General features: G+C 36.5%; 1 protein-coding gene across 1 annotated transcript; it reads right to left on the bottom strand.

Annotated features, from left to right (window-relative positions):
- Positions 1-31,882: 31,882 nt before the first annotated feature.
- Positions 31,883-71,603, bottom strand: LOC127812686 (protein arginine N-methyltransferase 7). The gene is made up of 14 exons (XM_052353190.1): positions 71,166-71,603; positions 70,646-70,880; positions 69,319-69,444; positions 41,626-41,790; positions 41,424-41,542; positions 41,241-41,341; positions 39,804-40,072; positions 36,773-37,009; positions 36,352-36,425; positions 33,933-34,026; positions 33,700-33,849; positions 33,511-33,585; positions 33,338-33,434; positions 31,883-32,124 (listed from the first exon to the last, which is right to left on the bottom strand). The coding sequence occupies exons 1-14, from the start codon at positions 71,576-71,578 to the stop codon at positions 31,985-31,987; spliced, it is 2,295 nt and encodes a 764-aa protein (XP_052209150.1). The 5' UTR covers positions 71,579-71,603; the 3' UTR covers positions 31,883-31,984.
- Between the last annotated feature and the right edge of the window lie 486 nt (positions 71,604-72,089).

The following is a 72,089-nucleotide window of genomic DNA, read 5'->3' as shown; positions in this document are numbered from 1 at the left end:
ATGGGACTTAGAGGTATATTTGGATTTATCAGGGGAGTTGTAAAAAGGGCAGAATTGTCATTTGAAGAAAACAGGGGTCAAAATGCAAAAAATGGAAAATGGCATAGTGTGAACGCGAAGGGATTTCGGCCGCCGCACTGCTACTGCATGTGGAGGCCGTTTCCGGCGATGGGACGGCCGAGGCTTGCTTGGGGAAGGTTGTATACGGCCAGGAGAACACTTGGGGACCAAGCTTGGCCGTTGATTGGTCGGAAAAAGCTCGGATTTTTGATATAAATAGAAGCCGCAAGTTCGAGCTTTTGAAGCGTAAATCAATTGAGTTTTTGAATGATTTTGAGCGAGTGATTAAGGGGCTTTTGGTCGCGAGGCATCAAGGATCACTTTGGGCTCGATTTGAAGCATTTTGGTGCATGTTTGAGGGCTAATCGAAATCGGCCGAGGGTTAGAGGCGGACCGCGCAAGCCGGACCTATAAATCGATTTTTGAAGGCCTCAACGATGTTGTTTCGGCCTGATTTTGGTGCCATTGGGATCGATTCTTCAAGAGCTTCAAGGGGGTACCGGTTTTGCAGCCATCGGAGCAACCGCCGGTGACCGGTCTTGAGGAAGAAGACGACGCGCGTGGCTGCACGAGCCAGCTTCCACGCGCAGACACGTGCCAGGCGCGTGAGGGCGCGTGTGATAGGGGTATTTTGGTATTTTTCTTCCAGTATTTTTAATTAATTATTTTAGGATTTATTGTGTTGAAATATTTTGGAAAATAGTTGAATAAATAATTATTTTGGAATTATTGAGGAGAAAATTGGGAGAAAATAGAGAAAATTATGGAAAATTGAGAAAAATGGATTTTAATGCTTCCTTAATTAAATATGGTGTTTAGGAAGTATTGTGGCTCGAGGTTGAGTATAAGTTCAACCATTTGGGATTTGGCACGCAAACAGAGGCGTTGCACGAGGATCGAGGCGATCTGAATACATTCGAGGTGAGTGGTTTGATTCCAACTTGTCCTTGTCTTGGAAGTGTTTTTAGGTGCTTGTGGTGAGTTCTAGTGAGCGGTTATACCCTCCTAGACATAGATTGTTTTACAAGGCTTTTGCTTATGATCATTGTGTCGATATTTGCTACATTGCATTAACTGTTTTATTTTAAAATGTTGGTGCATGGCGTGTAAATTTTCATATCATTTAATTGCATCGTTGGGTCCGTATGGGGCGGGATGGGGTCTACTTGAGATTGGGACAATGTTAATCCAGGTGAACGGGTGTCACACTGGGGCACTCGAGGGAATAATGTTAAACCAGGTGAACGGGTGTTACGACGGTGCACTCGAGGGATTAACGTTGGACCAGGTGAACGTGTGTCACAGTGGGGTATTCGAGGGATTAAGTATGTCAAGGTGATATCTCGAGTTAGACGTGTCTTGCATATTTACGTTTGTCTGAGTATGCCATGCTCGTGTGTCTCTCATGCATTGTATGAACTGTTTTATGCCGTCACTTAGATGTTTATCATCTAACTTGGGCTATGCCCCTAGAACGTTTAATGTTCCAGCCAGGAACTGCTGCGAGGGCAAGGATGTGGCCGGTTGAGGGCCAATGGTGCTTAGTTTGTTAAGTCGTAGTAACGTTCGGAGGCTTTAGTATGTATTTCAGGTTGTAAATGAACAGTTGTATAATAGCGATTTTATCATTTGGTCTGTATTAAGTATTTTGCTTTGGAAATACTATGGTGTTTTGGTATTAGTGTATCCGCTGCGTTGTATTAAGACTCGTTTAGTTTAAGATTATTGATCTTGATAGTTAAACGGGCAAGACTGGGGTTCGCGGGGTTTTGTTTCTGCATGTGAAGATTGTTCTTGAAATATCGCGCGTGTTGAATTTAAAGGAAAAAAAAAAAGAAATCCCGAGAATACCCTTATAGTGACATGCCCGGCGAGACGGGGTGTTACACCGTGGGTCGTGGCAGTTGATGGCTAGATGTATGGGCGCCAGTCATCGACTGTTACGATAAGCGCTAAACGAGCCAAAAGAGCTGGTACTTTCAAATTCTCGCCTTGGCTTGTGCATAACATAATGTGCGTGTTGCATGGGGATTGGATTGCACTCACTGGTCGGACATGCTTTGTGTGTGATAGGATGTGTGAGCATTTGCATGACTCGGTTGGTCTAAAAACCAACTTGGGTACTCTAAGTGAGTCAGTGCATTTCAAGCAGGTCGCATGTGTGAATTCTTATGTAGGTGTAGCATGGCCTGATGTTTGGTTTATAGGAGTCTTCTTGTAAGCATTTTATTAAGAAAATAGAATTTCGGGAAAGATTGGTATCTGAATAGCCCGAAAAAATGATCGAATCGACTGCAGGGAGTACCCTGAAGCCGAGATGCTAAAGAAAAATGATGTGACATTGATGAGCATCCCAAGGTATATGATTTATGGTATCGAAGAAAATTGAATCGGGAATGATTTTCGGTACAGCTAAAATGCAGCTGTCATTTAGGTTGCAAAATCAAATTGTTATAGGCGACTTCTGAGTAGTCAACAGAATCTTGAGGGAGGCTTCAGTTTTTCATGAGGAACAATCCTTCAGTGGTTTCAAGTAGAAACGAAAGGGTTTGAGGTTAAAACGAAGATTCAAGCTTTAGTGCAGTTTTTTAAAATTGCCCGAGAGAGGTCAAAATGGTGATTCTTCGGAATCGTTGGGGGTGAAATGGAAAGTTTAGGACTTGAGGGTCTTATTGGAAAATTCAGAAAGTTCAGGAGTTTCAAGAAAGAGGCCAAAATGAGATTGAAAAGTTGCATGAGGGCTGAAGTGCAATTTTTGGAAAAATTGCAAAGCCATGGCCGACCAGCAAGCTGCCTTGGACAATAGCCACTGCCAGTCGTAGACCACGGCCATTCGACCATTGGAATCGCGAGGTAAGTGGTCAGGGATGCGTTTGGGATAGGCGTAGGCCTACATCGAGCAGCGAGGTGGCCAGAATCTCAAAGAAACCGATCCCGATTTGGTCGACCATGCCAGACCTATAAGTCGAGCATTCGAGGCCGTTGGTCCATGGTTTTGGGTCATCCGAGGGTCGCTTGAGGTGTTTGAGGTATTGGGTCGGACGTCCACAAGTGTTTCGAGGCCAAATTCACTACAAGAAAAATGTATTTTAACGACAAAATTTAGTGACGGAATTTTTTCGTCGCTAATTAGCGACGAAATTTTCGTTGCTAATTTTTTTTATATTTTTTAAATTTAGCGACAGAATTTTAGTCGTTAAAAAATAAAAAAATTAAAATTTAGCGACGGGCTAAACCTCGTCGCTCAAAAATAAAAAAAATAAAAAAATTAAAATTTAGCGACGGGATCAACCCATTCCTAAAAAATAAATAAAAAAATTCAAATTTAGCGACGGACTCAACACCATCGCTAAAAATTAAAAAAAAATTAAAATGAAATTCAATAAAATAATTCAAATTTAGCGACGAGTAAACCCGTTGCTAAAAAATTAAATAAATAAATAAATAAATTAAAATTTAGTGATGGGGTCAACCCGTCACTAAAAAATAAAAAAAAAATAAATTAAAAAATTAAAATAAATAAATAAATTAAATTAAAATTTAGCGACAAGTAAAATCCCTTCGCTAAAAAATAAAAAAATTTAAATAAAAAAAATAAAATTCAGCGACGGGATCAACCCGTCCCTAAAAAATAAAAAAAAATTAAATAAAATAATTCAAATTTAGCGATAGGGTAGAGCCTGTCGCTAAAACATAAAACAATTTAAATAAAATTCAATAAAATAATTCAAATTTAGCCACTAGTCAATCCGTCGCTAAAAAATAAAAAAATTAATTAAAATTTAGCGACGGGGTCAACCCGTCTCTAAAAAATTAAAAAATTAAATTAAAAAACTAAAATTTAGCTTTAAAAAATTAAAAAAAAATCAACAAAAAAATTAAAATTTAGCAACAAGCAAAACCCTGTCACTAAAAGATAAAAAAATAAATTAATTAATTAAAATTCAGCAACGAGGTCAACCCGTTACTAAAAAATTTAAAAAAAATTAATTAAAATTTAGCGAAGGGTCAATCCCGTCACTAAAAAATAAAAATAAATAAAATTTAGTGACAGGAAGAAACCCATCGCTGAAAAATAAAAAAAAAATTAATTAATTAAAATTTAGCGATAGGAAAAATTTCGTCGCTAAAAAATAAAAAATAAATAAAATTAGCGACGGGACCAACCCGTCACTAAACATAAAAAAAAATTAAAAAAATAAAATTTAGCGACGGGTAGAACCCGTCACTAAAAAATAATAAAAAAATTAATTAATTAATTAAAATTTAGCGACAGGCCCAACCTTGTGGCTAAAAAATAAAAAATAAATAAATAAATAATATAAAAAAATTAAAATTTAGCGACGCGTTAACCCTGTTGCTACAAAATAAAAATTAAATAAAAAAATTTAAATTTAGCGTGCTTCCGTCGCTAAAAAATTAAAATAAATAAATAAGAAAAATTAAGTAAAAATGAAAAATTTTACATTTAAACTTATCATAATAATTTTTACTAACATTAATATTAGTAAAAATTAAATTAATAATTTTTTAAAATATTATAAATTAAAATTAAAATAAAAACATAATTTTTCACTGTTAATATACTAATTAATAAAGTTTTATTTGAACTAATAATGAAATAAAATTAAAATTAATATAAATCCCGTTACTAACATTAATATTAAAATTAATATTATTAAATAAGTTTATGAAATTTTGGTGTATAAATATAATTCTAAAATATTTGAAAAAGAATACTATAAATATATTTTATGTATAACAATAAACAAGAAGGCTTCCAGATCAGCTGGCTCGCGTGCGAAACTTGGTCATGAGAGGTTAGGAGCTCAAATCTGGTAGAAAACTTGAGAATAATAGTTAGGGGAGTAATATCCAGCATTGCCACGTGGCGCACAGAGGGGAAGTCGGTGCCTGGCGCGAGTTGAATTTTGAATTTTGGTGTTTAATTTAGCTCCCGTAGCTAAAAATTAAAAAAACATTAAATAGAAAAAATTTAAATTTAGCGACGGGGTCAAACCCATTGCTAAAAAATAAAAAAAATTAAATTTAGCAACGGGGCCCGTCGCTAAAAAATAAAAATAAATAAATAAATTAATTAAAATTTAACGACTGGGTCAGCCCTGTCGGTAGAAAAAAAAAATTAAATTTTGAGACGAGGTCAAACCCATCGCTAAAAAATAAAAAAAATTAAATAAAAAATTTAAATTTAGCGACGAGCTCACACCCGTTGTTAAAAAATAAATAAATAAATAAATTTAGCGATAGGGCCTGTAACTAAAAAATAAAAATAAATAAATTATTTAATTAAAATTTAGCAACTGGCTCAACCCCGTCGCTAAAAATTAAATAAAATAATTCAAATTTAGCGACGGGTCAACCCCGTCACTAAATCCGTCGCTAATCAGCGACAAGTACAACCCCCGTCGCTGATTCCATCACTAAAAAATACTAGTCACTAATCCCGTCGCTAAATTTCAACGACGCCTTTTTTAGCAACGGAAAGGTACCCGTCACTAAATCCGTCGCTAAAAATTTTAGTGACGGATTTTAATGTTTTAGCGACGAAATTTTTGGTCGCTAAAACGCTGAATTTTTGTACTGATTTTAGCTATAAATAGCTAGGGCTCGGCCGAGGGTTGGGTAGATTTGAGCTCAAATTACTCGCGATATTGAACGAATTGGGGCTCAAGATTAAGGGGCTTTTACTCCTTGGGTCGAGATGAAGCTTCTCGGAGAGTTTAGTGCATTTTGGTGGCCGTTTGATGGGGGTTCAATGCTTGCCGAAGAAGGGAGGCGGTGGTTTCGGCCAAGGCTTTAAGCCTCTGGTTGGACCCCCTTCGGTGGTCCTTTCGAGCTTGAAGTTGGCCTAAGGTGATCAACTAGACGAGGCGAGCAAAGTGGTGGAGCAAACTAGAAACGCCGACAAGGCCGTCGCCAGAGAAGACGACCAGCGCGTGCCGACCACGCGCTGGCCTTCACGCACCACCTGTCGCCCTAGCGCGTGGGGGCGCGTGCGAGCTTCAAAAAATATGTAAAAATGTTGGAAAAATCCAAAAAACTATTTTACAGGGGTTTGTGCAAAAAGTTTTGAAGTCAGAGTTCCCAATGTCTCGATTTTAGCATCAATCAGTCTCGTTTTGCATGAAAACGCAACATCCGGGTAAATTCAGTAATTTTTCTTTTGAAGTTCATAGGATATTATAAATTTTTGTGGAAATAGATTTGAGAAACTAGTCTCATGGGTATTTATTCAGATTTTTAGTAAGGAAAATGGGAGAAAAATAGAGAAATTGAGGAAAAATAGGTTTTGACTCCTATTTAAATGGATATGATGATTTTTAGGATTATTGTGTTCAAGATAATGTGATTGGTGCAACTTTTGGTGGTTGGCACGTAAATCAAGGTCGGGCATGCAAATCAAGGCGATGCGCATTTTTCGAGGTGTTCTAGATTTTTGGCACCATGTGAGTGGTTTTTCCAAAAAACTTATATATGATATGATTGTTTATGTTATGCATGCTATTCATGAAAGTTATGAGCATTTTGTCATACTTGTTCATATACTATTACATCAAAAGACATGATTTTCATACTGCATAATATTATTGGCATATTGATACTTGTGCATGGGATGGGATGTCGCCCTGATAGTGTAGCCGTAATTCCCCAAGGGTAATTGATGGAACAACGTTAGGATTATCTTGCCGAAGGTGTCAAGATTCTTCCTAGGGTTCCGTGCCGGACTGGGCCTGAGAAGTTACACTAGGGTAAATGTTTGTTCATGTATTTGCATCATGCATTCATGTAACTGTTTTAAAATGCTCACTAGAAGGTTCATCTTTTAATTGGGTTATGCTCCTGGAACATTCAAACGTTCCAGTTAGGACCTGCAGATATGGCTAGGAGATGATTGAGACGTACCAACACGTGATGACGTGGTCGAAGGGTTTGGCGAGTTGTTCCGGTATTTGCTTCTTCATGAGGATTCAGGGTGTTTGTAGCCATGTTTAGAAGTTTATATCATATTGATGATCATGTATAATTAAGGTATTAGTTGTTATCTCTTGATGGTGAGTCTCCATGTAATTCATGTATTTCAAGATGTAATGGCATAGATTCTTATGATAATATTATAGTGAATTGATTATGAACCATATCAGGTTTCGATTTTTGCTTTCACATTGTGAATGATATGCTGGGAGGGTTTGTTTTGAATTCGATACTTGAGGTTTAAGTTATGTACTGTATTTAAGAAGAAAAAAAAGAATTTAAGAATTTATATATATTTTGGGCCCCAATATAGTGACACGCTCGATAAGAAAAAGCGGGGTGTTACACTTGTCATCACGTTTATGCTGCAAAAGCCATTGCATTTCCTACTTGTTGCATTGTATGGCAAGAATTTGTGGCTATAGGTGATGAATATGGGTGATGGGTGGCACCCACTATAGAACGTAGGCCGTGGAAGTGGCCCACAGAAAGACCTTAGGAATGAGACCCACGGTAACAGAAAGACCTTGGGAGTGAGAACCACGACAACAAAAAGACCTTGGGAGTGAGAACCACGGCAACAGAAAGACCTTAGGAGTGAGACCCACGACAATAGTAAGACCTTGGGGTGAGACCCATGGCAACAGTAAGACCATGGGGTGAGTTGTTGTACTTTTTGTACATCAGTTTTAATGATGAAAAACATCTATTGGTTTAATCCCTAAGTCATGAGTCAAGTGTATGGTTTTCAACATACATCAATTTCAATATCATGTATTTCTTTGTGAAAATGAAAACCAAAAGCATTTCAAGTATCAAGATTTCAAAACCCTATTTTTGACCAAGTCTGGAAGGTTAGCACCTTATAAGGAGACATATATGAAAATGTTTTCATTTTGGAAAACTATCTCCCGGTATTTTGATGTCTAACATTTATTAGTGCTAAAACGATTTTTAATGAATTTTTCATTAAATAGAAAGTATATATTTTGGAGGTGGTTATATTGCAAAATTGTAAGTTTGTACTAAAACTCAAAATCTACTTTCTTATTGTTTTGGATTTTGATTTTCTAGAAATTTTTATTGAATCCAAATAGGAGGTACTTCGTTATTTAGATTTATTTATTAAAGTAAATGGAAGGTAAATAAGCTGTGATGTATACATGCTGTGGATTATGCCTTCAAGCAAATCATTTTGAAAATCTATCATATTTTCATGCATGTTTCGAAACCCCTTTGAAAATGTTTTCAATGTTTTCAAGTGCATATGCTATTTCGAAACATCTATGTATTAGCATTTGTTTCAGGTTTTGAACTATGTTTCGAAACCTATATATCATGTTTCGAAACCTCATTTCTAGAGAGATATGTTTCAAAATCTATGATAGTATGTTTCGAAACCTATTTCTCTGTCAGCAGAGATCCAAGATGCTTTTTGTTTTGCATTTTTAATATTTACCTAAAAGCTTCTCAAAACATTTTTTAATGGCTTGTAAAATTCAAATTCAAATTTGAAGTGGAGATCATTATTATGTGTTAGTGGGGAATAGATTGTATCTCCCACTCATTGTTGTCTCTTGGTGCATATCCAGCTGTAAAGGCTGTATGTTTCGAAACATGAGGAGTATGTTTCGAAACCTATGTGTAAAATTGTGATGTTTCGAAACCTATTATGCATATTTCGAAACCTACTTTTTTGTCGTGTCTCTAACGACTATAAAACGGCCATATTTCTATCTTTTGGTATAAATAGCAGCTATTTGAAGACAAGAAGAGATTGATAGAGAGACAACAAGCAAGAACAAGTAAGCACACACTGGAGACACACACACAAGCACAAGTGATCTAAATCCGTTTGAAAATCTTTCAAAGAAGATCCATTCATCCATTCCTAGAAGTGCATTGTGATGTGAAAAAGGAGAAGCAAGTGCAAACATCAAGTCTCATCTCTCCAACTCTCCTCACCTCAAGTTAAGAGGTTTGTACAACCACATTGGTAATATATTCATTGCTATACATTCCATTGGGTTGTAAAGATAAACTTTATTTATCTTGGCTGTTGAAAGGTTTGAGTTTAGCCTAAAACTCATTGTGGTGTAAAGGTTTGAGTTGAGCCTAAAACTCATTGTGTCAAAGGTTTGAGTTTAGCCTTAAAACTCACTTGGTGTAAAGGTTGAGTTAAACCCATAAAAACTCACTTGGTGCTAGGTTTGAATTGAGCCTGTAAAAACTCACTTTGTAAGGTTTTAGGATGAACCGTTGTAAAACCCTTGTTGTGATCACTAGTAAAAAGTAATTGTGATTAAAAATCCTTCAAGTGGGTAAGCTTGAAGGTAGTAGACTAGGCTGGGTGTTGAACCACTATATATCTTGTGTGCAAGTGTTCTTTATCTTTCATGTTTCATTATTGCCTATTGCATATGCTTGCATAAGTTTTGTTATCAAAGTCTAAAACAAGTTTTCTTGAGCTTAATTGTATACATACATACAAACATATCTTTGATATACAAACACCTTTGGTATACTCTTAGTTATATAAATCATCTTTCCAAAGATCGTTATTTTGAAATACAAGGTAAGAGATTTCGAATGAAGCAAAATAGTGAAGTAGATTTCAAAACACACATTTCATATTTCAAAACTTACAAAACAGTTATATTTCGAAACATATATAGTAGGTTTCAAAACCTACTTAACAGAAAGTCTCATTTCGAAATATAAGAAATATATTTCGAAACCTAGTATTTTGCCATCCATCAAAGTTTTAAATTAGCGAAAATTTATACAAATCCCAATTCACCCCCCTCTTGGGATATATTTGCCATCATTAGAAACCAACATGAGTCCCACGGCAATAGATTATGTTATGAGTGACAGGAAGGGATGTGTTAGGAAAATGGTATGGTGGCCTATAAAAGGCTGCTAACAATTTTGTATGTTTGGACTTGGGAGCCAATGTGTGTTTGATGTGGGCCCCAAGGACCATTTATGTGGAGTTTACCATATGTTTATGCATCTAGGGGTAAGGCAGGTATTGGACATGGCATGGTATGACGTTGCTTTGACATGAATTGCATGGGATGTTATGGAAAGAGTTTTGTTTGTAACTTACAGCCTTTCTTTCTAGAGCTTGCTGAGTCTTGTGGCTCACGTTTGCTTTCCATCATTTCAGGTAAGAATATCTTGAGATCGCAGGAGCGTTAGTTAGAGTTGGGTCTAAATCGTCGAGTCATGATAGTAGGTGTAGAGTTCTCCCGAAACTAGATCTTAGGTATCGTATGTCTAGGTCATAGTAATGCTTTTATGTTTTTGAGTCAAGTGTATGTGATGTAAGCCTAGGTGGGCTCATGATATGAATGGTTATGTATGATGGTTATGAGATGTTATATGATAAAAAGATTATGATTTTAATAAGGGTTGTGTGTGAGTTGTAGTTGTGTTATTATTCGGTATCATTTAAGTAATGACCCTCTCACGGATCCTCTTCGTGCACGGGGGCTCCGGGAGGCTGGCCGTTACAGTAGCAACCAGCATCGGTCGCGGTGATGGCAACACAGTGCGGCGGCGACCGGTGACTCGCGGTGGAGCTTGGAGATGGCAACGGTGGCCGAAGGCAGTGGTTGGTTGGATCGGCCATGGCTGATGGTTGAATCGGCAATAGCAGGGGAGGTTGATAGCGACATACGGAAGAGGCCGCGGTTGCAGGGCAAATGGCGAGGGCGACACTGGCCGAGGTCGCGCATGCATAGGGTCTGTGCACGCATGGAAGTTCGAGCGAGAATAGGAAGAAGCAGAGGAAGAAGATGAAGTGAGGAATAAGAAGAAGAAAAAGAAAAATAGAAAAGAAAAGAAAACGAAAAAGAAAATAAATGAAAAGAAAGAAAATAGGAAAAAGATGGAGAAAAATCTTGAAAAATGCTAGAAAATTCTAGAAAAATAAGAAATTATATTTTGGTAATATTCCGAAATGCAAGAAAAACTATTCAGGCACGCGTTTCAAGGTGGTGCACGAAAATCCAGATAACGTGCGAGAATCAAGGTGGTGCATGAGAATCGAGACAGTGCACGAAAATCAAGATATTATGCGAGAGTTGAAGTGGTGTGCTATAATTGAGGATTTGCACGTATTTTGAGGTCAGATATCGAGGAAGACTGAGAGGCTAAGTTAAGGTGAGTAAAATTTCCTAGAAAATTTCAGAAATTTAGGAATGTTATTTTATGAATATAGTGAAATATTTGAGAAATATTTAGTTTGGATTTATTGAGGAAAAATAGGAAGAAATAGAAAGAAAAATAAAGAAAATGTAAGAAATTATGAAAAAATAGGTTTTAATACTTATTTAAATAAATATGATGATTAGGGTAATTTGAGGCTTAAATTGAAGTGACTTGTGCAAATTTTGAGGTTGGCACTCAAATCAAGATGATGAACGCATTTCGAGGCAATGCGCCAACATCGAGGTAACCCGATAAGATTGAGAAGGTAAGTGGTTCAACCCAAAACTCGATTTTATGTAAATGGTTTTATCATGTTGTCATGTCTTGTTATGAATACGTCATGTAGATTGCATTTACATGCTATGATGAAATGTGCATACATTCACGATGAAATTTACGGTCATACGTTGCATGGGTTTGGGATTAGGGACTGGCGTCGTTGCTTTGTCAAAGGTGCACTCATACACCTTGGTCTGGCAAAGAGACTGCAAAAATGGCAGGTAATAGTAAGGTGCGATCGACTCAAACATAAGAGTTTGATGATATGTGCATTGCATTCATACACGTGCATTAAATGTTTTGTTCCCTTACTTAGATGATTCATCATCTAATTTAGGAATTTCTCCTGGAATATTCAAACGTTCTAAATGGAGATTGTAGCAAAAATGAGGATGAATGAGGCATGAAATAGCACTTAGCAAAGTGCTTGATGAAGTGAATATATGTTATGTAGCCCATGTATTTAAATTCTGCTACTTCAAATTCTAAACGTTTTAAGGAATGATAATGTATAACCTCATTTATGGTTAATGAGGATGTAAGAATTGATTTATGATTAATGTTAAGATATTAGATTCGATTCTAGCTTCCACATTTGATGTTTATGATAATTCTCTTTTGAAATAGATGTATAAAAATTTTGGGATGAATATGAGGAATGATATGGTTTAACAATAGTTTAAAAAAAAAAATTATTATCCCAAAATTATCCTAAGTTATAACATGTCTGAAAAAGTGAGGTGTTACACCTGGCTCCCCAAAGTGAGTCGAGTTCAAGTTTTGGCTTACTTCCCATGTAACGCCGTGTTGCGCAAGACAAGTTAGACATATATATATGTATGGAAAAATAGGAAGTATAATATGTATCGCACATAGACACCATGTTCACTATTATTCTTTGTACAAATGTATTTTGATTATGTGGTTCCATACATGCACCTACATCTATGCTTTATAATGGGGTAGATTGGTTAACACTTCCCTTGCTTGAGTGTTTTTGTTTGCAGTGTGAGCCTATTGGTGTGGACTTCCAAGTTAGCCAGGGTGAAGGCTATCTTCCAGGATAACATTTCTACAGTAGTCATAACGTCTCAATGGCTCATTTATCCTTTAGCGAATTCCAAATGGATGGATAGGATTTCATGTCGAGGCATGTGACAAGCCATGATGTTGCCTCATCTATGTAGGAGTACAGAGACTTAAGCTATAGTACATGCTGAACAGTTTAAAGTAAGTAAGCAATTACAAGAGTTAAGGATTTTTGAGGGAATGGTTGCTTTAAAGTGTTGGCTACCAAAGGCGCTTTTTTTTTATATGAGCTGTCACAAGTGACAATAGCCTCTTCTCGTTAACTACTTTCTCAACAATCCTTCTTACTTGTGACTTCGAACGACCTTATTCCTACAAATATTGTGTGTTGGCCTCTCGACACCCCAATCTTTATTGAGATGTTGTAGGGCCCATAACCCGTGAACTTGGGGAGATAGTTGAAGAATGCTTCCTAGTGGCAGTCTTTTGCTAACCCTTTCATGGTGTAACCCGTATATTCCATGATATTGAGCAAGTAGGTTTCCTTGGTTCATAAAACGCTCTTGCAGGTGACCAAGTTTCACATTTGTGGAAATGCACTTGCAAACCCGTTTGATCTAAGCAAGATGTCGCCCTTCCTAATGGATGGTTGCTCCCAAAAACTCCTTAAAGGAGCAGTAACTTCACCAAGCTGAACTTGGGGCGGTATTCTTCCTTAGTGAGTTACATTGCTAGGAAGGATAATCCTTTCAAGTTCGGGAAGTCTCATCGTTTGTTGCCCAAACTTGGATCTTTAAAAGATAATGTGAGGCACCATATTTCCAAAACTAATGCTTTCCCATCTTGCTTCACCTTGTCCTGTATTTGGTTCCAATGAAAACCAAGTTGAGGGGCACTTATCGACTGAGCAGGGATGTTATGCTCTCCCTTAAGGGCCGGTTGCATTTTTGAGAGAGATGGCATAATAGTAAGAGAAAAGTCTTGAAAGGCGCATAATAGTAGGGAAAAAGCACTGAATTTGGGGACATAGCTGAAGGACACTCCCTTGTGGTAGCCTCTTGTTGCTTGTGGAGACTAGTATGTGTGTCCTCAAACTGGGACACCCTTACCTGAGAAGACTTTGTCTTCCTCGCCATGGAATTTGTCTTTTTTCTTATTTCACACAAACAACACCAAATTGTTGTTGCTGGAATACAACAATTAAATTTATTTGTTCAAGAAAACAATTGGGTAGAGCCCGGTGAGAAAGTGGGGAATAAGGTCCGTGCCAACAAAGGGTGCTAACAGGCACCTAATTAGAATATGGCTCAATCCGTTGTCAAAAAGAGAAAGATCCTTAGGGCGAAGCTCAATCTGTTGTCTAAGAGAGTAAAAAGGGTGCCTTGAGTCTTCGGATGCCTGGTGATTCTTTGGGAGACTTGTTCCCTGATGACTCAAGTCTTTGACTGGCTAGTCTTCGGATGGCTTGGTTGTGGAAGAAGTCTTCGGATGAGTAGGCTCTAAGAGAGTTGGGAAAGTCTCCAGTTGTGGAAGAAGTCTTCAGAACTGTTAGAAGACACGCAGAGAGCTCCCCCACACGGGCCCTCCGATGACTATGTCAGATGATGCCATGGTGTAGAGTGAAGTATGCATGTATGTTGTGGGAGGCTTCGGATGGGAGGCTTCGGATGGGAGGCTCCAGATAAGAATCTCTGAATGGGTTTAGTGTTAGACTTGGGTCTAAGTATTTGGGTCCTAGATCTAGGTCCTCTTCTCTTTTTGGCACGAACCTGGGGGCATTTATAGGCACTGATGGTGGCGGCCACGTGACACATGGCATGCTGATGTGGCCCAGAAGACTCTTTAGGCGAGAAGGCTTTAGATGGGGTTGGAAGGCTTGAAAATGCCTTTAGGGATGGAATGCCCCGAAAAGTATCCTTAGATGGGTCCCTAAAAACTCTTCGGAGTCATTGAGAGACTTGGGCCTGGAAGACTTTCGGAGTGAATCTTGGGCTCAGGAGCTTAAGGCTTGGCTTCCTCGAAAACTCTTCAGAGTCATCGGGTGACTTTGGCCCAAAAGACTTTTCGGATGAGTTTTGAGCTTAGGTTTGATGAACTTTAGGGTATAGTTGGTCTGAAGACTCTTCAAAGTCTTTGGGAGACTTTTGCCTGGGGGTTTTCTAGGTTTTCGGCTTTCTTGGATACTTTTTGAAATTTTTTAAATTTTTTATTTTGATTTTTCTAAGACACCCTGGAGCAATATGTATATATAAATATATAATTTATAAAAAATTATGTATTATCAAGTATTCAGAAATGATATATATATATGATTTAAAATTTTTGTATGTCTTGTAAAATCAAAAACATTTATTATTTAATATTATTACTTGATAAATTTTTTTTTGACTTACATATTTATTTATCATATCACAATGGATGATATTTTATCTTTAGATTGGGTTGTATTGAATAATATTAATAATGGTGAAACAGAATTTTATTTTCTTTCATTATTTTAAAATTGTTCACAGCTTGTACTGTTATGCGACTGATTGATGTTTTTCAATTACTATGATTGAATTGTTACAAAAAGTCGAATCACTATAATCAAAAAGTACTGCAAAAAGTGATTAGACCTTAAAACATTACCTCAACCTTAATTATATATGATTTACGTAATTTTGACACTTTGGTCAATCCATGACATTATTGATGATACCTGATAGGTGATCGAATAAGCATATCCGTTAGATGATAAAGAGTAAATTTTATGCAGTATCTCTTGGATTTGACATAAATGTCTCGAATATCCTTGTATTTTTAAATTATCAGAGAAATCATTTTAGTTGCTTAAGCAACTAAGGTTTGATTGCTTAAGCCCCCGTCCAACCTTTTGTTTCAAGATTTGATTCCAAGTTAGATTTAGAGAGTTCGATTTGTCAAGAAAAAGGGAGAAAAAAAAGAGAGAGAGTTAGAAAAAAAAAAAATTATTTCATGTCGGATAAGAATAAAGACATTTAGTAATAATAATCATAGTAATGATAGTTACATATAGTAGCGAAGCCGTGTAGGCCCCTCCATTCATGGATGCGTATACTGTTTTAAAATTTTTAACACAACCCCGCTCATGTTGGATTAGATTTTTACTTAAGCTCAATTATTTTAGTTATAAAAGAAATTAATTAATAAATTAAAATTATAAATTCTAATAATCTAATTTTAAATCTTTGCAAAAAATTATTGTAAGATATTAAAAAAATTATGTTAACTTTGAGAATATTTATATTATTACATTATTTTTTATTTTTTTCTTTAATAATTTTTGTCTCACCAAAATAAAATTCTAACTCTGTCCCTAATTGCATATGCATAGACAATTGGGTCCGGAGAAAAAAGAAGACGAATAAAAAGAAGAGCACGCCAAAAAAGAGCATAGAAGATGGCGACACTAATAGTTCAACCTTATAACTAAGGAGAAAAAAAAAATAAATAAATATGAAGATATTTTAATTATTCATAAATATTTAACTGAGTTTAATTAAGAAAAAAAAAAAAAAAAAGGACGAAACATCAAGAAGAATAATTCATTCTTATTAAAAGCATGAACTGGTCCCTCAAAATAAACAAAAAAAGGAAGTAATTCAAACGATCGACATTATTACAAACCAAGCAAATGCCGACATCCGTGAGAGAGGATACTTAGCAAAATAAAAATAAAAATAAAAATAAAAATCCACAATCCACTTATCTAGAGTCGAAGTAAATAAGCCATACCCAGAGTTACAGCTGGCAGTCAAACATTTTTGCCAGTAGTGTTTGCTAAATCAATCGTTCCGGCGACGTGGAATCCCGACATAAAGTTGCCTGCCGGCGGCGACGCCAACAACCTCCATTAATGGTACGTGCGTAGTTGGCGCTGGGTTGATCACTGAATTTAGGGATTACAAAAATGAACACAAATGATTGATGGTCAGTTTGGAATTTGATGATGATTGCTTGCTTGCTCTGCAGCAGAATTAACACTTCTTTGAATAAAAGAGAAAATCACCAAACGAATTCAATTTACTTACTGATAGCATAGGACAGAAATTAACTGGTTCTGCTCCACTCCACAGAATGTGGGATTAAAGAGCCAGCATAGTAAGGGTTTGTAGGCTTTCCTCGTCGTAATCGGAGGCCGGCGTCCGCCTGGCACGGACAAAACTCCCGTAGAGCAGCCGGAGAGCTCGCTCCCACCGCGTGCTCCCTCCACGCGGAGCCGGCTCGGCGTCGGCGCCGAAAGCTATCTGATTGAACTGGAAAAGGAAGAGCCGGAGACTGTAGAGCACGTTGGTGGAAACACGGCGAAGGGGCGGGGATCGGAAGGATAGTTTGAGGACGAAAGGGCAGAGCAAGGCGGCCACCGACGGACTCACGGTTCGATGGGTAGTGGCGATGAAGTTGAGCTTGCAGAGAACCACCAGCGGCAACCCCATTCACGGCGGCGGAGGAGGTGATCGGAGAAAATGGGGGGGTGGAGATTATTCTTCTGCTCTGGCGAATGGGAATGGGATTCTCACTTCTCACTTGGGGGTGTTTCCGCAGTGGGAACCATTTTCATTGCGACTTGAGATTTTTACAAATTTTTTATATAAAAATGAACAATTATTCTAATTTGACACCTTTTTTTTTGGGGGGGGGGGGGGGGTGGGGGGGAAGGACCATATCCTATCAATGGCAAATTTTAATATAAAAAGTACTTTTTAGTACAAAGCTTATAATTGAACTCTTTGTGTTGTTCGAAAATTTGGGTAGTCTTTGCATAATCATAGAAGTTCCCTTCTTTCGATAGTTTTATTTTAGAATGAATTTCATCTACTATTTCTAAGATTTGCCTAGATTACAACAATCACTCTTAATGGGCGTTTTTGAAAATACCACCAACCTCCTTCGTAATTAAGCCAATACTTCAATCAACAATTTCACTCCTCTATTTAAATCATTGCTTTATTTTTCTATCTTTTCTTTATTTTCATATATTTTTTTTTCCCTTCTCATCACCAATAATCTATTCATTGCTAGTCGCTATCATTTATCCTTTCATCACTACCTAATTTCTAATATCTCTTCACTGTCGCCCACAACCAAATCTTTCTTCACCACCACTTAGCCCCCTTCATCCCCAACCACCACAATCTCTTCTTTCTTTACCACTAGCTAGGTTTCGGTTGGAACCCAAGTTCCAAATCTATAAGTTTTTCCCCTTTTCTCTCTATGCCTAGTGACCTTTTGAAAATGAGGTTTTAGCGAAAACTACATCAGTTGCGAAGACTTTTTTTCTCTCTATTTTTATCTTTTTCTCTATTCTAGATTTGAAGACGAACCTAAATGAATGTTTAGGTTCATTCATCTAGGTTATAGGTTTGTGCATTTGGCTTCGAACTAACCTAGATAAGAAAACTCACTCTGATTTGTCGAGGTTTGAATGAACTAAGATGAACCTAGATAAACAAGCCCATTAGTTTGGGTTCAAACTAACCTAGATAAGGAAACTTACTTAGAGTTATCAAGGTTCGAATGAACTAAGATGAACCTAGATAAACAAGCCCATTAGTTTAGGTTCAAATGAACCTAGATTTTCCAACGATGGTCATCAATGATGTCGTGGCTAGCCATTTATTTTTTGTTTAAGTTTTTTTATTTTTTATAATAATAGTGGGAGAATGTTGTTTTAGAAATTAACAAATATTTGTCAATACTAAAGGAATGAGTGATCCATGTTTATAAAACTCAAAGAAAGTGTGTGATATTTTTATTTTAAACAATTCTGAAGACATTAAACATTTTGCTCTATTTAATTTAGAAAACCATCATTCATTAAAAATACACAAAAGAACCATCAAGATGATAGATAGCTATAGTGGCATTATTTGTCCTTGAAGGTGGCTTCAATTTTTTTGAGTGTCCTTGCTCCATCTTTTTATGGCTTCCTAATACTTTTGGTTATATGGACCATGTGGTTAAAAGGGTGAGAGATTTATGTTGTTGTTAAAGAGATTCATAGAAGGAAATTTTATTTAGGAGCAATAGTGATGAAGTGCTTGAATTAAATTTCTATGTAAACAAATATGTAAGTACATACACCTTAAACAATTGATATACATATTCTCTCAAAGAGTAATAGAAAGATCTCACTAAATTAACCATATTCATAAGAGATGATGCCTAAGAATCAACTCCTGTTCTAGACCTTGCTTAGTCTTGGCCTGTAAAGCTAGCCACGTTCATCCTTGGTATTCAATGAGGGGTCTTCAACGACCTAAACAAATAGGCTTATGGAGACTTGCAAGGATGGGTATTTAGCTTAGGCATGAGATTCCTAAAATCTAGGGATGAACTTGGGATAGGCTTTTCTTCCTAAATCATAGGAGGATGTTCTGCAAGGATAATCTTAACCCCTCTAGTTTGTTTGGGATAACGACTCCTAGCTACCACCAAATTAGGAAACCTAATCCCTAGCCAAGGGTTATCTCTAGATAGCTATAAAAAAAAAAAAAAAAAAAAGATCTCACATCCTAGGTAAGCATTCAATTCTCACTCATAATATTACTTTATCTTTAGCCATCTAATCCCTCTTCTCATTTCTCGTCTAATTTAAGTATCAGAGTGACTTTCTTAGTCAACCTTTAGGTAGTCTCATCATGTCTTTTTTTGCATTTTGCCAACATTCTTACAATTTAATTGAGAGTTTTTGCCATTTGGTACACTCTTTGCTTATTAAATATATTGGTGGTTAGTTTTTAGCATCATCAATTGGCACCATCTATGGGAACCGAAGGTCATTAACATCACAAACTCGATGGTTAAAATCCTAAGAAAAACTCACGCCATCCTTTGTCAAGTTCAAGTAGTTCAACTTTAATGCCAACTTGCCAACATCAACTAAAGGAATTAGAACAAAAAGGGAAGCAATAAACTAGTACAAACAACACAAGGAAACACTATAAAACAAATTCTGGTTTAAAGCAAAAAGAAAAATGCAAGCGAATAGAGAAATTTGACTCTGATAGTGAATAACAAGTCAATTGAAAGCCCTCTTGCAGGCAATCAACAAAAAGCTTTGCCGAAAGTCTCCTAACCCAACTAAATTACCCCTAGGTTTAAATAAACCTCATATAGGTTCATTAATGAACCTATGCCAGCCAAATTCAATTACCCCATTTTTCGTATATTTAAGGGGACGAAGAATTTTGACGAACAAATCTATCAATATTGTGATGTCATGTAATCCAAGTATGAAATTGATGTCATGCTTTGTCATAACTTTTCACAAAGGGAATGGTTCAAAACAATCCCTGAAGCTCGTATCTCCAAATTCAAACAACTCATAAAGCAATTTAGAAATAGATTTAGGGGAACAAAGCCCCAAAAAAGACTAGCTCATGTTTACCATGCATAAAGGTAAGCCAAATAAGCCCTTAAGAAGCTTTGTTAGATTTCAAGCTAAAGCGACCACCATTGACAAATTGGAATATCGAGTGGCAATTGTCATTATAACCGACACCCTCAAGGAAACCAAGTTTGGTTTATCCTTAAATAATAATAAGCCAAAAACCCTAACATAATTATCCACTAAGGTACAAAGATATATGTATGTTAAGGAACAGGTAGGATCAATTTTTGAAACCCGTACTCGAAGGGAAAAATGTCGCCCCAAACCCTCGATGAGGGACATACCAAGCAACTGATGGAGATGCGAACTCTAAAGGGCATGGGACTGAGGCCTAGTAACATTTACCCCTTCCAACAAACCACCGTTTGAAGTTCTCACTAAAATTAGAGGAGATAGGTGCATTAGATATGTCCTATACTAGTTAGGTGTGGTGGCCTGAAGGCGGACATGACAAAATATTATTAGTTTCATAGGTAACCAGATGAATGTCGCGAGCTTAAAAAAGAGATCTGGTCGCTTATCTAATGAGGGTATTACAGAAGATATGTGGTTGATCCTGTCTGCACCACAAATGAATCCCATCACACTAAATGAGAAAATCATGAGGACCCTTCAAAGTCAATCGAAATCGTAAGAACCATCCATGCTATCTTAGGTGGTCCTCTAATGAGAAAAAGATCTAGGGCGGAGAGTTTACCTTTTAGGATGAATTTCTAGTAAAACGAGAAGGCCTCGAGCAAAGCATAATCTTGTGATAACCTTTAGAGAAGAAGACCTCAAGGATATACAACTGCACCACTACAACGCCATTGTTGGAAAAGCCATGATTAGGAATTATGAGGTACTCCAAATCCTTATTGATACTGGTAGTTCCTTGGAGTCAACCACCATGTTGGTCGGCTTTAATGGGCAATCTGTAACTCTAAAATGGGTAATCTCCCTACTAGTCATAGTAAGAAAGAAACCTTGCTAGAGAATAATAATGATAAACTTTATGGTGGTAAAAACCTCGAGTATGTTTATTTCGATACTCAGGAGACTAACCTTGAATTCCTTAGAAGCTATTATATCTACGTTTCACCTTAAAGTTAAGTTCCCCACAAAATTTGGGATAAGAGTCATGGCAGGTGACAAAGCCATGGTTTGTGATTGTAGCCTTATGGGTAACTATCAAAAGGTATGAACGAGTCCAAAAATATAGGTTATTATCTCTAACTCTCATTAAAGAATTGATATCAATAACCCTATCCCAAGACAAACCTAACAAGGATGTGAAGATCAATGCATCAATTTCGGATAATCTTTGAGAAAATTTGATAAGTCTTCTGCGAAGCCATGCAACACTTTTTCATGGCAATCGTCAGACATGCCTAGAATTTCCCTGAAAGTGATAGCACATAAGTTGAACCTTAACCTTGAGATAAGCTAGTTATCCAAAAATGTTGATCATTCTCAGTAGAGAAACAAAAAAATAATCATAGGAGAAGTCGCTAAGCTTTTATCTACAAGCTACATTCACCCAGGTAGGTATCTAATGTAATTATATGGTGAGGAAACCTAATGAGAATTAACATATGTGTGTCTACTTCATAGATTTGAACATAGCCTCCCATAATGACCCTTTCCCATTATCAAAGGTAGACCAACTTGTGGATGCTTACTCTAACTACAACCAAATTAAGATGTGGACACTAGATGAAGAACACATAGCTTTCATTACAAATCGAGGGCTATATTATTACAAGGTTATGCCCTTTGGAATAAAGAATGTTGGAGTGACTTATCAATGATTAGTGAATCTAATATTTAAAGATCAGATAGGTAGGAATATGGAGGTATATGTTAATAACCTCCTCACAAGAAAGGCAAAGCCTAAAGAACATGTTAGCGACCTAGAAGAAATCTTCCTTACTCTTCAAGAATTTAACATGAAGCTAAACCTATAGAAGTGAGCTTTCGGGATTATGTCAAGCAAGTTTCAAGGATATATGGTCACCCACCAAGGCATCAAAGGAAATCTAGAGAAGATAAAGACAGTTCTCAATATGTGTCCTCCCCAAAACATCCAAGATGTCAAAAAGTTAAATAGAAAGATCAATGCCATTGGGTGATTCATATAATGCTCAAGTGATTGATGTTGACCTTATTTCATATCATTAAAAGGGAGCAAACCTTCTCATAGAATCATGAATGCCAAGAAACCTTTGAAAAGCTTAAGCAGTACTCGGTACGCTCGCCTTTGTTAACCAAGCCTGAACCAAGTGATAAGTTCTAAGTGTATCTCTCTACTAGGGATCATAATATCAGTGTTATACTTACACGAGGAGGGGGACAAACACACAAGTTCATATACTACGTCAGTCAAGCCTTCTAAGGAGCCTAAGCTAGGTACTCATTAGTTGAGAAATTAGGATTAACACTTGTTATCACGGTAAGGAAGTTGTATCATTATTTCCAAGCACACACCATAATAGTACTCACAAGTCAACCTTCTGTGAAATTTTTTTCAAAGACCTAACCTCGCTGGCAAAATGTTATCTTGGGTGGTAGAACTTAGTGAGTTTAACCTCCAATTCATGCCACAACATATTCTAGAAGCACAAGTTTTGGCAGATTTTACTACTAAGTTCACCAAGTCTGACGAAGAACAAAATGATCCTCGAATATGGTAAACACAACTTGGATCTTGCATGTTAATGTATCTTCAAGGTCCAAACCACCAAAGTTGGAATAGTCTTAGTCTTTCCTAAGGCATACCATATGAATATGCCCTATAATTTTTATTTGAAGCAACTAACATTAAGGTTGAATATGAGGCACTAGTTGGATGGATCCTATCATATCATATCTAGACCACAATATGTTACCTAAATCTCAAGTCAAAGCTTTAAATCTATAAAAGAAGGTAGCACACTACATTTTGAAGTAGAAGAATCTATGTCACAAGTCATTCACTCACCCCCTGTTATGATGCTTAGCTCCTCAAGAAACAAATTATGCATGTGAAGGACACTCTAGGGCATAGTCCTTAGCTTTTAAGGTGTTTCACAAGGGCTACTATTGGCCAACTCTTTTCACTAATGCCAACAAACTACTAGCTACCAACATCATTTCAATTGGAGCCACCCCCTACCCAACCAATGTCCAACTTGTTTTCTCATAGCCATTCAATTAGTGGGGAATTAATATTATCAGGCCACTTCCTTAGGTCACTATACAACGAAGATATCTTATAGCAATAGTCAACTACTTCACCAAGTGGGTAAAAGTTAAAGCTTTCTCAAATCACATCTGGTAAGGTCCAAGACTCTCTCAACAACTTTATTATTTGTAGATTTGGAATTCTAAGAATTTATTATGGCAGGCAATAATATCTAGTTCACTAGGAAGCCTTTTCATGAGTTTTGTGAAGCATATCACATCGAGCTTCGATTCTTAATTTTTGGACATCCCAAGTGAATGGTCAAACCGAAATGATCAACCAAAGTATACTTCAATGGCTTAAGGTTATACTAGATTCCACAAAGGGCTTATAGGTAAATGAACTTTCACAACTACTTTGGGCCTTCCAAACTACTCCCCGAATAGGCATGAGGAAAACCTTGTTCTTTCTAGTTTATGGAATCGAAGTCCTTTTGTTAGTAGAAATTGGCCTGTCAAGCCATTAAGTCATAAACTATAACCCTAAATAGAATTATCAAAGTTTATGGTCATACCTTGACCCACTCGAGGAAGTACATGATACTATTAGCATCAAACAAGAAACCAACCATCAAAGGATTGCTCGATACTATAATAAAAGGGTTCAAGCACAAAAAACCCATGAATGAGGTTGTGTCGTCTATAAAGCTGAAGTGTCTAACACACCCAAAGAATCTAATAAGCTAGTTGTAAAATGTGAAGGACCATGCCAAATTACCAAAGTAATCAGGCCTGAGGTTTACAAACTCCAAACCTCAAAGGAGAAAATACTTTTGCATGCCTAGGCCTTGGATAATCTAAAGAAGTCTTATCTTTAGTATTTATTTAAACATTTTAGTAAACCATTGTTAATTTACAATATCTATCCTTGCTTGCAACTAGTTCAGATCCCAACCTAATACATCAAATGTTTTGTTTAAATAAGTGCGCTACGTATAATGTTCTTACAACTATTGAACAATACTTGTTATTCCAAATCAATGATCACTAACTCGACCACTTTACTTGCCAAGGAAAAGGGCTATCAACCTAGCTAGCTAGCAACAAACCACATGGTTCGCAAAAATGTTACCTATTAGAATCATGAGCATGGTGCCCCATTTTAGCAACACACATAGCCTCTCTTCGAGATTCACCTCAAAACTTCCTAGAAAACACCATCCCACACACCCAAAGGTGTGCCCCTATGATCACTCTCAAAATAGAGGCAATAAATAAGAAACAACTTGGTTACAAAAAGGCATCAAGAAAAGGCTAATAGTTGCTAAGGCATCCGAACTACATTGGGTCAAGAGGTAGCTCTCATCAAATCCAAGTGATAGAAAAGAGAAAGAAATTTAAAGAGAGGATAAGATAAAGGCATGTAATCTAAGACCCTTCAAATGAAGATTGGGGCACAACTCTACTAAACCGACTGCCCAAGTCATTCATCTCGACAATCAACCCTTAGGCCCAAAGCGGTAGTAGTTGTTGTCCAAGAAAAGGAATATGTGCCTTGAGTCAATGAACCATTCTCCTCTTCCTCATCTATAGTAACAAAAAAATGGCTCACTAAGAACCATTAGTGCACCCTCATGGCGAGGCACTTCTTACACACCTATAACTTTGACTTTAAGAGCTTAGGCCACTTCATCCTCAACCATTACCCTAGGACCTCCCTCATTTTCTAACCTAGATAAGGGTCATACCTTAGTCGAGACCCTGAACCTAACTTACATTAGAGCACTAACACTAAGTAAGGGGTAAGAAGGAACATATGACCTCCATATTAGGGGCAACCAAGTAATTGAGCACTAATTCTTTATGCAAGTCTTCTTTAGATGCCCCATTTAAGTCTCCCATAAAGGCCATCTTTAAGTCTTCTTTAAGGGCTCTTCCTAGGTCTTCCATAGGAGCCATTTCTAGTTATTTCTTAGGGGCCTTGGTAGTAGTTTCTTCAAGGATGCAAGCCTTTGAAGTATGTACCAGAGGTAGCTTAGGTTTGTCAACGTCTTTTTCTTTAGCATTAGAAACCACTTGTCTCCCATGTTACCTCATTTGTTGAGCCTCAAGAACCCCGCCGCAACAAAGGTATAAGGATTAGCCTAAGTAGCTTGCTTCCCCTTATTTCTCTTTGGGAGTTGTCCAACGAGTTAGGTTTGACTAGTTTTTATGACTAGGTTTTCCCTCAGTGACAACATTAGTAGTCTTCCTTCGGCCTTCTTTCCCCACGACCCTAGGTAGGGATGGCCCCTTCAAATCTAATAAGTCAATGACCTTACTTGAAATATGGGTAATAAGGACAAGCACAAAGTTTTCGAGTATAACAAAAAACTTGAAAGAAAAAGGCCAAAAAAAACAAAGCAGAAAGAAAGGATCCAGTAAGAAATAAAGAAAGAAAAAGGACTTACGATACCTACCTAATAATCCATAATTTTAGAGGAAGGCTCTATAAAAAATGCCTTTCTTGAAATGGCCAAAGGTACTTTGAGCACTCAAAAGATGGATCACCTCTTATCCCACCTCGCAATTAAGCGAAGCCTTATGTTACCGAGGAATGGTCCACACATTCAACACATACCATACCCCATTTGAAATATCATCAACTCAAGGCCAAATTAAAAAACAAAGGAATGATTCCAATCATTCAAATACTTCAATCCCCCACTCGGAATCAACTCTTTGGTTTATGCTTTGGGAATTTTGGATGACAACAACGTTTGAGTGAAAAGTAAATCCAGCCTCCTGAATCTCTTACTAGGTTGAACTAATACTAGAAAAAGCAAGGTATAACTTAAATCTTGGAAACATAACACAAAATCATGAATGTTGTAAGGTAATTCCATGTATAAATGTAAAATTGAGCAAAAGCCATCCCTAAGTAGGGCAAAAAGTCCCAAATACGATAGCAAGAAGGAAGTCTGAAGCTCAAATTGAATGTCTATAGGGGGATGCAAACTCTTCCGATGATAGGATAAGATGCCTAGAGATGGGTATTAAACTCCACCACCAATGTTCTTGGGACCTCATACTTCATCAAAAACTCTATTGCTATTTCAACAGCATCCATTTTGTCCCTTTAGCCAAGTGTTTCTCCCAAGTAATTGATCCCATGTTCTTAACGTTGCGAATGCTTGATGAGAACATTATGAAAATTAAGAGTAGATCGTCGAAGATAAAGGAATAGGGAAAGTCATGAAGAAAACATTGGAGAAGAAGAAAAAGACTTGGTATGCTATGTGTTATTTATATAAGAAGGTTGAGATGACGATGTGAATTCCCAGGAGTACCTCAGCTAATCATGGGCATGACTTCTTTCAAAAGGTTAGTGACTAAGGTCAAAATGCATGTGGTTTCCACGACCAAATTGGGAAAGTGTGTGTTTCACACTCTTCGATAGCAAATGGGACTTGGACTAGCAGAAAGCTACATGCAACTGCAAGTTATTAATGGCATGACAATTATCTCTTCTCCCTAACTTTTGAGATTCCAGAGATTTTCAAAAGTACCAATCTCGACCTTGACATTTCTATTACTAATCTTAGCCATGACATTTTGAAGGCCAACCTTGGCCTCAATATTGAGCAGCTAAACTAGGCCTTAACCCACCAAGACTTTGACAAATGTAAAACTAATTTTGGCTACAAATAACTGATGTTACTCTTACTTCCCTACTTCAATTACCTTGAACTAAGAAAGTGGGAGACTTTTGATAATGCTTAAGAATCGACTCCTAAGTCAGGTCACGCTCAGTCTTGGCTCACAAGCTTGGCCTCGGCCTACAAAATAGGTCACATTTGGCCTCGGTATTCAACAAGGTGCCTTTCAAAACCCAAACGAATAGGCTTTCATAGATTTGCAAGCAAGTGTTTCTTGCACAGGATCAAATTCCTAAAATTTAGGGATTAACTTGGACTAGGCCTTTTCTCCTAAATCTTAGAAAAATGTTATATATATATATATATAAGGTGTTAGAACGGGAGGTGCTATGGCACACACCAAGAGGGGGGTGAATTGGTTATTTTAAAGACTTAATTGAACTTGAAAAGCTTTTTAACACAAATTGAGGTTTAATGAAATAAAACGTGAAGTATTTAAAAGTGACAGATGAAAGTTTACAAAAAAATAAATATGTGAACCAAGTGAGGAAAAACAAAATGCTTGGAAAGATAAATAGATCAAAGAGCACAAGCACAAGAAACACAAAGATTTATAGTGGTTCGGCTTAACCCAAGCCTAATCCATTACCTTAGTTCCTCACTAAAGATTTTGCAAACAATCCACTAAAACCCCCTACTTAAACCAAGTAGGTCCTCTAGTCCAAGATTAGGAATTACAATCTCTTGCTTATACAAGCAAGCCCTCTAGCATTTAGCTAGGAATTACAAAACCTCCCACTCAAAATGGGCCCTCTAGCTACACAAGCTAGGAAGCATAAGAAATATAGAATGTGAGATAATCTAAGAGATGAATCTCTTAGTTACAATGTCTCTCAAGATTAAACAAGACTTAAATGAATGTATTAACAATAATAGAACGAAGCATTGGAGAGAAAAGTATAACAATGAAAGCACATAACACTGTAAATACAAACGAATATAAAATGTAAGCTCAAATCAATTCGTTCTCGTCCATTAGCCTTCTTTTAATCATCCATGACTTGTATTTATAAGCTTCCCACAAGATTGAAGAGAAATCAAGCCGTTTGTGACCATTGAAGAATGAGAAACTAGCCGTTGGAGATTGAAAAACTAGCCATTGTAAGTTTCTGTGAAACACATAGTCGACAGAGAAAATAGGTTAGTCGACTATTTTATCAAATAAAACTAGCCATAGTCGACAGACAGAAAAGCATAGTCGACTATTGTTCAACCAAAACTTCTCATAGTCGACAGATCCTTTTACATAGTCGACAGATCAAAAATTACAAAGAAAATTTTGAATATCATGTACAAACATAGTCTACAGATGAAATAACATAGTCGACTATCCTTACACAATAGTCGACAGAATGAAATATAGTCGACAGAGGCCATATATAGTCGACAGATTAAACAAGCATAGTCGACTATCCTTATGCATAGTCGACAGCACTAAACAATATAGTCAACTATCTTCTTGGAAAATCTGGAAACTTAACAGATAACATGTAGAGGCACACTTGATTAATACAAAACATCACCACAAGTAAATGTCCTTGTTTTGTTTAATTTATATTTTATCTTCCATTTACTTTAATACATAAATGTAAATAAGAAAGTACCCCCCATTTGGATTCAATAAAAATATCAAAAAAATCAAAATCCATAAGAATAAAAAAGTAGAATTTGAATTTTAGTAGGAAGTTAGGATTTTACGATTTTACCACCTCCAAGATATACACTTTCTATTTCTTGAAAAATTCATTAAAAATCATTTTATCACTAATGAATGTTAGCTATTGAATTACCGGGAGTTAGTTTTCTAAAAAGGAAACATTTTCATATATGTCTCCTTATAAGGAGCTAGTCTTCCAGACTTAGAAAAATATTGAAACGTTATCAAAACGAGTTTCAAGACATGACGCATGAACTAAATGATTTTTCATACGTTTAAGTTTCGAGCCAAAACTTTTTATGCACGCTTCAAAATATGAAAGCTTATTCTGAAGTATGAGATTAACATAAATGATTTTCATACTTAAGATTAGATTTTCATCAAACACATTTATGTTCAAGATGGTCTTTTGCCTTAGAACAATTTACTTCAAAGCTAAATTGAAAATCATTTTAGAGATTCTTTTAAGACTAAGTACTTGACTTTGTAAATCTCCAACTAATATAGAAAATCATAAATCTTTTTGGTTTTCATTTTAACAAAGCACTTGAAATTGATTTTTGTTGAAAACCACCACCTTGATTCATGACTTAGGGATTTAATAAAATATATTTTTCATCATCAAAACTAAGTATACAAAAGTAAAACAACATAAGGATCCTAATCCCTCTAGTTTGTCTAGGATAATGATTCCTAGCTACCACCAAATTATGAGACCTAATCCTTAGGCAAAGGTTATCTCCATATGGCTATAAAGGAGAAGGATTTCTATTCTTGGGTGAGCATTTAATTTACACATAATATTATGTTATCTCTAGCCATCTAGTATATCCTTTCACTCTTTATCTAACTTAAGTATTGAAATGACTTTCTCGAGATAATCTCACTTGTGTCCTTTTTTTCGATTTGCGAACATCCTTGCATGTTGATTAAGGTTTTTTCTACCATCTAGTTCCCTTCTTATTAATCATATTGGTCGTCAATTTTTAACATCATCAATAAAATTTCCTCTTATACCAAAAAGTACACAAAGGTAACATTTTATGTCTAAAGTGACCTTAGAGGAATTTATTTTTGCTTTAGAACGGGAAAACTTATTTATTTTGATTTATTAAAAATAAAAAACCACTAAATCTTTTTATAAAATTGGATCAGGAAATTATAAAAGTTAAAATTTTTACATAAGAATAATGAAGTTTTTTCCTAAGTTCAAAACAAAAATTACAAAAATGTATGTATAGTTTAAAATAATATTTTCATAAAAAGCATAACATGTCTCATTCTTTTCTGATGGAGCATAATGTGAAATGGATTGCACAGCAGACTCGCGAGTTCTCTCATAATAGCACTCTTTCACGTTATTTTAATAATTAGTATTTATTTGTTATATTAAGATATTATTTACTTATTATTTTTAATATTTATTATATTATATAAGTGTTATTGTTTATATATAATAATAAATTTGTAATTGCGGGAGACTATCTATCTCAATCTTCTAATCTACAATAAACACGTAAAACAAAAGACAATCAGGGGCACGGGGTGTCTCCCGGGCAAGCCTTTCGATATTTAAATCAGTCTGCAAAAGAATATTTAGAAATAATAGAAATATAATGTGAGTGAAGTTTTATCATATCTCAATCGAAAGAATTACTCTTTATTTATAAAATTGAGACTATCAAGCAAAAAGGTATAGTTTTGTATTAGAATTGTCTGTTAAACTTTCAATAAATTTTACTAATGCTTGTTTTTTTTCTATAAATAATTCGCCAATCTTTGAACTACACCCAAATTCATGCTTTCATGTAATAACAATTTCAATTACAAATTTTAATCTAAGCTCTATATGAATTCTAACACTCTGAATCCATATAAAAAGTTTATGTTAACAGATTTGATCGTTTTTACACTTATTACTTATCCAAATAAAAAAGAAAAGAAAAGGAGAAGAGTTAAATTCTAAAAGTGCCAAGAAATTATTAGTTAAATCAAAAGAAGAGTTAATTATTATAGTGATTAAGTGTAATTAATCATTTAATAAATAAATACGTCCCTTTCAACTCATGGAAAAGCATGCGAGGAGGGAAGCATGTGCCGTGGAATATCCTAAATCATGAGGCCTTGCCGTGTGTGGCCCATACCAAGTAATATTTAAAACGGGTCTTAAGTAATTTATTTAAAATAAAAAATATATATATATAAATAAAACTAATTAGAGTTCATTTACATTCATACTCATAACATTATTATTGTCTTATCAAAATATAATTATTATATATTATAACTAAAAATCAAGGGAAGACAATGATGAAATCTAAGGAGGGACAATATGACACATCAAAATCCTTGGGGTCTAAGAAAGTTTTGTGAACAATATGTTTAGTGAAAATAATTATCGATTAATTACATTAATAATCACTTAACTTTACATTCTGTTATTATTTGATTACTGAACTTTAAAATAATACCCGTTAGTAACTAATATTTCAAAACTGTTATTACTTAGTTACTAAACTTTAAAATGTTACCTATTAATCATTAATATTTTAAAATCGCATCTCACCCTTTACTCATTAATTACTGAATTTTAAATTTATGGGTGATGGATAAAAAATAATTTTAAAATATTAGTGATTAATAGGTAATATTTTAAAATTCAGTGACTAATGAATAACATTTTAAAATTTAGTGATTAAATAGTAACAAAATATAAAATTAAATGATTATTAATATAATTAATCCAAATAACTACTATTGTATTGTTATATTATTATTATTATTATGAACATCCACTCAAATAATATAATTGACTAAACATATTCAAATATATATATATATATATTTATATTTAGAATGAATGTAAATATAGTCCTTAATATTTGTCCCAATCACCATCATCTTCATCATCATCATCATCATCATCATGTCAAAAAAGTGTGAAGTGAGTGGTGAGATAACTCCCGAACAAATTAGGGTTAGACACCCGCTAAATTAAACTAAATATAGTAAGTGTTCCTCTCAAACGAAAACACTGGATAAAGAAAGAAAGAAAGACAGAAACGGAAAGGGATAGTGACGCGGCCACGAGTCGTGCTCTCATTGAATTGCATTGCATTATGTTACTGAAACGTCGAATCAAACAAACAAACCAACCCCCAGACAACTTTGGTTCCTTTGCTGCGAAATTTCTCGGAAACTTCTCCCCTTTTTGTCCTCATCCTTCTCCCCTGTCAACACAACCCCATTTCCAACATAATATTTCTTCTTTATATTTTTCACTTTTTGGGTTCTATTCTATTTATTATAATGTTATTTTGGGAAGATAATATTATTAAAGAACCATTTACGTTTAAAATTAAAATTTAAAAAAAAAAAAAGAAGACCAACAAGGACTCAAAGGTCATTTCTCAAAACATAAATGGCTATTCTTAAAAACAAACAATTTTTTGAAACAAACAATGCCTAGTGGTTTGTCAATGCAAGTTGAGAAATTTAGTTGAAGAAAGTGTAGTTGAAGTGGATGAGTTCACCATCCGAGGGATTGAGGGATGCCTCTATTTCTGCTGATCCATGCTTTCCAACTCTCACAGGCTCGCTCAATAACTTCACTCCTTGTTTCCAGTATCTTTGCTCTGCACACATGTAACTATTTCTTATCCTCCATAAATATGACACAAGAGCTACCATCCGTAATGACTACCCATACATAGTGGAATTAAGACTTGTGATAATGATGGTCGGCAGTCGGCACTAGCATTTTTTGCCCAAAAGAAACAGTGACTTCAACTGAAAAGAAAAAAAAAAAAATACAGTACGAGAAAAGTTCCTAAAAAAGAAAATAGGCTCGTCATCCCTTTTTTTTCCATTTTTTGTAGCACAATTAAAAGAATGATAACGTAGCCCTATAATAGATCAACATTATGTATCTTTCCGAAAGTATTGTATAAAAATGTAAACATATATCTTATCTACTACATTATTTAACGGGGGATGTTGGCAATGACCTCTAAAGACATACAAGAGGCATCCTAAAGTTGGTTCTAAGCATTGATTTCAGATGTGGCGGATGAAGAAAGGCCCTCTTGAGAGTTTCATTAATTAGTTTTGATGTTTTAAGCAATGGGAAAATTTTTCCATTCTACATAATAGCTCCTAAGGTCTTCTGGTAACTCTAATTTTGTTTAGGTTTTTATTTATGGTTTCTTCCTAATCTTATTGTAAGTTTCATTGTTTAGTTTTCTTAATAGAAAGAGGATTCTCCTAATCCTAATAGGTATGGCATTACTAGAGCTCTATAAATACCACTACAATCTCTTTTTTCAGAACTCTGAATGGAATAAAATTATCCACAGTTTTCTCTAAGCACGCTATTTATTTTTTCCAGTGTGATGCCTAGAAGCTCTCTCTCTCTCTCAATCTTTAGTTTTAGATTCCTGCTTCAGGTCCTGCATTCAGCCCCTGAAATTCGTTTTTTCATCCTTATTTTGCGTTTAAACTGCCCACCAACCTTTTCAACAAATTTCCATACCCTTCTAACCCTAAATAAGCCTCTAATCAGTATGTATTCACATAATATACCATATCCATTCTACATCAGTTTTCTGTACTTAATTTGAAAGGGCTTGCTTTTTTAGCCAAAAATAAAAAATAAAATAGAACTACTTAACGAACACCACTTCAACTTTCTTCAGGGGAGGGGGGTGGTGAACCTAAGAAAAGTCAGATCAAAAGGGCCTATGCTGGGGAATTAGGCAGTTTCTAAAGCAATAAAAATGTTTTGAGTAAATGTGATAAGGAGTAAAATACATAAATTTTATAGGCTATAGAATTTGAGCATATTCATACCAGGTCCTCTTGAAAGCACAATCGAGTTGTCCATGTCCATCACCCAATCAATCCAGAGCACAAAACCATGGCACATCCCGGCCTCTTTAAATTCAACCTGGATAGATTTTTTTGTTAGCATCCTCGAGCACTTTTACATGGACAAAGAGTTTGCTAACATGGCAATATAATACCTGGGTTTTCCCAAGACATGGATGTATGGGTTTGGTGAAATCAAACTCCAAGACTGAAATTGCTTCACTTAGACCCTGAAATGGTACCAACAATTGCATTCAATACAGGTCCCCAAGCTGTCAGTTTATAATGTAACCACTATCTTTCCAAATGTTATGTACTTTCCATTTCAAATATAAATTGATCACCTTATTCTCCCCAGACTGCCAGATAAAAAAGGGTAGACAAGGGATCCCTTGGGGGTCAGGAGAATCACCACATGCCCCTAAGGTGGCATTCACTACAGAATGATCAAAACCTTCAATCTGTCGTAAGTAACGGCGACTTCTCCAAATATCCTGCATAACAAGGTTTGGTAAGTCTTTATAATATGACTACGCACTTGGTTGAAGTCAAAAGTAAGAACCATAAAAAACTTAACAGGAAGAGACATTGCAGAAGCCTTCAGGATTCCTTTACAAGGCATTATCAGTGCATCAGCAGACAGGACAGGGTCCAGCATAGTCCGTTCCTTCCTTGGGTTCATTTTGAAGTGTGGACGAAATTTTCAGGTAAATAGTAAAAATTGGATTATGGAAAAGCAAAAAAATAGAACATACTTCTTTTAGCAGACCACATAAACAGAATATGGTTATATGTCATGACTTATGTGCCGTGGAATTTAATTAGGAGGCATCCACACCATCATCTGATGTGGAGAGAGAACTCTTTAACATCATTTATGGAATGACCTCCACCTCTTAGTAATTTTCATCTTAAGAATTAGCTTATAAATTCCTATGACAAGACTTTTTAGTCAAAATATGAGTCTTCACTTATTGTATACCAAGGTACTACCCATTCAAGAGAAATAACAAAGCTGAATTCCTAAAAGGTCAAACTCAGATGCAAGACTTATCAAATATACTTATATGTATGTTCATATGCATGCCTACCCACCCAGTGGGATTAAGGCTTGTGATGGTGACAATGTTCATATGCAAGTCTAGCCTGACCATTCAGTGACAATGTTCACATGCAAGTCTAGCCTGACCATTCAAACAGCCATGACAAACAAATGTGCAGTATTCAGTAAAGTAGAGGACCATCTAATAAGCTTTTAGAAATTGACAAGTGGACATAGTAAATTTTTTCTAAAATAATTTTCACAGATGGAAGTTAAGCCACCTAAGCACACATGGCTTTACTTTCTTTTCTCATTTATTTATTTTCTCAATCTTTTTTCTTCTCCATCAGTGTCCATTCTATCCCCCCATCCAATGTATCAAAAATCACATTTTCATTTACTCTCTCACCCTCTCTCTCCAGCCACAACACAAAGTATTATTGGTTTTCATTACTTAAACATTGCAGCAAGAAATTTTTTTTTTCATTTTATAGTTAATTCAAGCAATATTCTAATTGGGTGACCAGGGTTAGATCCAGAAATCTATATAGGGGGAGGCTGAAATTTTTTTTGAGGTGTAGAACTGCACATCATAGATTTTGGGATGAGCTGTATTTTTTTTTACTGAGTTATTATTAAAAATTATTTTTTTACATTTAAAAAATAATTTTTTATATTAAAAAATTGTGGGCTGAAGCCCAGGGCAACTCACACGTGGATCTGCCACTGTGGGTGACTGAAAATAAATAAGGATGTTAATTAATTGTGTTACAACGAAAAATCAATCAAAACGGCACATTTAAAATAAGAAAATAAATTTGGATCTAGATAATTATGCAAATAGTTTTAGATATATCCAGGGAATTAACCTACAAGTACTTGAATTTTGTTTGAAATTGCATTCCTAATTCATGTAGAAAAGTCAAGTATGTGTTTTATGTGAGTTATTTTCTGGATTTTGACTTTATATTTTTTTCATGTAATGTAACCATATCATAAAAAAGATGAAAAAGAATCATTCTACAATGTCAAAATAATATTTAGAAAACTATATTTAATTACCAAAGACCAACAATTCCAACAATAGAAAAATGTTGGAAAAATGGAGATGGCCATTGGAATGGAGATTAGATGATTATACATGGTACTGGTGAAATGAACATTGATTATTTGCAATGCTACATTGATGTTCAATTAAAGAAGATTATAATAGGAATCAATTATATGGTGAAGGCCTAATCTGACATATTACTTTGAAAAAATCCAATAAAAGTACAAATCATTAGGGAATTTTCTAATACTTACAGAATCCAAATCCAAACCGCATGTAGTTGGAAGTAAAGCACTATCCATGCTGGACAACTTATAACTAAAGGGACAATCTCCTAATTTATTGAATTTATTCATCCACAACTATTCAAATATAATTATAATAAAATCTCACTTTAATAATATACATGTCAGATAACATTTATCACCCTAATATATCATTTAATGAAACTTTAATAAGCATTGAGTTACAACTCTGGCATTCATTAGCGTTTTGCACTCTACCAATGCTTCTTCCTTAGCATAAAAAGTATCCTACTCAAGAATGCCACACGTGCAAGTTTGCTAATTTAAAGAGGCATGGAACACATTCAAATTAGAAATAGATGCCAAACACCATGATGATAAAAAAAATCTGAACAAAATCTCAATGAGTTAAACATTGAATTAAAGTTGTATAAGTAAACTTCCAAAATCCTATCACTCAAAAGTATGTGAAGTGTGACTCTTATGTCATTTTAGGTATCAATGCATGCAGAATCGTAGTTGCAAATGCTTTTCTCACAAAAACATAAGCATTAACATTCTCGGTCAAAGCTGAAATCATTGTTTCTTGCTCAGCCACACTACTAGATATGAAATCAAAACATGCCATAGAAACACAAATAAAAGTGGTGTTATTTACCAAAACCGCAGGTTTTGCCATGGAAGCACATTATCGTTCCCATAATAAAATGGTTCTCCAACCAAGAGCTCAACCTGCAGAGACATAAAATCCCCAAAGTGCAGAGTTTAAATTTCATAATGTCTAAAGCAGCTTTTGTAATCAAGTGTATTATATTAAAAATGAAGGAAAATTGGCATGTCAAACAATTTGGAAAATTATAACTAAGAAACTAACAACTGCAATCCTACAATAATTACTAGCTATTATAGTTTGGCCACCACATAATATTGTGTAGCAAAAACTCAAAACGCTAACTGCATAGCATCTAGTTTGGTATACAAACTGGAAGATGAAGACAGAACATTGCACAGATAAAGCTCCCAAGAAGTAAAAGCGCAGCTTCAGACTTGACATACAAGCTGGGTTGGGAGGAAATAACCTTTCTTTGACGAGTATCATGCATGGTCAAGCTGTTTTTCCGCTTCTCAAGAACTCTAATTTGATCCATTGAGCAACCATTTGCAACAGCAACAGCTTCCAAATATTTGGCACCTTTTTCTCGCAGCCCCGGAAATAATGAGATTACATGTGATGTTTTGCAGAGATAAGCAATGGCAACTGTTAAGAAAATACTATCATCTGCAACAACACATAATGGAGAAATTTTTCCCTGCACCTGCAAGTAAACAAATGATATTGAAGAACCAATAATGATGGACAAAAATGAAAAATCAAAGAAACATAAAAGTGGAGTATTATATTAGGAAGAGTCCGATAACCTGCCAAGCATAGATAACAAAAGATGCAAGTTGGGAGAGCATTTCTACTTTCACCATCTAGATACCAAGGAGGCGTATGACAGGGCTTCCAGTTTTCGGTTTTCATTTTCATATTTTTTATGTGTTCAATTTTCATTTTCTTTTAAGGAAATAAAAACTTAACATGTTCAACAATTTTGTTTTTGCTTCCAATTTTGTATGTGTGTTTCCATTTTTCCCACCCACCCACCCCTCTGCCGCCAATGGCTTTTACTCATATGAGTTGAGAACAACTCAGGAGTCCCTAGCACAAGTTCAAAGGCCTTCTGGGAGTTACGCAACTACCAATGGGTGTCTGGGAATAGCCATAGCAGCTTTCCAGAGATCTTTAGGAGCTGCTATTGATGACTCCAAGGGTTGCTGACAACAACATAGAATCACCAGGAGTGTGGGAGAAGAAAGAAAATGAAAATTATGAAAACACATTTTCCTATTTTCAAAATTTTAAAAACGAATAGTAACCAAGCACAATTTTTTGTTTTATTGTCAAAATAGTGAAAATGAAAACTGAAAATAGGCACTAAGAATTTTAAGAAGTAACAAGCATCAGGGGTAGCTATGAGTGCTTGTAAACACAGTGGATCTCCATCTTAGGGTACTGAGATATGTACCAACAGTTGTAAGGGTACATGGGCACATTGTGAATATTCAAAATAATTTCTATCACATAATATTCCGGAATAAGATGATGTTATTCAAAATATACTATAACACTAAATAAAACTTAGTAAAAAAATAAGATTTATCTCCCTCATCCACGTGACAAAGTAAAAAAAATTATTGTTATTAAATGTGAGCTTCTTTTGCTTTAAAATCATCAATAAAAATTATCCCAATATCCAATTTAGATACGTATGTCAATGGTTGACATTTATATCCATCTGCAAGTTGCTTTTTGACTTAAAAGCACCATGAATCCTCTGGGCCACAGCAGTAAATGGAAATAAGATAGCATTCCATCAATGCGTGATTTTGAGGAATCCAGATCAATCTTTCTCTCATGAACTTTGGCTCTTTCCTCTCCAAGTGTTGGTGCTGGCTAAGCATGTAATTCTAGAGTCCAATTGCAGCTTAATTCTTCGAGCCAAATGCTATTGGACACAACAATTTCAAATCAATATCTAGATAAAGAGGAGAGATATGGTTTCAGTGAATGCACTATCAAGCTCTGATCCATAGTGATAATAGGCTTAATCAAGCTTGAATTTCACCACATCTTTAACTGAACAAAGACAATTAGGATTTCCTTAATTTTAGGTATTTGATTATTATCTTTGACTTTTGATTGCAAATCCTAGTTGATTATGGCTAGGAATCCTTAATTTTAGTGACTGATCAGATTAGATGTTTTCATGGGTTCTCTTTGATTGTGATTTCTTAAGTTCAAAGGATTCAATTAGATTACATACCTTAATTGTTTCGCTTTCTGATTAGGGAAACAAATCCTAATAGACTGAGGACTAAGAACTCTGTATATCTGCATTGCCTCTAGCTTATTTTTCTTAAGCAATCAAATACAACTCAGCCTTTGGCCTAGTCGGAGGTTGATCCCCTCAAAGAGATCAAATCTTCTCTTAATTTCCATTTCCTTCCCAATTGTTCCAAATTTCCCCCAAAAAACCCTAGGGTTTTATCATAGACCTCTGCGTGTTTTTGATGACCCGTCATAAGGTTGGTGATAAGGATATCCTGATAAAGTTCCTATTTTGATTAGATTTAGATTAGGTTTTATCTTGTTATATTTTAGACAAGTTGATCTTTCCATTTTTATTTTGATTAGATGATTATAGTTACGATTTTTTTATTTTTTTTTTGGACAAGTGATTATAGTTATGATAGGATTGGAATTCATAATGATGTTACAGTTAGGATTAGATTTTTCCTAATCACTCTTTTGATTAATAAATACAAGTGATATTGTTTCTTTTTTTCCCAATTATTCTCTCTCCTTTCTTAAGCGTCTTCTACTTCTTTTCTTCCCCTACTTTCTTCTCCAATCTTTTGGCAATCCCCCATCAAATTTGGTGTCAGAGCTCTCTCTCTCTCTCTCTCTCTCTCTCTCTCTCTCTCTCTCCCACAGATGCTTCCTAGTCCAGAGCAACACCTCCATGCATTAACCTTCCCTCTTCCCAAACATTACAGGCTAGCTCAACAAAATCCAACTGCTTGTACACTAAGTTGTCACTCTACAAGATTCATATCTGTATGAAAGTTACTTCACAGGCATCGTCCAATATTAAAATGTGGTTTACAATTAAAATTTTCAAATTTCAGGAGGGAAAAAAATATTATATGTTAAAGTATGAGCAAATGTCACTAATCACTCATCCATCATCACTCCTTGTTTGCACAACTCATGTTTGCAGGAAAGCAGATTCTGTAATTTGATACTCAAGCAGGAAAGAACAAATGTCTATGAATGACCATATACAGTTCTACAAAATAATAATTAATGAGCAAGTAGAAGCAGAAACATAATTGACTATACCTATTGTTCAAATCTTCAAAGGGGACACTGAGAAAGAAAGAATCGTAAAATTCAACTATAATATTGTAATCATATTATTTGGGCATTTGAACAAATTAAACTGACAGTAATTCTGACAGCATTTTTTTTTATGCACAAATCACAGAAAGGGAGAGAGATCTTACAGCCTTTTTAACAGCTTCTATCATGGAGCATCTCCAATTGTTATCTCCATAAATTGCAACTCTTTCTGGTGATAGAATCAGTTGATTATCTCTAGCAAATTCATCACAAGGAGTTTCTGTATCCAGGTCTTGACTCTCCAAATTATATGAGATACTGATGTCATTATGATATGCATGTAAGTGAAGCTCTTCGTCCTTGGACACGGACAAACCTTTTCCTGGGATGAAGTATACACATTGTTTCCAGTGATCACACCAATCCATTGAACCTAGACAAGCAAAAGAAATTAAAAAAATTTGACGATACAAGTGTTGGTCTATTCTTTTTATTAAAATCCAAGTGGAAGAGTTTATATTAATTGGATGCAGAAAAAGAAGACTGCCCAGTTTATCACAGTGACCAAAAACACAGGTCTCCACAAAGTCTTTTGATTTTTTTTTATCAACAAAAATCCATGCTCAAGAATAACTACAAAAAAAATTAAAAATGCCCAGTTCATCACTTGAGCTTGAAATTACATACGCAAAGAATCTGAACAAATTTTGTATTTAGTTCATCTCTATACAAAAACTGGATCCCACAATATGCAGATACTATTGAGTTGTTATCCATTGTAAGCTTTTAGATGAAGATGCATATACTTCCCAGGCTGAATCAGAAAGAAGCTTATGAATACAATACCTCTAGTTAACTCTTGCATAGATTTTTCCCCCTGGGGATAGGTAAATAGGATAGGAATAAGGGCTACCTTAAACAGAGGTAAAACCCTGTCCAACCTCCATGCACAAAAAAATTATCTTCCTATATATATATATATATATATCAAAAGGCATGTATAGATCATTCAAAATGTTTAACAAAAGAATAAAAAAAAGTTAAACCATCTCTCTGATATCCAAAAGAACAGGGAAACGGAATATTTCCATTAGCGCAATACATAGAACTGTAATATGCATTAAAGCATTGAACATGGAGTTCAAATTTTCAGTTAAAGTACCTCCAACCAACACCACCATTCATGTTGTTAGAAGTATATATACAATATAAATCAGTCATGATGGCCAACAAGGAGCATAAAAACCAAAATGCTTCATTACTTCAGAAATATTTTTGGCCTTCACTCCATTGCTCCCAACCCAACAACCTTGAATAGGGGAGACAGCAGTAGCAGATAATATTTCTAAAACTGATTCATTTCCTAAGTTTACTCCCAAATGCACCTGCAGTACATGATAATTGCAGAGACTAATTTATAACACCTTCACTTACAACTCCCAAACTCACCTCCAACACATGATAATTGAAGAAACTTAGAATACCACTTTTTTTTTCTTTTTTTTTTTGGGGGGGGGGGGGGGGGGGGGGGGTGGAGGCGGCTGATACCTTAGAATGCCTTCACTTACAAACTGAAAAAATAAACAAGCACCTTCACTCACTAGGTAATGATGATTGTGAATTCATGCTAAATAGAAACCTTATCCATTTTGGACCAGTGGAATAAATGATTCTTCCTTCACAATCAAGCTGAAGTTTCCACCTGAAAATAGAACCAATTTATTGGAAATCATCCTAATAAATTTGTGGCAAGGATGCATTAATTATTGTACCAAAATGTATACCATGAAATAACAGCATGAACTGTACCATCATTAATTGCCTTTATGTGGACCTTGGTTTTTCCTTGGCTTTCTGGCCTTCTCCAAAAGTCAAATTCAAAAATTTTGAAGGGTTCTGATAGCTGGATAAATGTTAAAACTGAGTAGGAAAGGAAATAAGCCTCTACTTTTCCTAGTAATTTTTCCAAGAATAGATATGCCTTACAAGTTTGATTTCATCTTTCATTGCACTGCAATGCATGACAAATTGTTTTGACTTCACACATAAAATTGTCTCTTTCCCCATTGGAACAAGTCGGATGTTGTCTGAAGCTTTTGCTTCATTATTATATAAATCATGAAGCTTCCACAAATACTCACTTTCAACCAACTGCAATACAAAAATTCGAGGAAGAAAATCTTAACATTAGCAAATAACGCGATCAAGGTAAATGAGGAAATCCTTTACCATCCTTCTGATGAGAATTGAGTTTTACAACCTCGTAATCAGTGGATAATTTTTTATTCCCCCTGGGAGAAATAAAAGAACCAGAAAACAAACAATATATCACATCATAAAATTGAGAGGAAGAGTGTAACGACCCCAAACTGGAGGCAATGATCAACACTATCCCCAAATAGGACTGCAGCCTCAGTAGGAAGTAGTACACCTCATATACAATCTCTGCTCAAGAACATTCAAATTATTGAGACAAAGGAGATGAAAAATAGCTCATTCTCATTCAAAGGAAATAAGCTGCTTGCAGCATTTAAATACATAAAATGTAATGCCCTGCTCTAACTGTCAACTACCGCTACTAACCAACCAATGAACTAACTAACTGTACAAACAAACCATATAACAAAAAATACGTTTAATATCTGTTACTCCCCCTCAAGATGGACCATGAATATCAAGAATGGCCATCTTGGCTAATAAAGGAAACAACCGAGCAGCTGGGAGAGGCTTAGTAAGCACATCGGCCAGTTGATGCTGAGTGCGAATAGGAAGGAGCTTGAGGATTCCATCAGCAATCTTGACCCGAACAAAATGACAATCAAGCTCAATGTGTTTTGTATGCTCATGGAAAACAGGATTAGTAGCTATGCGTACGGCTGCTTGGTTGTCACAAAAAGGTAGAGCAGGAGCAAGAGAAGAGACCTGGAAGTCCAACAAAAGTTGAGTAAGCCACACAAGCTCACTGGCAGTGGAGGCAAGAGCATGATACTCAGCTTCAGCAGAAGATCTGGAGACAGTGCTCTGCTTCTTTGCTCTTGCTCTCCAGGAGACCAAGGACTCCCCAAGGAATATGCAGAGACCTGTAACAGATTTCCTTAGTCTAGACATGAGCCCCAATCAGCATCAGAAAAGGCACAAAGTTGAAGAGAGGATGAAGCTGAAAAAAATAACCCTTGACTAGGAGCAGCCTTCAAATATTGGAGAATGTGATGAGCTGCATCAAGGTGAGGCTGTTGAGGTTGAGAAACAAATCGGCTGAGCTTGTGAACAGCAAAAGTAATATCAGGCCTAGAGATAGTAAAATAAAGTATTCTACCAATAAGCCTCCCATACACAGTAGGATCCTCAAGTAAATCCCCCTCAAAAGAACTTAACTTGGTGTTGGGAATCATAGGTAAAGAAGCAGGTTTGCAAGCAAAAAATCCAGTATCCTCAAGGAGCTGTAAAGTATAGTGCCTTCGAGAGAAAAATATACCTTTGGCAGATTGAGCTATTTCCAAACCAAGAAAGTACTTTAACAGGCCAAGGTCCTTAAGCTTAAATTGACCGTGAAGGAATACCTTGAGAGAATCTATGACTGCAATGTTAGGACCAATGATAAAGATGTCATCAACATAAACAAGAAGAGCCACAAATGAATTACCAATACCCTTAGTGAACAGAGAGTAATCTGACCGAGACTGATGAAAACCATGTTGAACAAGGACACTAGAAAAATTGGAAAACCACTGGCGGGAGGCTTGTTTTAAGCCATACATGGACTTGTGTAATTTGCATACTAACCTCTCCCCCTGAGAATAAGCATGATTTTGAGGCTGATAGACAAGGGAAAGATCCATGTACACCTCCTCAAAAAGATCACCATTAAAAAAGCATTATTAACATCAAGTTGAACTAGAGACCACTTGTGAATAGAAGCAAGAGCAAGTGGGACTTTGACTGTTACCAGCTTGGAAACCGGGGGGGGGGGGGGGGGGGGGAAGTGTCAAGAAAGTCTAAGCCCTCTTGTTGTGTACCCTTTGGCCACTAAACGGGCTTTATGCCTCTCTATGGTGCCATCAAATTTGTACTTGATCTTATATACCCATTTGCAGCCAATAGAATGTTTGTCATGTGGAAGAGGGGTAACAGACCAAGTGTTATTTTGCTCCATAGCCTCTAACTCAGCAGCCATGGCATGCCTCCAATGAGCATATTGGACAGCCAGATGAAACGTGGAAGACACTGTAAGAAGAAAAGATCTATGAGAAGAAGAAAGAATGGTGTGAGAGAGGTATTGGTGCAAGGGATACAGTGCCTGAGCAAGGGGTGGTGGTTTGCTAGCCAAGAGGTTACAATGAAATTCTTGTAGATAAGGAGGTTTTGTGGCTCTAGCAAACCTACGGACAAGAAGAGAAGACAAAGCAGGAGGCTGAGGATTAGAGAGGATAACATGATCCTCAGCTAAACCAGGAGAGGCAATAGGATCAGGTGAAGGGAGGATTGTACAAGGCAAGTCAGGAGCTGGCTTGGGCAAAACAAGGTTAGGAAAGGGATTCATCACTTCATCAGAAGTAGTGGCAGAATGGAAGGGAAAAATGTGTTCATGGAAAACATCTCAAGAAACAAAAATGGCTTTAGTGGCTATGTCATACAGCTTGTAGCCTTTCATACCGGGAGGATAACCAATAAAACACAAGCTGTAGCTCTAGGGTGGAATTTGGTTCTATGAGAGGGCAAGGTAGAAGCAAAGCATAGGCTGCCAAATACTCTAAAGAAATCATAGTCAACAGGGGAATGGTATAACAGTTGATAAGGGGATTGATTTTGCAAAACAGAGGCTGGTGTTCTGTTTATCAGAAATGCAGCAGCAAGGACACATTCTCCCCAAAATTTAATAGGCACCCGAGCCTAAAAATATAAGGCCCTAGCCACATTAAGAAGGTGCTGGTGTTTACGTTCTACAACTGAGTTTTGCTCAGGTCTCTCAACACAGGAGAATTGATGAACAACCCCTTCTGAAGCAAAGAAATCAGTAAACAGAAACTCAGGTGTATTATCAGACCAAAACCTTTTAATCACTGTATGGAATTGAGTCTCAACAAGTGAGAAAAACTTGGGAATAATAGATCTAGCATCAAATTTATGCCTCATGAGAAAAACCCAAGTAAACCGTGTACAGTCATCCACCAAAGTCAAAAAATATCTATGCCCAGCATAAGTAACATGGTATGGACCTTAAGTGTCACAATGGATAAGCTCAAATGCAGACTTAGACAAATGATTATTAGAAATGAAAGATAATTGTCTCTGTTTAGCCAAGGGTCAAATTGAACAAGGTATATCAGTCTTCTTGTAGTCATGTGTAATTCAACGCATCCTTCAATTGGACCAACTTTTTAAAAGAAAGATGGCCTAACCTACTGTGCCAAGTATGGCTACCAACCATATTAACTACAGAAACATAAGGAGTACAGCCCTTAGTTACATTTGGACTGCCAAGCCCCATTGAGTTTGCATCCAAAACATAAGAGTCCTTCAAGTAGATTACCCCTGCCAATCATCCTCAGGTGGTCCACATCCTGAATAATGCAAGCATGATTAAAGAAGCTGAGAGACAATGAGTTCTTCCCAGTCAATGCACTCACAAATATCAAGTTGAATTTGAAATGAGGCATATAAAGTACATTCTCAAGTACTAGGTGAGAGTTAATCCTCATAGTCCCAATGAAATTTACAAATATCTGACCATGATTAGGCAGTGTAACAAAAGCATTTTGAACAGGCCTCACATACTCAAAAGAAGACTGATTGCAACATATATGATTTGTGGCACCCGAATCAATTATCCAATACCTAGGGTAACTAAGCCCTGGATTAACTGAAATAGAGAAGCAGGTACCTGATGCTTGATCAGGAGAAGTATCAACCTCTGTGCCTGTCTTAGCATCAGAAAGGTGTGAGCTGAGCATTCCCATCAATTGCTGATATTAAGAAGCACTTAAGGTCTGCATAAAACTCCCAAAACTTTCATGATTCTTAGGCTGATTAGGGACACATTCAGAAACTTGACTAACAACAGCAGAATTTGCCTGACCAAGTTGGTTAATCCTTTGTTTAGGTTTGTATCCCGGAGGATATCCATGCAACTTGTAACACTTACCAATTGTATGTCCATTGAACCCATAGTGTGTACAAAAAGGACACTCCTGATGATTTTACCATAACCAGGTTTACTCCCATCATGTTTAACAGAAAACACTATTGATTCATTCCCACCAGCAAAGGTAATTATATTTCTTTGATATTCTTCTTGAGATATAAGAGCAAAGACTTTATTGATAGGAGGAATAGGATCCATAAGGAGCAACTGACCTCTAACTTGCGCAAACGAGTCATTTAGCCCCATCAGAAAAGACATGACATACTCGGTTTGATAGTGATCTGCAAGAGCTTTAGTACCTCCACAAGAACACTTCCCACGAGCACATAGGCCTATAATTGCTAAGTTCTTCCCAAATTGTCTTAAGCTTAGTGAAATAGGAGCTTACAGAAAGTTGACCTTGAGTTAGATTCATCAGTTCACGTCACAATTGGAATATACGAGGTCCATTGCTCTACTAGTAGCATTCCTTGAGCTCTATCCAGATCTCATGTGCGGACTCTGAGTAAATCACACTAGCCGAAATTTCCTTGGACATCGAATTGAGTATCTAAGAAATGACTATATGATTGTTGTGGGTCCATGCATTGAAAAGCGGATCACCAATTGTCGGCCTTCCAATGGATCTATCAATGAACCCTAGCTTATTCTTTACCGACAACGCGATCAACATGGCACGACTCCACGAGGCATAATTGTCCCCAGTTAATGGCTAAGAAACAAGGACAAGACCAGGACTATCGGAATGATGAAGAAAGTACGGACTTGAACCATCGTCGATGTCTGAATTGCTCATCGACGAGGACAAATCTGGAATTGTTGTCGCCATAGAACAAGTATGGACGAATAGCAGGATTTTGGAAGAAAAATGAAACTAAAGACTTCGAACAAAGAAGAATGCAAGATCCGTTGAGGTCGCCAGAGAATGACCAGAAAACCACAATGCGGATTGCGAAATGGGAAGCAAGTTATTGCCCTATTACCATATTGAGACAAAGGAGATGAAAAATACCTTGTTCTCATTCAAAGGAAATAAGCTGCTTGCAGCGTTTAAATACATAAAATGTAATGCCCTGCTCTAACTGTCAACTACCGCTACTAACCAACCAATGAACTAACTGTACAAACAAACCATATAACAAAAAATACAATTAATATCTGTTACAAATCAATGCCCATAGGTAATCTAAACAAATCACAAAAGGTCCAAATGTTGCACAACAAATCATGTCACGTGGCTGATATTATTGTATAATCATGTGTGAGATAAAGAAACCCATCAGGATTCCCCTACTTCCTTAGTTCAGTTATTTTTTGGACTAAGTATATAAAAAAATTTGAAAAAGAAAAAGTATTAATATGATTTTCATCATAATTATCTCCTTAGATTTATTTCTTAGTTACTGGGCCTTTTCATCAATGATTATCTCCTCGAATTTATTTGTTAGTTATTGGACCTTTTCATCATAATTATCTCCTTGGATTTATTTCTTACTTACTAGGCTTTGGTTGCCATTTAATAGCCCAAATCACCCAATGGGCCACTCATACATATAAACCCATTAGGAAGATCATTTCGACCACCCACTAAGTTGCCCTAATTGATACCCTATAAAAGTAATGAATCTCTTCACTTTCCCATCTCTTACAAAACCAATAAAGTACGACACACATCAAGGAGAAGAAAATATCACTTGATGATGGCTAGGGATGTTGAAGCATTTATTATCAATGTCTAGGTACCTCTTTCTTCTCTCTCAATCTTTGCAGACTCAATAACAATGGTGGGTAAAACTTTAACAGTGTATTGCTAACTCATAATCATATTCTTGGTCAGACCTTCACCCCTAATGGGAACACCTCATGATTGCCAACCACAATCACTGCCAGGCTAGTCATGACTTGGTTGCAATCAAGACCAAATCACTAAGTGGTCATCATCGGTGCAGTCACATCTACCATGGTTGTAGCCAAGTCACAATAGCAACTCTTGGGGTCTCCATGACCTGGTCGGGGTTACAACCTGAGTCACAACCAACACCGATAGCAACTTTGGTCACAACTTGAGACCTCATATTGAAGCCCCCCAATTAACCTTTTCAGAACAAGCAACTAGAATTCCTCTAAGCAACTAGAATTCCCCTAATTGACTTTTCAAAAGAATCTGATTTCCAAGCAACTAGAATTCCTCTAGCCAAATTCTTAAGACTACTTGTCTCTTAAACATTCCAAGATAGAATCTTCATATTGATTAAATATCCCTATCTTCCTTATCCCTTTTCTCGGCCTGCTAGGCTACTCTTTTGTTAATTCCCTAATCAGTCAGTACCTTTAGAAGCTCCTCCTCATTACCTCTATCTACCAGCCTAAGAAACCTCCCTACTTCCCAGGTTTCTTTAGCCATAAAGAATGAATCAATAATATGCAAGTTTAAAAGATGAGTATAACTATTCTCCAACAACACAATTGTAGCCACCTGTGGAAGGACAACAGAGCCACCATGCTCTTCAGAACCATCCTGAATTAAATGTGAACCAGAAGCCGAAAGAATTGACTCTTAGTTCCTTGTTTTCCTCCATTATGTTGTCATGGTACGTTGGATTCTTAGTTCCTTGTTTCATCCCATCATGGCGTATATTTTTTGTCATCATGATATGTGGTTCCTCACCAGGTACATATTCTTTCCCATTTATTCTATTGGTCTAACGTGTTCCTTAAATAATTGTTGCTTTAGTTCTATTTCCTCACACCTTAATGCTTTCTATCCCCCACTAAGTCAGTTGAGATTTAATCCCATTCCTTTAATATTTCAAATCTATAGATACAAGCCTTTGATGTGCAGTGATTGTGGTATGATACTACTATCATTGAGATATGTTGATACCCAAGTGACGCTCTTGAATACACTAATTTCATTGATTATAGGAAGTACATGACACTAGGAGTCTTGCTAACCACTTGCTAAATTGTAACTATTTCTCTATTTACTATATGGCATGTATAGAGATATTGACATCAATGTGCCATTCTGTTATGATGACATGGATGTGATGAGATATCAATTACTCAATACGACATTTTGAGTTATTATTAATATTACATGAGGGCTCTAACTTGATTATTATGAGCACAAACTGTATGATATGAGGTTTACTACACCTTATTGGGGCTCATAGTTCTACTATGGGAGAGGGGATCTATAAGCGAAGGTATAGCTTGGGTTAAATAGAAGCTTTAAAAACAATGGTAACTTACTTTTGCCAAAGCACCCTCATTTTGGCACTTCTAAATGTAATTAGAAGAAAACTACACAAGAAAATAAATTCATATAGAAAAGTAAAGAAATATTTAAGAATGGGATAAAATGTGTCCACTAGACTATGGGTTTCACTCAATAAATCATTGTCAAAGGAAAATCCACAAAGATCGTAAAAAGAGAGATAGGGATGCTCAAGTCTGGTTTGCATGCCCAATGAAGTCTGGATCCAACTTCTTACAAGTTGGAAGTTAATGATTCAAGAGAACAACTCTTGTTCTAAACAAAAAGTAAAATCCTAGAACTAGCAATTATAACTCACCAATCTAGAAGATCTAATGGACATCAGCAAGGTATACCCCATTATTTTAGGTCAAGTCCAAACTAGTTAACTGGCAATGTAGGATGAACCAGAAGCCTAGTTATAGTGCCCAATTGCGCACTAACCTAGAACTCACAAAGGGTGTTGATCGATTTAGATAGCAAGACGATGGTCATGGAAGTCAAAACCAGCTAAACAACGTAGCAACTTATATGCCAAATCAACTAGACCTGAAAATGGATGGTGCTAACGTGTGTGACATATACTCTACCATTGAGGCAACAGCCAATCCCTGATGAGTAGGAAGGCGCAGCAAAACCCAAGGCCTAAGCCTAGGCTAAGCGCCCATTGGTGTGGATCATAGGCCCCAATTGTGTTTAGCAACGCACACCTACAACGTGCCTTAGCATTAGCACACTCCTAGCACCAACCAATGGGCTCCCCATTTGGTTAGTTATCCCTGTGATAACTTTTATAACACCTTTAGCTTCAAATCCCAATGGCCTAAAGGATCGTTAGGCCACGCTTTCACAATTCATATTCATACTAAAGATCAAAAATCAAACAAGCTTTTACACTTTGTTGAGGTTTGCCTAGAGTTTTTCCAATTGGAAGATCAGTGGAAGCTATTAGACAGTTAAGGTTTTTTAAACCTAAGTGTAATGAATGTAAACTATGGGGTCTAATTGTAAATTCCCTATAGTTGTTAATTTTAAAGGGTTCCGCCTCCTCTATAAATAAAAGGGCAAGGTAGCAGTCTAGCATCATCTTCTCTCTTTTCAAGTCTCAGTTACTATTGTGAGTACTTTTGTTCTAGAAAAAGTGAAACTTGTGTATTGAGTTCTTGGACTTTCTTGGAGTGAACAAGAAATTGTACTTGAGCGACAGAATTGTATGAGGGCTTGGGTTTTGTACTGATCAGTTTCTTCTCAATAAAAGCTGCTCAATTGGGGTGTTGGACTGCTGGATGTAGAGTCAATTAAATTGGCTTGAACTAGGATAAATCTGTTGTGTCTCCCTTCTGGTTTGATCTTTTCAATTCTGTTAATTTCTTTCTATTGTTCATTTTCATGTTCTTATAATTCCACTGCATCCGTGAGTGTTGGAGAGGGTTTATGAGAGGGTTTTCTCGCCTAAGGGTATAATCTAAGAGTCCTAAGGTTAACAATTTGGTATCAAAGCCACCCCTAGGATCAAGAACCGCTTTCTTGCAAGGTTTCCTTATATTTCTTATTGATTTAATCTACCTATTGTTTTCAAGCATGGCTGCAACAAGAAATGATGTAGAGAAATTCACCGGCCATAATGATTTTGGCCTTTGGAGGATTAAAATGAAAGCTTTACTAGGGAACTTAGGATTAAAATCAGCCTTAGAAGAGGAAGAAAAATTACCTGAAACCCTCTCGGCAGAATAGAAACAAGAAAGGTTTAAACAGAGGGACGAAATAGATGAGAAGGCCTATAATACATTGATTCTTAGCCTTGGTGATAAAGTTTTAAGAGAAGTATCCAAGATGACCACCGCCCTATTCCTATGGAATGGGTTAGAGACTCTATACCTAACCAAGACCCTTTCTACTCGGTTGTTCTTAAAAACCCACTTCTTCTCATTTAGAATGGGAGAAGGTCAAAAATTGCATAACCATATTGATGATTTTACAAAGTTGTGTTTGGACCTAGAGAACATAGATATTAAGTATGATGATGAGGACAAGGCCCTCATCCTCTTGCACTCTTTGCCTAAGACCTATGAGACCTTTGTTGACATACTAAAGCATGGTAGGGAAAACCTTTCATTAGATGATGTAATTGGAGCTCTAAACTCCAAGGAACTGCAACAAAAGGTAGAGGTCAAGAGTTCTCCACAAGATGCCCTAGTAGCTAGGTCTAGGCTAGAGATGTCAAAAGGGCCGGGCTATGGCCCGGCCCGTCACTGTTCAAACGGGCAGGGCCAAGCCCCCCACCCCCCAATGGGGCCCGGGGCAAAGAATTTGGGCCCACAGCCCAGCCTGACCCGTTGCGACCTTATGGGCCAGGCCCATGAGGCCCTTATGGGCTAGGCCCTATGGTTAACGAAAAATCATTTATTAAAACATTTCTATATTTTTCTGTAAATGGACTATCATTACTTGGAATGTTGAATTGTGAAAAACAAGTGCATAAAACTAGAAAACCCCACTAAAGTGATCCAATAAAGATCTAGGGTTGATGACAATTTCAACACATAATTATGGCTCGATGTGGAGTTCGAACAACAAGGGATCGAGTTAGTAGATGAATTAAGTGAAGATGATGTTGATGACAAGCTGAAGCCACTTTACCTTTGCAATTTTGTACTATTTTCTTTTATTTAATCAAAAAGATATAAAAATTTAATTTAACTATTGTACCCCCTCACCAATCTGTATTGGCAATCACCATTTGAGTGATGGGAGTTTTTTGCTAGCAGCAAGATAATGATCTTGCTACAACAAGAGATTTAAAAATTTCTTACCTCTAAAAAAAGGCTAGGATTATTAGGGATGGTTGTTAGCTCATGTAAAAAAGCTAAAAAAACTATTTTATTAAACTTCTTCAAGTGATGGCTTGAAGAGAGAGGAGTAGGCCATTTGTTTACCGAACGGCTCGAACCTCTATAAATTGCAGTGTCCCTTGCTCATTTATTTTTTTAACTGTGTTGTTCTTAATTAATTATTGATATTGGATGCTAAAAAAATTACATTTCGTAATATATATAAATATAACCATCAATATATTTAAAATTTTCAAACTAAATTTTTTATATATTTAAATTATAAGTAAACATTCTCCTTTTTATATGTGCATTATTTTTCATATCAATTCACAAAAAAATTTACAAGGCATATAGAATTTTGAAATATAAAATGATAAAATAATATTTAAAACTTAAGATAGAAAATTGTTTAAAAAGGAAAAAAAGAAAAAAATGATTTTTATATGCATTATTTTGATATTTATATATGCATTATTTAAAAAAAGAAAAAAAAAAGGGTCGGGCTCGATGGGGCTGGCTTACTAGGGCCTGTGGGCCGGCCCACTGAGCCCAGCCCACTAGGTCCTGTGGGCTAAGGGCCAGGCCGAGCCCTACCCACTGCAAAAAAGGCCGAATCGAGCCCGACCCTTTGAGTAAATGGGCCGATCCAACCCGTTTAAAAAGCCCAAAAAGCTCGTGGGCCGGGCCGAGCCTGCCCTTTTGACATCTCTATTCTAGGCCAGAAAAGGGGGATCAAAGAAATAAGGGTAGAGGAAGATCTAAGTCTAGAAATAGTAGGAGATCTGTTAGGTGTTGCTTGTGTCATGAAGAGGGTCATATTAAGAGGAATTGCCCAAACAAGAAAAAGGAATTTCAAGAAAAATCTAGCCTCGAATGTTCTAGCACCATGAGTGAATTCAGCTATGATAGTTTAGGAGTTCTATAGTTTTTTTTTTTTTCTTTCTAGGCATGCAGTAAAAGTAGCATAGGGCCTAGGTTTAGAATGTTCTTATCATAGGTAATATGTATTTTTCATATAAGAGTCATGGTGGAGGGGTGGAATAGGTTGTCCAGGCAACAATTAAGGTCAAGGGAATTGGAGATGGGAGAATAGGATACATGGTGGAGCTGTTCCAAATTATTAGAAGCTGTAAAATATGTCCCTGTTTTAATAGAAAGCCTAATGTCCTCAGGAATAATTAGATAGTGAGAATTAGAGTCCTAAGAGTTGCTAGGATCTCTTAGAGAGATGGAAGCAACCCTCGAGAATAGAGGTTATGTGGTGCATGCTTGCAGGTTATGTGGATAAGCTGCAGTCACTAAGGATAGCCCATGATAAGTTAGGTTAGGGCATTTCTTGAGGATGGCTCACAATGGTGAGCAAGGACTAGGAAAGGTATCTAAGGCTGCTAGGTACAGATGTCAAAAGGGTAGGCCCATTTACTAAAAGAGTTGGGCCCAGTTCGACCTTTTTTGCCGTGGGTAGGGCCTGGCCTGGCCCACAGCCCCCCTACCCTGTAGGGGAGCCGGGCCGGGCTAGCTCGTGGGCTAGAGGGTCGGGCTGGGCCCTTAGCCCACAGGGCCTAGTGGGCCTGGCCCATAGGCCCTGGTAAGCCTGGCCCACTGAGCTCGGCCCCTTTTTTCTTTTTTTAAAAAATAATGCATATATGAATATCAAAATAATGCATATATAAAAACTAATTTTTTTCTTTTTTTCCTTTTTAAACAATTTTCTATCTTAAGTTTTAAATATTATTTCATCATTTTATATTTCAAAATTCTATATGCCTTGTAAATTTTCCTATGAATTGATATGAAAAATAATGCACATATAAAAAGGAGAATGTTTATTTATAATTCAAATATATAAAAAATTTAGCTTGAAAATTTTAAATATATTGATGGTTATTATTTATATATATTAACAACATATCCAACCTTTATCCCACTATGTGGGGTCGGCTACATGAATTCTAGACTTCCATGTATTTCTATTTTTTGTCATATCTTCATTGAGATCCATACACTTCATATCAAACTTTAATGTCTCCCTCAAAGTCTTCTTAGGTCTGCCTCTACCTCTTTTTTTGATTAATTGTTCCATTTCATCAACTCTCCTCACAGGAGCGTCTCTTGGTCTTCTTCTCACATGACCAAACCATCTTAGTCTAATCTCTCTCATCTTCTACTCTATTGGCACTACTCCTATCTTATTACGAATAACTTCATTTCTAATTTTATCTTTTCTTGTATGACCGCACATCCATCTTAACATCCTCATCTCCGCTACACTCGTCTTTTGCTTATGTTGGTATTTGACTGCCCAACATTCTGAGCCGTACAACAAAACTGGTCTTATAGCTGTCCTATAGAATTTTCCTTTCAATTTTAATGGGATTTTATCATCACATAACACTCCCGATGCATTTCTCCATTTTAGCCAACCTGCCTTAATTCTATGTGTAACATCCTCGTGAATTTCTCCATCTTTTTGAATCACTAATCCCAAATATCGAAAATGGTCTTTTCTTTGTAAGATTTGGTCTTCCAATTTTATTATAACATCCTCCACTCTTGCATTCTTACTAAATTTACATTCCATATATTCTGTTTTCTTTCTGCTTAATTTAAATCCCTTAGATTCTAAATTGTTTCTCCATAACTCAAGCTTAGTGTTCACTCCTTCTTTTGTTTCATCCACCAACACTATGTCGTCTGCAAATAGCATACACCATGGCACATCTGTCTGAATATCTTTAGTGAGTTCATCCATTACTAAAGCAAATAAGTATGGACTTAGTGCAGAACCTTGATGCAATTCTATTGTAATTTTAAACGGTTCAGTATCCCCTCCGCATGTTCTGACCCTTGTCTCTGCACCATGATACATGTCCTTAAGGGCTTGTATATAGGCTATTCGGACTCCTTTCTGCCCTAAAACCCTCCATAATACTTCTCTAGGGACCCTATCATAAGCCTTTTCTAGATCTATAAACACCATATGTAGGTCCTTCTGATGATCCCGATACCTTTCCATTAGGCACCTCAGTAGGTATATAGCTTCTATTGTTGACCTACCGGGCATGAAACCAAATTGATTTTCTGAGACCTCTGTTTCTTTTCTGAGCCTCTGCTCTATTACTCTCTCCCAGAGTTTCATGGTATGGCTCATTAACTTAATTCCTCTGTAATTTTCACAGTTTTGAACATCTCCTTTGTTCTTATATATAGGGACCAAAGTACTCTTCCTCCACTCATCTGGCATCTATTTTGATTTAAGAATCACGTTAAATAATTTCGTTAGCTAGGAGATACCCTCTTCTCCCATGCATTTCCATGCTTCTATTGGTATATTATTCGGTCCCACCACCTTATGATTTTTCATCTTTTTTAATGCTTGCCTTATTTCATTTGGACTTATGCGTCGATAAAATGTATAGCTCACGTTCCCTTCGGAGTTACTAAGATGTCCCAACCTAACTCTTGTGTCGCCATCATCATTGAATAATTTTGTGAAATACTCTTTCCATCTCTCCTTAATCGCTCCCTCATTCACTAATACATTTTGATTTTCATCTTTTATGCATTTCACTTGATTTAAATCCCTTGTTTTTCTTTCTCTTGCTTTAGTTAATTTATATATATCCCTTTCTCCATCTTTTGTATCAAGTCGTTTATATAGATTCTCGTATGCTTTTGACCTTGCTTCACTAACAGCTTTTTTTGTTACCTTTTTTGATTCTTTATAATTTTTTTGATTTTCTTCATTGTTGCACTGATATACAGCCTTATAGCAATTTTTCTTATTTTTAATTTTCAATTGCACTTCTTCATTCCACCACCAAGACTCCTTAAGGTTAGGGGCTCTACCATTTGTCTCTCCAAGCACTACCTTTGCTGTGTTTCTCAGGGCGTTAGCCATTTCTCTCCACATTTGGTTTGTCTGTCCTTCTCCATTCCATTCTCTTCTACCTCTTAATTTTTCTTTGAAGATTAGTTGTTTCTCCCCTTTTAAATCCCACCACCTGATTCTTGGATTTTGTTTTATGTGATTTTTTCTCTTCCAATTTCCTACTTGGACGTCAAGTACTAGAAGTCTATGTTGAGTAGTCAAACACTCTCCTGGTATCACCTTACAATCCCTATAACATACCCGGTCCTCTTGTCTCATGAGAAAGTAATCTATTTGAGTGCTTGATGTGACATTTTTATATGTGATTAAGTGTTTCTCCCGTTTTTTGAACCTAGTATTGGTTATGATGAGCCCATATGCCATTGCAAAATCTAGAATAGACTTACCCTCATTATTAATTTTCCCGAATCCATACCCTCCATGTACCTCTCTATAGCCGTTTCCGTCTCTACCCACGTGACCATTTAAGTCACCTCCTATAATCACTTTCTCTCCTCTTGGTATCATTTGTATGAGTCCCTCTAGGTCCTCCCAGAATTTTATTTTTATCTCCTCACCTAACCCCGCTTGTGGTGCATATGTATTAAAGATATTCATAGTCATTCTTCCTAGAATAACCTTCACCATAATAATCCTATCCCCTATTCTCTTTACACCCACTACCTCATCTACTAAACTTTTATCCATAATGATTCCTACTCCATTTTTTGCTCGATCATTTTCTGTGTACCATATTTTATATCCATTTTCTGACAAAATTTTTGCTTTTTTTCCTACCCATCTCGTCTCTTGAAGGCACATAATATTAATCTCTCTCCTAATCATCACATCTACCACTTCCATAGCTTTGCCTGTTAATGTTCCTATGTTCCATGACCCAATCCTTAATCTATGATTTTGTTTTTGGCTTTGACTTTGAATTTGATTTTGTTTTTGATTTTGATTTTGTTTTTGGTTTTGATTTTGATTTTGTTTTTGGTTTTGGTTTTGATTTTGATTTTGATGTTGGACTAACTTCTTTACACACATCCGTCCAAGCAAATACGGGAACCCTTGCTCATTTATCACTACATCCGGGCGTCGATGCAGCGGCCGTAGCTCACTTGACACTACACTCGGGCAGTGTAGCGCGTCGCTATGAAGGGTTACGCTCACGCCCAAACATTTTTTCATATATATTATTTATATATATTGTGAAATATAAATTTTTTAGCATCCAATATCAAAAATTAATAAAGAATAACACAATTACAAAAAAAATTGAGCAAGGGACACTGCAATTTATAGAGGTTCAAGCCGTTCGATAAACAAATGACCTACTTCTCTCTCTTCAAGCCATCACTTGAAGAAGTTCAATAAAATAGTTTTTTTAGCTTTTTTACATGAGCTAGCAACCATCCCTAATAATCTTAGCCTTTTTTTAGAGGTAGGAAATTTTTAAATCTCTTGTTGCAGCAAGATCATTATCTTGCGGCTAGCAAAAAAACTCTCATCACTCAAATGGTGATTGCCAATACTAATTGGTGAGGGAGTACAATAGTTAAATTAAATTTTTACATATTTTCGATTAAATAAAAAAAAATAGTACAAAATTGCAAAGGTAAAGTGACTTCAAGTAGTCATCAACATCATCTTCACTTGATTCATCTACTAACTCGATCCCTTGTTGTTCGAACTCCACATCAAGCCATAATTATGTGTTGAAATTGACATCAGCCGTGGATCTTTATTGGATAACTTTAGTAGGTTTACTAGTTTTATGAACTTGTTTTTCACAATTCAACATTCCAAGTAATGATAGTCCATTTACAAAAAAATATAGAAATGTTTTGATAAATGATTTTCTGTTAATCGTAGGGCCTAACTGGCCAGGCCCATAAGAGCCTCATGGGCCTGGCCCATAAGGTCCCAACGGGCCAAGCCCAATGGGCCACAAGCTAGGCTGGGGCCTTTGATGGGCCAGGCCGGGGGCCCAAATTCTTTGGCCCAGCTTGGCCCCCCTCTTGGGGCCCGGGCCCAGCTCGACCTATTTGAACAATCCATAGCCTGGCCCGTCCTGAGCTGCCCGGCCTTTTTGACATCTCTAAGGCTAGAGATATTAGGGGAGGGGAAAATTTACAGGTGTATAGGAATAGAAACCATGTAGTTTGGTAAGGTTACCAAATGTAGAAGTCTCCAAAACAGACCTTGTATATGTCAAAAACCCATTGGAGATCAGTTTCTAGGATCTAGGGGGTACCTATCTAGGCTTTGTCTCATGGTGGAGCTAGTTAAAGTGTACCTAGTGAAGATGGCATGTCCCTAAGGAATTCCCAAGCATATTTGAGCTGGCTGGAATCGAATTTAAGCTTGCTGGAAATTGCTTCTGGTGTGAAGGGTTAGGTGTTGTGGAGTTGTGTAATAGGTATGCCTAGGTCTTACAAAAGCTAGGGTTCTTATCTATGAGGGAAAACTCTAATAATAGGACATGGAATTGGTTGATTCCAAGGCCAAGGGATGGAATTTGGAATGCTGGCCAGCAAGGAGAATCCTTTGGGATGTCCGAAACTAACCTATGAACCAGGGTATAGCAAAAAGGGAATCTGAAAAAAAAATTTAATCATATTCATAAAAGGAAGCTAGTGTTTAAGATAGTTTTGGCTCTTGCAGTGAGGGTCCTTGTGAATAGTGAGGGGAAATGGTGTGTGCAAGTGTGTTCTTGTATGGTGTAGCCATTATTGATCAAAAGTCCAGATTAAGCAAGGAAAGGGAAGAAGAATCATCTTGTAGGAAATGAGCAAGGGAATAGAAGGTTTGGTGTGCTGCCTAGGATGGGTAGTGATAGGTCTTAAGTTAGGTTCCGGTGAGGTATGGAAATTTGGGTTTATAAGATGCTTATGCACTGTCTTGAGCGCTAAGGATAGGCTGGGATATAGAGCCCCTTGTATAAGAAAGAGGGCTGCACTCATGTCCAAATAAATGGCATGGAGCCATGTAAATTTGGGGAGAGTCTTGGACTTAGGTGGAAGATCCCTTAGGTTAAATGGGTGGAGTGCTGTGTAAGTGTCTATTTGTAAGTTAAGGAAATGTCGGGGGTGGGAAAGCCTAGGGAGAAAGGCTAGACAAATGGTCATCAGGTATATCAGCACATAAAGGCTTGACTTAGGATCAAATAGGTGTCTCAAACAGCTAATTATTCATAAGGAAAATTAAAGGAAAAGTGATCTTATAGTGTAGCCAAGGGTAATAGGCTAGAGGGAAAGGTAAGCAAGGATTGGTTGCTTAGAAGGTCTCTCTAGGTGTGATTATAATCCCCTAGGTAAGATATAAGATTGTGATAGTCCAAGGGGTAAATTAAGTGCATGGGATAGCTGTGTCAATTTCAATGATATGCCTAGGAAAAGTAAGGCAGCTTCATTGATAGTTATCCAATGGGAATCTCAAGGTGTAGCTGAGGTGGTAGTTCAGTGTTTGGGATTGTTGGAAGGAAGAGAAGCTGGAAAGATAAGGCATAGAGGTTGGAATAGGAGTAGGACAGCTCATGGCAGCCTAGGAGTACCCAAATCTCAAGCATACCCTTTGTTAAGCTGGAAATAGAGGAGAGTTAAGAAAAGAAGTTGAGCAGTCTTGTTTTGAAGCAAACATCATAAGGAAAGTCAGTGATAAATCCTAAAAAATGCCGGTTTTGGGAACTAGGAGTAAGTCTAGCAAATGTTAAGTTCAATTCCAAGAGAGGTTCACTGGTGTTGAAATGCTGTGTGAAAGGTTGGAACCTTCGGGATTAAGGAATAACATCATGTATGGATTTGGTTTAGTCTTTAGTCCCACCATGGAGTATATCAATCATATTAATGTTAGGAAAAGTTATTCATTAGGAAATCCCTTGAGAGGATAATATCTAATGAGAGTTGCAGGTTTAGTTATTGCAGCTGAAATTTATCCAAAGGTGGTCCATTGATATGTTTTACAGCATTGATTTGTTTTCTTTGATGTGTTTGTGTGTTTGATTTGATCAGGTTTTTCCCATTGTTTTGAATTAGGAGCACTGGCAGCCTTAAAACCCTCTAAGAAACCGATCAAACACCCCTCCAAACACTCACAACTCACCGCCCAACACACCACAACACAAACAGTCAATAAAGAACAGAATTTAAGTAAGAACAGAACAAGAAAGAAAACATTCAAAGCATATAAGAAGACAGACTTTTATCCTGATTCATGCCAACTAAATTGGCACTACATCCAGCCTCTAAGATCCTCCCGAGAGCAGTCTTTATTTCCAGAAATCGATCAGTATAGTAGTGGCCCTTCTCTCCCTTCTATTCCCTAGCGCCCCACTTGTTTTCTCCCAAAATTACAAAGCTAACATCACCTAGCCTTTCTCTCAGAAACAATCAGCTCTCATTACAAACAAAAAAATGAGAACTCTCTCTCCATTTGCTACCCCTTGCCCTCTATTTATAATAGTGGGTGGATATTCCAATGAATATTATTAGATATTTATAATTTAACCCCCAAACTATAACTAATTACAGTTTGGGTTACAACTTCTATCTTGAAACAAGCAAGAAAAAATAATGCTTGAATAATTCTAAATGAGTCGAGAACAAGAAGTTAAATACTCTACCTATCCTCATCTTTTCTCCTAGAAAATAGGAGATGGGATAAGATATTCTATCTCCTAAAACTTAGGAAATTCTATCTCCTAAATTATAGAGATAACCTAAAATCTAAGCATACACATTCAAACTTTAAATTATAAGTACAACAATTCAATCTACATGGTCGGATGGCCTTTCCCTTCATAAACGATCTTCAACTTTGAATTTCGCCCAACACTCCCCCTCAAACTATGGAGTAGATGCACATCATTCCCAGCTTGCCAATCAGAAATTCGAACCCCAGTCTCACCATAGCCTTTGTGAACACATCTGCTACTTGATCTTTGGTGGGAATATAAGATAAGACTATCCCTCCTTCTTCAATTTCTCGTTTTATAAAACTTTTGTCTATCCTCACATGTTTCATGTGAACATGTTGGACATGATTCTTTACCATGCTTATTGCCGACTTACTATCACTGTATACCTTTGTAGGTTGAGCCAAGGGTATCTTTAGGTCCTTCAATAGCCTCTCTAACCATATCACTAACCATATCACTTCACATATTCCTTGAGCCATCGCTCGGAATTCTACCTTAACATTATTGCGGGCCACCACTGATTGTTTTTTGCTTCTCCATGTCACCACATTTCCTAATACCTTGGTACAATATCCCATTGTTGACCTGCTGCCCTCATTTGAACTGCCCAATCTGCATCCACAAATCCTTCAATTCCTTTTTCCTTTGTTTTTCGAAACATTAATCCTTTTTCAGGTGTTCCTTTAAGATACCTTAGTACATGAAATACTGCATCCATATGTCTTTGTGTGGGTGAGTGCATATATTAACTTATTTTACTTACTGCATAGGCAATGTCAAGCCGAGTCAAAGACAAATAAATCAACCTTTCCACCAAGCGTTGGTACCTCTCCTTGTCTACCGGAATATCACCCTATTCTTCTCTTAATTTCCAACCCTTGTCTAGTGGAGTGCTAGTAGGTCTGCATGCCAACATCCCAGTGTCTTTTAGTAAATCCAGGGTGTACTTCCTTTGTGATACAAATAACCCTTCTTGACTTCTAGCCACTTCCATACCCAAGAAGTATTTCATAAGCCCGAAATCTTTGACTTCAAATTCCGCCTTCAGCTTCCCTTTTAAGGCTTCAATTTCTTGTAGATCATCACATGTTACAATGATATCATCAACATAAACAATTAGAATAGATTTCTTCCCATATTCTGTGGTTTTCACAAACAAAGTATGATCAGCTTGTCCCTGTTGATACCCAAATCGAATTAAGATCATGCTGAATTTTTTGAACCATACCCTAGGTGACTGTTTTAATCCATATAGAGATTTTCTTAGCTTGCACATATTTCCTATGCCAGCCTCCCCTTCAAAACCAGGTGGGATCCTCATATATATTTCCTCATCTAAGTCCCCATTAAGAAATGCATTCTTAATATCAAATTGAAATAGTGGCCAATCTAAATTTACTGCAATAGAAAGGATTACCCGGATAGAATTCAACTTAGCCACAGGTGCAAATGTCTCCTCATAATCTATCCCATATGTTTGAGTGAACCCTTAGGCCACCAACCGAGCTTTATACCTTTCAACACTACCATCAGTATTATGCTTCACAGTAAATACCCATCGGCATCCAACTATCTTCTTGTCTAAAGGTCTCCTCACTATTTCCCAAGTGCCATTTCCCACCAAGGCCTTCATTTCCTCCATAACCACTACTTTCCATTTAGGATCCTGCATTGCTCCTTAGATATCTTTTGGAATAACTATATTGTCAACTTTGGCAATAAACCCTCTAAATTTAGGAGACAACTTAGCATAGGTCAAATGATTTTTTAGTGGGTATTTTGCATAGGACCTTACCCTCTTTCGTAGAGCTATGGGCATTGCCCAATCCAGCCCGTCCTCAAGTGGCATCACTGCTAGTGTCATGCTCCTTGCTGAGAGTTTCCCTTGTTTTAGGGTTGTCCTTCAAACATTCTTCTTCAGTCCTGTAGACGTCTTCTGAAGGACCAGCAACTATTGGTAGAGATGATTGACACTGCTGCAGCTTAGTTTGGTCTTTTAGTCGTCGGGAATAAACAAACAAAGGGTTAGCTAGTTTGGTATCGTTCTGACCAGAACAATGGCTAGATACTGCTGTGTTAGAATCAGTGGTTAATTTAGGGTCAGCTGGAGCTGTAGCTGCTGTTGTAGGAGAAGATTTCACTATTAGTGTGTTATCAGAGGTTTTAATAATTTCTCCCCCTTGAGAATACACTGGCAGTGAAAGAGTGGGAGTAGGAAGTGGATCAGTGGTAGGATCCATTGATGAGTTGGACTGATAGTAGGGAATATCCTCATAGAATGTAACATCGAAGGAAATATAGTATTTTCGATTCATAGGACTGTAACACTTGTATCCTTTTTGGGTAAGAGAATAACCAATGAAGAGGCATTTTACAGCCTTGGGATCGAGCTTGGTACAAGAAGGACTGTGATTATGAACATAAGCAACATAGCCAAACACTTTAGGCACAAAAGATTGGAGAAAAGGAACATGAGAATATAAGGTACAAAAGGTATCAATGGGGGTTTTGAAGTTCAAGGTCTCAGAGGGTAGACGGTTTATAAGGAAAGGTATTGTAAGAATCACCTCCCCCCAATAGGAATGAGGGTCATGGGTTGTGAACATCATTGCTCTTGCAACTTCTAAGAGATGCCTATTTTTCCGTTCGGCCACACCATTTTGTTGTGGTGTGTAAGGGCAAGAGCTTTGATGTAAAATCCCATGGTCAAGCAAGTAATTGGTTAGGTCATGAGAAAAATATTCCCTCCCATTATCAGTCCTAAGAATGTGAATTGAAACTTGGAACATATTTACAACAAATTGATGAAATCGTTTGAAGATACCACTAGCTTCGGATTTCTCCTTCATAAGGTATACCCAACATGCTCTAGAGTGGTCATCTATGAAGGTTATGAACCACCTAGAACCTGAAATATTTAGGAGTTTAGAGGGGCCCCAAATATCACTATGGATTAGATGGAATGGAGATGAGGGTTTGTAAGATTGGATGGAATGATGGACCTTAGACTATTTTGCGAGAGTACAATGCTCACATGAAAAAATGTGATCTTTATTAATAAAGAATTGGGGATACAAAAATTTAAGGTAAGGGAAACTAGGGTGCCCTAACCGCTTATGCCATAACATAGCTTTGGCATTAGCGTTAACATTGAAAACAAATTTATTCGAATGAGCAGTTTCTAATGAGTTCCCGGGCAACCAATAGAGGCCATCTCTAGCTTCAGCACTACCAATCATCATCCCCGAGGCTTGGTCCTGAAATAAACAGTAGGATAGAAAGAAGATTACTTTGCAATTCATGTCACTTGTAATCCTACTCACAGATAACAGGTCGTAACTTAAGCTTGGAACATATAGAACTGAATCAAGCTTTAACTTTGAAATACACACTTTACCAAGACCCAAAGCAGGAGAGGTAGAACCATCAGCCATAGAAATCTCAATCAGCTTTCTACATGGCCTATATTCGGTCATACATTCCATAGAACTTGACGTATGATCAGATGCCCCTGTGTCTATTATCCATACATCCTTAGAAATCTGTTTTGACAGTAAAGAGTAGTAAGGGTTACTTTGCAGAGCAACGGAGGCTGTAGGTTGAGAATTAGAGGAATCAGCCAATCTTGTTCCTTTACTAAGTAACTTGTACGATGTCTGTATTTGTTCTTCTATCAAATTTAGGTCTAGTTTTAATCCTTTTTCCCCACCTGGTTTTGGCCCATCTTCACCAGATGCAACAGCCACATAGGCTGATCTGCTGCCTTCTCGTTTATTCCTTGGTTTCCAATCTGCTGGATTGCCATGGATCTTCCAACAAGTCTCTTGTGTGTGGTATGGTCTCTTGCAATGATCACACCGTTGCTTCTCTCTCCTGGAATATTTTTGACCAAAATCCCCTTGCTTAACAGTAACAAGGGCTGAATGTTGATTAGTCAAATCAGCAATCGATTGAAGCATAACCTTTCAACGGCTTTCTTCTCTTCTAACTTCTGCAAAAACTTCCCTTAAATTGGGCAGAGGTTTAGTGCCTAAGATCCTGCCACGTACCTCATCTAGATCACTGTTAAGTCCATGGAGAAAATCGAAAATCCGATCTTTTTCAATCATCTTGTTGTATTTAACACTATCAGCAGCACTCTCCCAAGTAATAGTATAAAACAAATCCATCTCATGCCATAACTCTACCAAAGTATTAAAATAATCTGTAACACTTAGATTACCTTGTTTGGTGTTCCTTATAGCTGACCTTACCTCAAAGCTTTGAGATGAATTCTCCAAATCTGAATACATGTCTTGCACCGAGTGCCAAATCTCCTTGGTTGTTTTGTGGAAGAGGTATGTCCTTCCAATCCTAGTCTCCATGGAATTTATCAACCATGCCATGATGGTTGAATTTTCTGCCTCTCATATGCCATAAGAGGCATCTGTTGGCAAAGGAGCTGGAGTCGCACCAGTCAAATATCCTGCTTTTCCTTTGCCCTTGATCACCAATAAAACTTATTGAAACCACTCCCTAAAATTACTCCCATTTAACTTATGGTGAGTAATTTGTAGTGAGTGATTGTCGATTGAATGGCTAGACATGTTAGGAAAGGATTGAGAAGGAGCCGAATGGTGAACAAAACTTGGGGAACTGGTGGCTGAAGTTTTTGTAAGGGTAGGGTTTTGGTTTGCATCAGCCATGATCTTTTCAAAAAAGGGAAAAACAAACGGCAAAAAAAAAACTACTTGAGGCTTAAGCTAGGCTCTGATTCCATGAAACAAGCAAGAAAAAATAATGCTTGAATAATTCTAAATGAGCCGAGAACAAGAAGTTAAATACTCTACCTATCCTTATCTTTTCTCCTAGAAAATAGGAGATGAGATAGGATATTCTATCTCCTAAAACTTAGGAAATTCTATCTCCTAAATTATAGAGATAACCTAAAATCTAAACATACACATTCAAACTTTAAATTATAAGTTACAACAATTCAATCTATACAGCCGAATGGCCTTTTCCTTCATAAACGATCTTCAACTTTGAATTTCGTCCAACATATCTAATACTTCAAAATGAAATCTAGCGAACTGCCATCAGTCACTGCTACTGCCATCATCTTCTTCTTATACCATATACTCGAGACAACCTTTAACACCTATCACTCACATGGAGAGCAGGATTTTTGGTTATCGAATGAAGAACTCAAGGCAAATGGTGGAGTTTTGTTGAGGTTTGCCTAGAGTTTTTCCGATTGGAAGATCAATGGAAGCTATTAGGCAATTAAGGATTTTTAAGCCAAAGTGTAATTAATGTAAACTTTGGGGTCTAACTGTAAATTCCCTATAGTTGTTAGTTTTAAAGGGGTTCCGCCTCCTCTATAAATAAGAGGGCAAGGCAGCAGTCTAGCATCATCTTCTCTCTTTTCAAGTTCTCAGTTACTATTGTGAGTACTTTTGTTCTAGAGGAAGTGAGACTTGTGTATTGAGTTCTTGGGCTTTTTTGGAGTGAACAAGGGATTGTACTTGAGCGATAGAATTGTATGAGGGCTTGGGTTTTGTACTGATCAGTTTCTTCTCAATAAAACTGCTCGATTGAGGTGTTGGACTGCTAGATGTAGAGCCAATTAAATTGGCTTGAACTAGGATAAATCTGTTGTGTCTCCTTTATGGTTTAATCTTTTCAATTCTGTTAATTTCTTTCTGTTGTTCATTTTTCTATTCTTATAATTCCCCTGCATCCATGAGTGTTGGAGAGGGTTTTCTTGCCTAAGGGTATAATCTAAGAGTCCTAAGGTTAACATCATTCTATTCCACTGAAGATTTCTATCACATTTTCCCAAATGATCTATAATTAGCATCTTGTAACCTAAAATTTATACTTTTCCAACTTCTTGCATGTACAACTAGTTTATTATATGTTAATGAAGTAGTGTAAGTATTCCAAGTCTAATAAAACACATCTTTGTTTATAGTATCTGCACAACTACATACCTTTTTTTTATTGCACAATAGTTGTAGAAACAATCTTTTCTCAAAAAAAGAAAAGAAAAGAAAATGAAAAAGTAAAGAGAAGACTACAAACAAATATGACCCTCTCCCAACCTTCACCAAAGCAAAGAGCCTCATGCAATGGGGACGTATTTATTTTATTTTATTGTAGTAAGAATTGGCTAAATATATTTGATGGTGTCATGGCTTCATGCATGTTTTTATTTTTTAGCAAAGTTCAATAAAAAATTAATTATTATCATTCATTGCCATCTCGTGAAACTTCTCCATAAAACGATGGTGTTGGAACTTTATCTCATCATTCCTCACTAGAGGGTTGCATTAATAAGAGCATCCACTGTAAAATTTTGTCACATTGTTCGTTTGTGTGGATTGTATTATCAATGCAACATTTAGAGTCAATTGACATTATGAATGCCATGCCACTAACCCTAACTTGGTAAATAAGGTGCAATTGCTGCTACAACTGATGATGATGTTCATATGAAATATTAACCCACCTATTCATGCTTCATTATCAAAGTGGTGGAGGTCGTAGATGAGGTTTTATAGAACGACTTGTAACTTCTAAAATTCCAAAGGAGTAAGTGACACCAACACAACATACCAAAACCTTAATCCTCAGCCAAAGAAAAAAAGCCCTTAATCCCCCAATGTGGGGTTCGTCTACATGAATTATAGGCGCTAGTCATTTCTATCTATAGCCTTATCTTTTACAAGATTATAACACCTAAGAGATTGCTAAAGGATGCAATGTAAAAACCAGATAATCAAGTGTTGCAATTCAGGTTTCGCAATTGAATATGGGTGTTTCCACTTAGGGCAAACAAGAGGTCAAACATTGGAGACGTTAAGGGGTGAAGGGTTGTGTTTTAAGACGAGAATAAATTTTTGGGGGGTTTCTATAAACACCAGCTCGACAAATTTTGAAGAACCAAGGCAACTGATAGTAAACCAGTGAGAGAGAAAGAAGAGCTATTTGCAAAGAAAGACAGCAGGGTTTTGATTAGTTTGTCGTTTGTCACAACCCCAAGGATCCCCAAGGCTATAATTGTAAATATAAAAGTAGTTAGTTAAATGCATTACTATATTATACTGTAGGTTTCTATTCATGTTTGTACCTTTCAGTTAACAGCCTATAAATAGGCTAGATGAGTTGAGAATGGACACAGTTGAATGATAAACAGAATTTCTGATTTCTCTCTCATCAATTCTCACTCGATCTCCCTCTGTTTTCCCTTTAATTTCTCCCTGTTTTCTGTTCTGTCTGAATACATTCCGTCCTTCTGATGTCTCCTTCATTTCTTTTGATTTTCCCCCTTATTTCCTGTTCTATTTCCCTCGAATTTTTCCAATTTCCTATCAAAACCCTAGGTTCATGACAAATTGGTATCAGAGCCATAATCTAACTTGAAATGCCCTAAGCCAAATTCAGTTTGGGTTTCAGTTAAGATAAATCAAATAAAGGACACAAAGAAAAAAAAAAAAAAACAATTTCGACCCAATTACCCATTTTCACCCGCTAACCTGACCATTTCAGTAAAATGTCAAATAAGTACATAAAATGGCCTTGAAGTTTTGAAAATAATAGAAATATCCCCCAAAATTTCTAAAACTTACAGAAAAAGCCTAAAGTTTTTTGAAAATTATAAAGCAGCCCTAAAGTTTTTGAAAATGACATAAAAGACCCTCAAAATGAATTTAGACTAGGTTTTCTCAATAATAAGGTTGCATTGATATGGATTTATTATGATCAGGTTAAAGAGGAATAGACAGCTGGGATAATATAGCATGAGAGTCAAGTGAGTGGTTATTTTGCAGTATGTGCGTTTCGAAAAGTTATTCACATGCATGTTTATAATATGTTTTGACATAATATTAGATATTCTCAATGGTTATTTGATATAAACATGAAATGATAAATATTGCAAACAAAATTGAGAACATAGATTGAAAATTGTTATATTGAGAAACATTTAAGATAATATGGATAGAATGTGGTTAAATGATATGATGGGACCATTGTGCTCAACAGTAGGAGATGACACAAGTTGCTACATCACATGACAATTTAAATTGTTGCATTGAGAATATTTGGAAAAAAATATTTTATCGTATGCATATGAAATGCAATATTTTGTACATGACCTATTAAATGCATATGACCCTCCCTGAGTTGTGAGCTCACTACTCCATCTAACATTTTTCAAGTGATCAACAAGATGTTCAAAAATGATTCAGATCAACGACTATTAGTAGACTCTCTAGGACTATCATGTTTTCTTTATTTTGCTACTCATGTAATGGTGAGAGAAGTTTATATAATTCAATGTTAGGTCTTAATGATGGAGAAGTATGATGGATAATAGCCTTTGTGTTCCTTAAGTTTCAACTTGGGGTCCATGGTCAATCATATTACAGGCAAAAAGAAGTGTGACAAAGACCCTTATAACTCGTATCATATTTAAAGAATCTCACACTAAGTTTTTATTGGTCTTCTTCTACCTTTTTTCTTAAATACTTGTTTTATTCCATCCAATCTCCTGACAAGAGCCTCTATTGGCTTTCTTCTCACATCACCAAACCATCTTAATCATGTATAACACATCTTTTTGAGTAACTAACACCAACGTTACAAATAAATTGGGGAGTAAATTAGAAACCATGGAGGTTCCTGCACTATAAGTTAAATAATTATAACTGATGTACAGTACTTATTCTTAGTTTTGACAATACCAAAATAAAATGTCCAATCAGATGAGAAAGAAAGAGGTATGGACAATGAGATGCGGCCATAGAAGATTAACTGACGATAAATGGAAGATTAAAAAAACATGTTTGTTTTTACTTGTCAAAAAAGAACATTGATGTCAAACACCTGGCCATATATGGTTGCTCGATAAGGTACTGTCTGCGGGTTTTCTACCAATAGATTGTCATGTGCATTCTGTAAAGTTGGAATTAATCCTTCACCCAACAACTCTGAGTCAAGTATCTCACTGACCTGCATTAAGATCTTATACTTCATAAGTTTGAAGAGAAGGAATCAAATACAGTGGCATATGCCAAAAGATCATATGTTCCAATTTAAAGTACGACCTTTAACATGGAATATGCACTATGGAAGTGAAGCCCTAGTCTCCCTCTTAGGCACTGGAATTTAAACGTGCAAGATATATATAGATGGTTGAGTGCTTTGTCAAAAAATTGGCCAGAAATATTTTCATGATTTGATCCTGTTTCTTTAAGCTTTAACAGTTAGAACAAAGAGTCAAAGACAGTTGTTGCTAATGCTGCAATATCAGGGCAGTAATTCTGGCAAAATATCCTCAAAACTATAACCATTAGCATACAAACCCAGTCACTGGCTTGCAGAAGAAACTCAACCTCTTATATTCTCCTGAGACATTTTAACTCTATATAAACTTCATTTTAGAACCAGGTACCACGGGCTGGTTTATCTTCACAGTTAAACCATAATTAGACATTTTTTAACATATGCAATATGATTCATGGTGTGCTCATATATAGGGGAAAAAAAACCTGATAGGTAAGAAGCATGTATAAAAAAGGCAGCATCTTAAGGGGATGAACCCTGCATATCAAAGGGAAGGACTATATATCAACTATATGCATAAATTTTAGCTTTTATACGTCATTCTATTATAAACTAATATGGAAATGTTATTGCTTGTCAAAAAATGATAGTAATCACATGGTTCTGTGATACAGTAACCTCAGCTGCATGTTAGATAGCATTCCAATCATAAAACTGAACGGTTGTTTATGACTTAAAACAAAAAGGAGGAAACAAAAAAAGGCAAATCAGAAACAAAGGGACTTCCGGGAATCATAGTCAAATATCAAGGTGCATGCTAGCCAGAGGAAGCAAGAAAATAAGATCAATTCCATGTGATGTTAGCATAACAACTAAGAAATTATATTTAATGCTTTAGTTTTGATAAAAGGTATACTTTTTTTCTCTCTAAATTATCATCATTTCTAGTCATTACATTCAGCTTCTCAGCCATCAAAGGTTGTTATCTACCATATACACAATAAGCTAATCTCTTGAGCAGATAATGCAGAAAAATTGATATATTTTAAGATGAAATGACAACGTCTGAGATAAGAGGCAAGTTTGAACCGAGCTCGTGAACAGATGAAATAGAATAAATAAAGTACAAAGAGAGAGGAATACTCACAAGAATGTCTGCACGTGAATGGATATCTGCGCCAAATTCTAGTTCATCGGACCGCTTGTTGATTAAACGTACTTTATTTTCCATACCATTGAGTCGCAGAACTTTTCTCATCAGCTTCACCATTGGAAGGTATGACTCACATGCTGTCACCATTCCCTCCGAACTCAAACATGATGTTGACTTCACAGAGTCCATAGCTCGTGCAGCCATCATCGATAACAAGCCAGTTCCGGCACTGCAAAATACTTATTCTATCACAATTCAGGAAAACCAACCAACCATTAAAGGAAGAGCTACATTCTATGTCTCAACAATCCAAGACAACGCGATAACCAAAAACTAGCCGACACAAACATGGTTATCATTCTCCGTCTCCTTCTTGAGCGCAAATTTGTGAAGCGATAACATTTAATTCAAATTTTAATTTTCGAGTAAGCATCACCATAATAGTTCACCAAATCAGAGAGTTTATTAAAACTTAAGAAATATTTATGTATGAGATGGATTGGAGTAAAAGTACCCAATATCAAGAACATGGCACGGTTTGGTAATGGTCTTGTCGATGGCTTGGCGGAAGGCTGAGTTGCGGGGAGAGTCATTGAGCATGTCGAGGTATGATGTCGTCGCCAATAAGGGTTGCTGCGGAGGAGAAGAAGAAGAAGGATCGGGAGCTTCGTGTTCTTCGATTACAACCCATTCTGAGTTACCGGTGAGCGGATCGACTTTCAGCTGGAAAATGCATCCCGAGCCCGAGGAGGAGGAGCTCATGGTTCGGGCGTCGGTTGAGCTGAAATGGCCGATTGGGCGAAAAACACGGAGGAGGATTCCAGTGACGGTGAGGAGGGGAAATGTGCAATTTTGTAGGGTTTTGGGGATGAAAGAGCGCATCAAAGTTGTCTGGGGTTTAAGGCCTGCATTCACAGTGAGTGTCATCAAAGCCAAAAGGGAAATTTGCAAAAACAGGACTTTCGGTACCAAACTTATGAGAAATAGGACCCTTTATAAAACTTTGCAAAACTGGAATTTTTGAATTAGTATTGGATAAAAATACTTATGTTTTTCAGTTACCTCTTTCTTTGTTCTTCTTTTTTAATGGTGCTCATTCTTCCTCGTTGATTAATTTATTGAGAATATTTCCAAAATTTATCACACACAGTAACTATGCGCCTTATTTTACCTGCCTAAGTTGCTATTTTATTATATTTTTTTTATTCTTTTTCAATGACGTTTCTTCTCTCTCGCTGATTAATTTTTTAAAAATATTTTCAAAATCGGCACACATATAGCGGTTATGCGTCTTGCTTTCTTCACCTAAGCTACTATTTTATTCTATATTTTTATTCTTTTTCAATGGCATTTTTTTCTCACTAATTAATTTGCTAAAAAAAATTTCAAAATTCGCCACACACATCGGTTGTGCGTTTTGCTTTTTCCGCCTAAATTG

Source organism: Diospyros lotus, chromosome 11 (genome assembly GCF_014633365.1).
Source record: "Diospyros lotus cultivar Yz01 chromosome 11, ASM1463336v1, whole genome shotgun sequence".
Classification (NCBI taxonomy): Eukaryota; Viridiplantae; Streptophyta; class Magnoliopsida; order Ericales; family Ebenaceae; genus Diospyros; species Diospyros lotus.
This window is presented reverse-complemented; position numbering and strand designations above follow the sequence as displayed.

Excerpts from the sequence above, each read along its gene's own strand:
- LOC127812686 (XM_052353190.1), bottom strand. The coding sequence starts at position 71,578 with ATGACACTCACTGTGAATGCAGGCCTTAAACCCCAGACAACTTTGATG. Across the intron at positions 70,881-71,165 it reads TGCCATGTTCTTGATATTGG|TGCCGGAACTGGCTTGTTAT; the intron begins GTACTTTTACTC and ends AGTATTTTGCAG. Across the intron at positions 32,125-33,337 it reads TGTGCTTTCAAGAGGACCTG|AGCAAAGATACTGGAAACAA; the intron begins GTATGAATATGC and ends ACATGTGTGCAG.